Source organism: Drosophila biarmipes, chromosome 2R, assembly GCF_025231255.1.
Source record: "Drosophila biarmipes strain raj3 chromosome 2R, RU_DBia_V1.1, whole genome shotgun sequence".
Classification (NCBI taxonomy): domain Eukaryota; kingdom Metazoa; phylum Arthropoda; class Insecta; order Diptera; family Drosophilidae; genus Drosophila; species Drosophila biarmipes.
In genome coordinates this window covers 2,474,200-2,539,413 of record NC_066615.1, presented here as the reverse complement: position 1 = coordinate 2,539,413, position 65,214 = coordinate 2,474,200, and the positions used below count along the sequence as shown (strand labels likewise).

The 65,214-nt window shown below is 38.3% G+C and overlaps 5 protein-coding genes across 5 annotated transcripts; 2 read left to right on the top strand and 3 right to left on the bottom strand.

Moving 5' to 3' along the window:
* Window positions 1-4,856: 4,856 nt before the first annotated feature.
* Window positions 4,857-22,759, bottom strand: LOC108035480 (neuropeptide CCHamide-2 receptor). Its single transcript, XM_017111134.3, has 7 exons — window positions 22,390-22,759; window positions 9,513-10,107; window positions 7,968-8,187; window positions 7,741-7,907; window positions 6,800-6,993; window positions 6,547-6,667; window positions 4,857-5,832 (listed from the first exon to the last, which is right to left on the bottom strand). Exons 2-7 carry the CDS (start codon window positions 9,806-9,808, stop codon window positions 5,466-5,468), a joined length of 1,365 nt encoding a protein of 454 aa, XP_016966623.1. The 5' UTR covers window positions 9,809-10,107; window positions 22,390-22,759; the 3' UTR covers window positions 4,857-5,465.
* LOC108035471 (uncharacterized) lies at window positions 13,291-15,926 on the top strand. Its single transcript, XM_017111123.3, has one exon. It carries the CDS (start codon window positions 13,403-13,405, stop codon window positions 15,434-15,436), a length of 2,034 nt encoding a protein of 677 aa, XP_016966612.1. The 5' UTR covers window positions 13,291-13,402; the 3' UTR covers window positions 15,437-15,926.
* A 2,405-nt stretch (window positions 22,760-25,164) lies between the features above and the next one.
* On the top strand, window positions 25,165-25,449 carry LOC108035399 (uncharacterized). The gene has a single exon (XM_017111021.3). It carries the CDS (start codon window positions 25,204-25,206, stop codon window positions 25,348-25,350), a length of 147 nt encoding a protein of 48 aa, XP_016966510.1. The 5' UTR covers window positions 25,165-25,203; the 3' UTR covers window positions 25,351-25,449.
* Window positions 25,450-44,543: 19,094 nt separating this feature from the next.
* On the bottom strand, window positions 44,544-44,823 carry LOC108035409 (uncharacterized). Its single transcript, XM_017111032.3, has one exon. It carries the CDS (start codon window positions 44,812-44,814, stop codon window positions 44,662-44,664), a length of 153 nt encoding a protein of 50 aa, XP_016966521.1. The 5' UTR covers window positions 44,815-44,823; the 3' UTR covers window positions 44,544-44,661.
* Window positions 44,824-49,729: 4,906 nt separating this feature from the next.
* Window positions 49,730-52,044, bottom strand: LOC108035491 (tubulin-specific chaperone E). Its single transcript, XM_017111146.3, has 5 exons — window positions 51,701-52,044; window positions 51,163-51,635; window positions 50,681-51,104; window positions 50,339-50,621; window positions 49,730-50,288 (listed from the first exon to the last, which is right to left on the bottom strand). The coding sequence occupies exons 1-5, from the start codon at window positions 51,794-51,796 to the stop codon at window positions 49,993-49,995; spliced, it is 1,572 nt and encodes a 523-aa protein (XP_016966635.1). The 5' UTR covers window positions 51,797-52,044; the 3' UTR covers window positions 49,730-49,992.
* Between the last annotated feature and the right edge of the window lie 13,170 nt (window positions 52,045-65,214).

Here is a 65,214-nt window from a genome sequence, read left to right as displayed (position 1 = left end):
ATACTATTCGCTAAACAAGAAAACACGTGTATCAGAATTTGGCCAAAAACATTTAATTTCCGCCAACTTTTAAAAGTACTCTTTATTTGTCAATGCACCTTGAGTCCGGTTGACTTTATTTATTTTTTATAAAATCCTCTTAAACTTTTACTGTTTTGAAGCATTTGTTAAAAAAACACAAATTTTTTTAAATTTATTTAAATTTAAATTTACAAAACATTTTGAACAATTGCCCCAATAAAACTAAATTGTTTCAAATTTTAAAATATGCCCCCGTTTGTCTCCTACAATTGGTTTTTTTTTTTGGTTTGTGAAATTTTTAGCTTTAAAATATTTAATTTTTTCTATCTGATTTCTAATACGAACACATGGTGCAGCAGTGCTTCTCGATAAAAACAAATTTTTAGCTGTAATGTATTTGTCTCATTAATACCCATCGATTGACCTAAAGTTTGCCGGACCAAAAGAAATTTTAAATATCAAATCATTTTGTTTGCTTCAAAAAATAGAATTGACTCACAATTTAATTTCACACCTTTTTAATCCATTATGTCGTTACTCCGCAGTTCCATTTACCGCTTCTAGACAGTGAAGCTCTGCAAAAATATTATCACTAAGCCCTTTAACACTAAACACCTACTTTTTTGAACATTTTTTATAAGGGTGTACAATTTTTAAGATTACACAGGAAAACAAAATTGAGCTTTTTAAAATTTCTACGAATTGTCTCTAGGTTTCCATAATAATAATAACAGGAGGAACCCTGTGAAAAAAGTCGCATACAAACTTTTGTTCCATCAGCTACACGTTCCGCGATATCTCTGTGGACGGCAGTCCACGTAGTGTCGATGCGCACTAGGAGGGCGACTACTGAATAAAAACACGAAGGAAAAAAATTTACAGTAATTGCATACCAAGACTTTAAGAAAATCGATTGTTTTTGGAGACGTTTAAAAGTTTAAAAGTGAAAATTTGGAGTACTTGACCTGTTAGTGCCGGTGCGAATAATTATCCCTGCTATTAACCTAGTTTAAATCTCACTTAAAATATGCGTCAAATGACACCTTTGCAGTCTAAATCGGATGCTCTGTTATAAAGTAATAAAGAAATGTTGTGGGACTTTTCAAAACGGAAAAAATTCTGTTTTGGGTTACTACACATTTTAGACTTAACACAACTTATTATATGAAACTTTAGTTTTACCACATTTGAAAAAAACTCGCAAATTTGGCGGGAAAACAGCTATAAATAGCTTACACTCATACAATCTTAACTTGCGAACTGCAAAAGCTTTAGGCTTCTTCTGTATGATGTTAGAAATGCCTTTCAAAATATTATTTCTAGACGTGTTATTTCTAAGCGTAGGAGGCTACAGTTAAAAAAAAACCAAAGATATAGTTCTTAAACATTTTTTTCCGATTATTCTTATTGGAGCTATAGGATATAGGTGTCCGATCCGGCTGATTCCGACTTACATATATGCTTCCTGCACAAGAAAGAATACTTTATTCCCTCTGCAAGGGTATTATGACATGTAGGAAGTCTTCAGTTCCCAAAAAATTGACTAAATGTCAAAAAGGAGTATTGCGCTCTGCTTATATACTTAAGCCACCTCGAGCTAAGATCGTCAAACTTTTTTTTCGGTGAAAGTTGTGCTATTTATTTTCTAAACTAAAATATTGATTACCAAATATGTGTCTTAAAACAATTTGACCGTTGCGGCTAAAAATATAAATACAAATCCGGCCGAAAGAAAGCTAATATGGGAATATTACGAAAAGAACACAGGTATTTTGCAAATTTGTAAGACTTCACATTTTTTGCGAGGCAAAGTCAGAAAAGCCATTGCACTTCATAAGAAACATGGAACCTGGGAAAATATTCCACGTGGAAAGCCCAGAAAAACCACTTTAAAACGACGATAGACGGATTACTAAAATCAGTAAAGCTGATCCGTTCTTGACTTTGACGCGAATCAGAGGTCAAATGGTGGCAGATTGCGCCGTGAATGTGTCAGCTCAGAACATGAATTTAATGTCTTTGGGAGTGATGGTAAACCATACGTTGCTCTGCTGTTCGTAAGCAGAAAGGTCGTCAGGTCACCTCAATATTCAAGGAAATTTAATAAAACTATAAGGAATAATGGGCAAATTTTAACTTTTTCAACAATTTTTTTTTAGGTGGTTTAAGTATGTGAGCAGAGATTTTTAATATTTTACGTTGAATATAAATTTTTATAACTTTGTTATTCTTTTATTAGAACACTGTTATATAGCACTAATGTGACACAAAAAATTGGAGCTGTGAAATAAAAACTTTTCTTAATTTTCGTTTAAATTCTTGGTTTAAGTGTTGTGGATTAAGGGGGGTAAAGTAAACCATACGAAAAATTACATGTTTTTGTGATTTTTTCCTAACGACACAGTTAAAATTTATTTATTTAACGAATGGTGTGAAGTATGACATTCGAAGAATGTGCTGGATTATCAGCAATCCAAAAATCCAAATTTATCCGCAGTCGAGTTTTTTTTATTATTATGAACAATGTACAGATATAGCGTTAAAAGAATTTGTGCAGTAGTTTTAAAGTTATGATGGGCACCGACTTTAAAAACGTGGATTGTGGGAAAAAGCTTAAAAATTTTTTATTGATATAGTCGTCCGATCTTAATCAAATTTAATATAAAATTTGGAATTAATTAAAAAATGTTATTTCCAAGCCTAGACGGTTATATGTTAAAAACACCGAAGACATAATTTTTTTAAAAAAATTTCCCCGATAGTTCCTAGGGAGCTATAAGGTATAATTGTCAGATCCGCCTGTTTCCGATTATATACTACCTGCAATAAAAAGAAGACTTTTGGGAATGTTTCAGCCAGATAGCTTTAAAACTGAGAGACTAGTTTGCCTAGAAACGGACGGACAGACGGACATGGCTAGATCGGCTCGTCTAGTGACGCTGAGAATAATATATATACTTTATGGTATCGGAAACGTCTCCATCACTGCGTTGCAATTTTCTGACTGAAATTATTATACCCTCTGCAAGGGTATAAAAATACAGTGTAAAACGAAAATCTGGTAAATATAAAAATACTCAAACCTTCGACAATTTTTCTTAAATTGAAACAATATTTTTCAGATATTATGCATTCAATTACCTAACCCTCCCATAAATCTATGAGCACCACTGTATGACGTTACGACAAAAAATCCAAATAACTGCTGCAGTTTTATTGCTTTTTCAGATCGCTTTAGATATGGCGGCAGGTTATTCCAAGTTTGTTAAAAAAAAGAGTGGTTTAAGCTCTTCTTAAGTAAATTAACTTTTACATTACAGATGTCCCGAAAGTGTGGGCGACATAACTATAGCATCACCCGTTTCTATATGTTCTATACGTGCTTGAGCTACTTACCGCGAAACGAACTTAATGACAATTAATCATTTGGTGGTCGTAGACGTGCGACGCATATCTCCCTGACCAGATATACAGAGCAAGCCCAAACAGAACCGGCCAACCGGTTACAAAATGCGTTGCTGAGTATAATTAGCTAATTGTGAGGTGGACATCGCAGTCTCAAATCGGAGCCCAAATCAGCACCGCCTTTGTGGCGACAACCGCTGTAGTCCCATTTGGATTTGAGCGGGACAGGCTGTGAGCAACTCAGTTCCGTTGGCATACATCTGATGGTCTTTGACTCCCGCTGTGCTGGCAGAATGGTGCCCCATTCGCCAATGTTTTCCCCCAGCTCAAAAAGTTGTACGATGCCGGTCCAGGTACAGAATTATCTCCTGCCCTTCCAATTGTACTATAGAGGGGGCGATAGGTCGATCGCCTGCCAGCTCCGCGGATGGACAGCCTACCCACCCGCCGAGGTCAAAAAAGAACATTTGAACCCCCATTTGTTGAATGTCAATGGACGATATATACTAGATATTTGTCGGTATACTTTAGCCTTGTAGGGATGGAAAGTCTTCAGATAATAATGTGGTGTTGGCTTATTTACATACACCAACTCCGGTGACTCCGGTGGCCTCTGCCCTCATGGCAGATTGGCCGGATGGACCATATCACCAAAACCGGTAAAAACAAATTAAAAGCACTTTTTACAACAGAAGTATTTAGCGCAAGGTTTTTGTCGTAACGAGCCAAGCGCACAAGTCGCCAAGAACAGCAGCTTATACTCTTGGTTTTTGTATTGGTTTATTCAATACCTATCAATACAAAATCTGTCTTAATCATTTATTAATTAAATTATTATTACCAAAAAATATTCGCCTCTAGATGTCAACTTGAAATCTTAACCAAAGTCTTTTGGCTGATTTTATGCCCTCATCTCTCTTGCGGTCTTTTATATGAGTAAGGGGTATCTGATATTCGAGGCACTCGACTGTAGCAATATTTTTCTTGATATTGGCTATTGATAGAAAGGCATATTTTACATTAAATGCTGATATATTTCTGAATCAGACTCATTTGCACTTTTTATAACAAATTTTAGCACAATATTAGAGGACACTTAATCGTTGGTTATAGTTTATTATTTCGATGTGTACTGACGCTTCGTGGCGGCTGCTTTTTCCTTACTGGGCCGAAGTCGTCTCCAGCAGCCTTATTTAAAAACGTATTCGGTCATTTTCGTAACGACTTATAAAACTGGAATTATAATAAAATAATAGGTAAGCAGAAACCGCTTTTCTCTTTTAATGGTCACGGTAAAACTAGCAGTACATTAATTGGTCCAATAGACGGTGAATACGAACATAAGCCTGGATATTTGGTGTCCTTGTGGTCCGCACTATTAAAATTTAGACTGTTAAGTTTCTCAATATTTGACTCAATAAAAATAAGAATAACATTTATGGAATTCTTTATTTACAGTATGCATGTGCTAACATCGGTTAAGCCTATTAATATGTATATGCAATTTATATCTTCGGTCATTAGCTAGGTATATGCATCCATTTGGGTCTTGGCTTTGTGGCTTATTCTATTTTATTGCACTGCGACAGGTAAGAACGAGTTACATTTAGTGTGCTTGGAAGCTTAATTAACACACAATATACGACTATGGTACGGAACACGGTTACAAACGAAAATGTGTTTTCATGTTGAAAAGCTTGTTAACGCATCATTAATATATACAACGGCACTAAATTAAATTAAATGCTATTGGTGCCCAAATCGTCTGTCCGTTTCACCCAGGAAAAGCTTTATCGTCGACAATACATAACATCCTCCTTTCCAAATCGAAGCGGCTTGGGTGCGATTGGCGATTATCAAGCCCCGTACTAACAAACAAATTAGCAGGCCAGAGACAGACTGGGCGGATGGGGTCGAGTGCATAGTGCGTGCGTTTCTAAGTGAGGGTGGTGCAAGCCTATTATCTCCGCTCAGAGCTGCTCGTCTGCCTGCGAGGACACCACAGCCTCCTCATCCAGCAACTGCACAATGAGCGTGCCTCACCTCTTTTCGCCCACGGCCGCTGCGCGACCGCCTGATACCCAGCCAGGTCCATGGCCCGTCTCGTCCCCCCCAGTTCCGTGACCATTTCCGTGCTGCAGTGGCGTCGAGGCCTGCCGGTGAAGACTGCTGTTCCTGTGCTGGGAGGCTCGCAGATTAGCACCCACCCCTCCGGCTCCACCCACGTAGGTGGAGCGACGCATCGACATCACGCTGGTGTTGTCCATCATCCCCGTGGCTGTGGAGTGCTGCCGCACATGAGGCTGCCGCTTGACGCAGAAGCAGCACAGGTAGCGGTTGAAGTGCTGCCGGAACACCCCAGAGACACAGTAGAGGGCCACGGGGTTGACGCACGAGTTGAGGAAGCTGCGAATTGAGGACGTTATTGTAAATTAACGATACCGAATTCGGCAGTGAAAAGGGGCCAACAGCCGTCTTACACTTTTCATATTAGTTACTCGCAGGGAAAACGACGTTCTGTCCCATTTTAAATACTTCATTTTCATACATTACTATGTCTTTCCAAAAATAAAATAAAATATTATTTTAAACCTAACGAAAAAACACAATATTTTGTGCAGTCCACTTCAATACTTGCCTATATCCCATTCCCCAGATATCTTCTATATTGCATTTTATTTTCAGCCACTTGTGCAAAATGCAAATTACATTCAGTCCAGCCGCACTGCAGCGAAGTATTCCGCCAAACTGCTGACACATATAAGTCAACAAAGGGGTGGATGAAAAATTGTGAGGGGTGGGCTGTCAACAAAAATGAATGTTCTGGTAATCGGAAGGGGAGGAAGGAATTAAAAATTATGCCAAAAGCCACGGCCAAGGGTAAAGCAGCCACCGAGTGCATCAAACTTTAAAAAGAGTCGCCCAGTGATGACCATGCATTCTCGCTGCTGCCATGGGGGTGGCGGTGCGGGCTGGACATAAATTTGGAACTCCTCAAGGAAGGCTTGGACAGCGAGAGCAAACAGGGGATCAAGAAAAATGTGCCCCTAAGAGGGTAAGGCGAGGAAGAGCCACCAAAAACTGCTGAAAGAGCTCGATTAAACTTGCTGGTCCCCTCACCTCGTGCAGAATCCCACGATGCGTAGCACGTTCCAGAAGTCATCAAAGTCCTCCTCCGCCGTGGGATAGAAGTGGTACCACAGCTCGAACACGTGGTACGGAAAGAAGCAGATGAAGAACACTGAAAAGACAACCCATAGCCAATTAGAGTGTCCCTGGGTCTTCGGGACTCGAATTGCAGGATGCTGGGTCTAGCATGCCGGATGTAGGAAGTCGGATGGCGGAATGCAGAACGTGGAATGCGATGACTTACCCACCACGAAAGCCACCACCATGCGGGCCACATGACGACGTGCTCTGGCCTGGGTGCGGCTCTGCATGCTCTGCTGTTCCCCGGGCATGTTGCGGGCACTCATGTGAAGGCGCTTGGCCATCATGATGTAGAGCGCTCCAATGATGGACAGCGGCAACAGGTAATATATAAGAGCTTTCGCAGCTACCATGAACCTAGAAGGGAGTCATTAAACTTGGTATCTTTTCGGCTGGAGCAAGGATTATGAGATCTTTTTCAAATAGACATTGTAAAGCACCACCTATCAGTGTCTTGGTCATAACTTTCCAGCTGATATCGTTTCTTCTGATATCGTAGGCGTAGTTAGATCGGACTCCGCTAGTGATTCTGATAAAGAATAAATACACCCTATATGGCCGGAGACACTTCCTTTTAGATGTTACATTATATTATCCGTATATAGTATACCCTTTTACTCTAGGAGCAACGAGTATAAATTAGCGGCCAGTTGATGGGCGACCTCGGCTGTTCAGGAACGTCCGTCGCCCCTTTTGCAGGCTCTGTGCACATTACATCACAAGTAGATTATGTGGCAACAGATGACGCCAGCCCCACGCAAGGATTTTCAACTTGCGCCACAACATCTACATTTAGGAAAAGGAATTAAGTTCAACTTGCCGGTGTTTGCGAGCTTAAGTAGAATTAGGTGAAGAGGGTGGACCAGGAGAAACCAGCTGCATCAGGTGGTGGGGAAGACAGCTTTGGGGAATGGGTGCCCTCATGATTAATGCGGCATGGAAGGACCGCTCGCAGGCAGTGAGCTCTTGCAGTTATCATGAATTCAAAATTCGAACTTCCTTTGCACCGATTCAGGCTCATTGACCAACATCTTGACCATTATATTGTGCGTAGTTCTGGCCCGAAACAGTGCCTATGATTTTTTAGAAGCGGGATCAACTTACTTTGCATACTCCGCATCGCGGAATGGGGAACACACCTCGATGGTCATGTTGCCCATGGCCGTGAGCACGGGGTAGGACTTGATGTCGGAGAAGAGGACTGAGGGCATTCCCAGTAAGATGGCCAGAATCCAGATGATCGCAGCGGTGAATACGGTGAGGGGCTTGGTCTGTGCGGTAGGGAGAAAGGCGGTTATTCATCCGCGGATGTCAGTCCTCCCATCACTCACCTGCAGCTTGCGTAAAGGATTCACAATGGCGCAGTACCGCTCCCCGGACAGAGCGGTCAGTGTGAACACCGACACTCCTATGGATATGTCCTTGAAGAACTCGCTAATGCGACACATATTCCGCTCAAAGGGCCAGCTCTCCTGCGTGTAGACGATTGTGGCCACGGGAACGCACACCAGGATAACCAGCAGATCGGCCAGGGCCAGGGACAGAATGTAGCTGCGAGAGTGTTTAGTCGGTAAGAGGATAGACTTCCTGCTGACGAATTTCCCCTACCCCGCCAGATGTTCGCCATTTCGAAACGGGTTCTCATTTGACCTGGAAAGCCTTTCCTTTTGCCAAGGACAAGTGAAGAACGTTTGGGAGGGCCCCGAAGCGCACATTGTTTCTAAAATGCCTTCCACCCCAATTCAAACCCAAGTTGTTAAGGGGACGATTTGGCTTGACATTGACGCGCCAACGACCCTAGTTAACCAGCTAGGGCAAGAACTTGAGCCCTAGGTGGGAGGAATCTTTAGAGCTTCTGAATTGGGCTAATGGCGAGCGAGCGGGTTTCAACCTGACTCGTCCCAGCCATTGTGTCTAGACAAACGGTTACGAGCAAGTTGGCGAGTAAACTGCTAACTTTGGCATCAGTGGCAGGAAGATTGCGTTAGCAATCACATATACTGACCCACCGCAATCAACCAGTTCGAAGCAAAGTGTTGAAAGTGGCAATTTGCGGGCAATCAGTGCGAAAACACGGCCACCTGCAGCCCGCCAATGGACCAAATGCGGTCCAAGAGCTTCAACTTAATGGCTGACAAGCTGCCTGAAAGGCCATACTCAACTCCATCTTCTTCCTATCTCCATCTGGGTCAAGAAACTTTTAACGGAACCCACCATTGAATTAGTTTAATTTTGTCACTTATAAGATGGCCCAACTTTGAAAAGTAATAAGCATTTGCATAGCAGATCGCCTTCTTTTATAGTTCCTTCGCCAGCTGTCGGTTCAGCTATGTTTTGTAGTTTACTTGTCACAAAACAAAATAAAACCGGGACCGAAAACAGCTTGCCGATTCTCTGGGCTGGATACGACACCGGATTTGCAAAGCGACTGTGCAATGCTCATTCAAAGAATACTTTCAAAGTATTGAAATGTAATTTTTTTTTTGCGGACTTCACAACTTTAAATTGTTTGCAGCCAACGGATGGCTTGACATGATTTTCGGTGTTCGCTTCTCAGGAACTAGAAGGCGGTTTGAATTCTCTTTTCAGGCTGGGAAGGAAGGGTTGTGCCAGAACAATACAGTCAAATGCCGCCCACAAGACAGCCCATGAGTTTTGAGTGGCAGTTCCAGCACCGTTCGCAGAGTGACGAGCACATTTTGGGTCCGAGTGAGCAGACGTATTATTATTATTATATATGGACCGTGAGAGGGCGGTCCCCGGGGAAGACCATATCAAGGAGGAAGCCCACCAATAAAGGTTATTCCCGGCCCGACACTGGTCCAACGAAGGCCACCCGCTGCGAGATCCCCACCGGGCGCGTTGTATCCACTTACGTGTTGGGTATGTTGCGCATGGAGCGGTGTCGAAAGAAGATGATGACCAGCGTGCCGTTGCCCAAGACTCCCACAATGAAGATGAGTGTGTACAGCACGGTGACAATGTACGTCTCCGGGCGGTCCAGCACGGGCACATAAGGCACCATTACGCCGTCGCCGCTGGCGTTCTGGCCCACCCAGTGACCCTGTTCCTGCTCCGCAGCATGTCCCGTTGCCATGAGGACGCTCTCATTGGCCCCGTCCGCCAGGCCGGCCGCCAGCGTCTGGCCCACGTCCACAAGGGCAACGTACATGTTCGAGTGAGCCGCTCCCGGGTCTGATGTCTCAATGCCGATGTTTAAGAGTGGCGTTTTATGGCCTCGCCCGGGCCGCTTCCGCTTCCGAGGGCTGCTCCGTCCGGCGAAGGCTCGAAGCCGCAGGTCCTCGGCCTGTTCCTCTATGCCTATGTCGCTGCTGTGATTGTTGGAGTGCCTGGTGTTGCCAAGGGGTCGTGTTTTATTCTGCACATTGTTTTCGGCCGGTACCGCAGAGCTCTTTAGGGCGGTTGATGGCCCGCTCCGGCAGAATGACTTTCTCCAGCTGGCGGCGGAAGCTGTTAAGGGAGAAAATGGAGAGAGAAAGAGTGGGTTCGTCAGTTCGAGCTTATTCTGTTGCTGGCGGCCTGGACAGCTTTAAACTGTGTGCATTTGCCAGCCCAAAGAGCAAAGGGTGCGGTTTATCTAGACGGGCCAATTCATTCCTTACGAGGCGCCTATATAACCAGTATACGCAGCGTGTGCATTGGGTGCGCACATAGAATTTATGATTGTGTGCCGTGTTCGCATCTGCATAATAAAAAATCGCACTAACGTGCAATCGCTGATCATGTTTGCGTTTTACACGAAGTTACACGGCCATAGTCATAAATTTCGAAAAATTTCCCCCAAGCAAGCCCTCCTATCCGCCTGGCGGTAATCCGTTCAATCCGACTCTTTCGAACATCCAATTATTTCTTGCCCTCTTCCTCACCCTACGGCTGTGATTATCTTTCACGCTTCCTCGGCGCTCGGTTGTTCAGAAGACGTTTCCGGCCGCAACCCCACCTCCCGACTCAAGACAATACGAAGTCCTTCGTGAGGAAGAAGCCACTTTCAAGTCGCAATCAAATGCGTTTACCCCGAGCAGAAAGCGATGCTGAGCCTGAAGCCCGACTAATACCGATACAGAGAGTAACTCCGGATTCCAAGGCGGGCTTATCCTGGCTGCTGCCAGCTTGCGAGGGTGCCTGACTTTCCCCGCTCACTGTCTCGTTGGCCCGATGTTGTTTCAATTTCGATTTGAGTGTAGATTGCCCCAGCTATCGTTGCAATTTTGGCTGGCTGCCATTGATTTCGCGTTCGTTACTTATATATTTTGATTGCGGCCTACGTGTGCGTTTCCCCATTTGCCAAATGAAATTCTATCAATTTCAGCTCGTGATGCTTTTCCGAAAAGTCTAATAGGCTGGCAACGTAGATGTGCATTCCCAGGATCTCCCTTGTGTCAGACGCCTCGATGCATCTAATAACTAATTAATGGAAAGAAAGTTCAACGCCGCCAAATGGGGAATTGTATGGAACATAGCTCGACCACGCAGGGCCTGTCGGTAATGACCTCCGTCCTTCGCCAACAACCATTGACCCCGGTCCGAAATAGGGTTATGTTGCCAAATGGATCACAAGAGTGTTGATGAAATAAATGGGAATAAATAAAATTTTAAACAATGTCAAGCACATGAAATCGTTGCGGTGCTGCATTGTTATAATTTCCTCCCTCCTTGTTTGATGGGGTTAACCTAAAAACGGACACCATTCAAAGGAATCGGTGTTAGCTTGGATGTCTTCTCCTTTCCTCTACTGAATAAATTCCCTCAGCCGGTCAATTATTTATGCCACTAAAAAACTGTCCCAAAGACGTTAAATAGCTGCAGGCAACAGCCCAAAAATATATCAGTATTCCCTTAATAAGGAAACTTTTTTGGCAGGAAAAAACTTTTGAATAAGTTTTTTTCCTGAGTGAAAGTTGAAAAGTTAAAGGTTCCGCTTAAGCCGAGCCCGTGTACACGAAATTTAGTTTAGGAGGCTATCCCAGGGGATCGGTGGAGAGGCAATAGGCTCCATCATTAGACTTGACTGTCCAGACTCGCCTAAGAGTCGAAAAGAAACAGAGTGGCAAATTGTCCTAAACTATTAAATTGAAATTTTAATTTTCAAATTTTTTCGGGTATACCTATAAACCATTTATTTGTGGTTGGGGATTTTTGTGCGAGCTGAATGTGCTAGATAAGCCTCAGCACTTGAGCAGTTTTGAGCTTTACGAGACAAGCAAAAGAAACGTTTGTACCACGCTGCGAACCACTGCCTAGTCAAAGACAATGTCAGATTTCCTTTGTTATAACCAGCGATTTATTACATTGTTTGCACTGCACAGTGGACCTTTTCAAAAATTAAGCAGTTTAAAATTATATTAGGTTTTTGAGGGCTTTTAACAGTGAAAGGTTTAGTTCTGTTTAAAAGTTTACGCAAAAACTTAAATTTGTGTAAAGCATTTTTGCGCACTTAACAGGTACTCAAAAGTGTGTCTTTAAATAGACAAAATTTGACATCAGAACTTTTGTAAACTAACGATGCGATCGTCACGAACCCTCACTTCGTTAAAAGGTGTTCTTATTTTATATCAGAAGTTTTTGCTTAAACTTATTAAACAATTTTAGTGTTGTTTTTTCTTGCTGTAATACTCACACTTGGTTACTGTGCTGCGTACTTACACATTTTTTCTAGAAACTTAAATAAAGTATGTGTAGAAAAAACGGAAAACTTAATATAAAAATAATCTCTTGCTTTTAATAATTTATTTTTATGTAAGTATATATATTCTTGATCACGATCACTAGCCGAGTAGATCTAGCCATGTCCGTCTGTCCGTCCGTCCGTATGAACGCTCAGATCTCGGAAACTATAAGAGCTAGAACAGGCAGACTTGGCATGCAGATTCCTGGGCTCCCTGCGCATCGCAAGTTTGCGGGGTGCAACGCCCACTCTAACGCCCACAATCCGCGAATATCTGTAGCGCCTACACTGAGGCGGACATGGCTAGACACTTTCCGAGGAATCTAGTATTTTTTTTGCCCGTTACGAGTAACGGGTATAAAAATACTTTCCAAGTATTTACCCAAAGAAGACACTGTAGTTCGCTTCGGAATATGTTTTAGGTGTTAAACAAGTCATATATCAAACCTAATTTAATACACTTGCGTGCTCTGGCTGTAGCTGTGGAAACGCGGCGTATGCGCAATGCGGCGTGTGGGTTAATCATTCCCTGTGTCTTGTGAGTAGCCAAGCCGAATAATGAGCTTACCAAGGGAAGACTGCTTAAAGCCAAACTTGGTACGCCTTGAGGTTCAAATCAGAACCCAACATTGAAGCAGGGACGAGAACCCATCGGCAACTCATTATGCTCCATGCAGCTCTAATTTGAGCCGAAAAATATTGGGGGTGACTCGAGGCTCGCAAGCCTTTTATATATTTAATGTAGGTTGAAAGGTCTGCGAGCTATGCAAATTGGGTCCTGCTATTTGGGAAATGATGAGGAACTTATGGCGGCATTCACAAAAAATAAATAAAAATGAAGGCAGGGTCTCCCCTGCAGGTCTGCACACTAGTCGCCATTGATGATGATTAAATGCGGGTTTGCTCTTGCATTTCAGCGAGCAAAATGCCGGCGGTCAGGAATTATCAAAGTTGCCCTTGAGTTAGATGGCAGTTTAGTGGAAGTGCCTACGCACACTTAATGCTTCGATTAGTAAACATCTTTCACGGTCGTGTAAAACTCCATAAATCACTCTCGAGTGTCACAGTTAAATTATCAGTATGTCCAAGAGGGTGAGAATTATGTTGCCCGAGGAAATGCTTGCGCCTCCATCGGGCAGTAGCAGGAACCCCATGCCCAACCTCACTGTCAAGAACTCAATCAAGAAGTGCTTCGGCGATTGGACCGAACGGGAACCCCCCGTATTTGTAGTTGTAAGTCCGGAGGGTAGTCGGAGCTCGATGACCTCCGGACAGCAGGAGAGTACGAGAACCTATAGTCGCAGTTCCGAGGAGAGAGATCTCGAAGAAACTGCAGGAACCCCAGAAAGCAGTGCCTTGATTCAAAGTAGATCGACCAACTCTCAGCAGTCACCGAATTTCCAATCGACCGCCACCTCGATGAAGGACTTCCTCAGGAGCACAGCCGCTCTTGTCAAGGCGGGCGAATCTTTCACAACTGCGAAGCGGCTTTTCCATAAGTTTATAAAGAGCAACGGCTCTAGCTCGAGCCCCAAGCCTTCGCCGGTTCCCACCGATTCTTCCTCTCAGGTCGTAAGTGGGGAAAATCCCTACCTCAGCCAGCCTAACGACACGCTTCTGACCGACTTGCCGCTCCAGTTTTCCGTCCCCAGTTCCTCGCAAATGACACCGACCATTCACCATTCGAACTACTCCCTCAAAAAAACCAGTTACGATCTCACAAGCCTCCTTTCCGACATCACCCCGCTGACGGGCTACTCGCCCAGGACCACCTTGGCCAGCACTGAGGCTGGCTACCAAACGGATGCTTCGGCAGAGCCAGTTTTGCGAAGGGTGCGATCGCAGCCACCTTTGGAAGGCGGGACGCCCGGTAGTCGTTCGAAGTCAAGGAGTAGCAGTCCTCTCAAATTTAAGATAATGCCTGCTCAGAAAAAGTTAGCGAGCTCCCCAAAGCGCTCCCTTTCGAAAAACCGCTCAAGTAGTAGACTTCTCCGCAGTACAGAGTGGGCTTCCCCCGCTAGTTCACCCAAAAGGTCGCCAAAGTTGTCACCCCGAAGCGAGCAGGCTGGGTTAGCAGTGCAAACCACCTTTGCCTTGGTAAGCTCCTCCGGGCCCAACTCCGAGAAATCGCGACTATCGAGCCAGTTGAGGCGGAGAAGCAGCCGAGGCCCATCACCGAACGTGAGGCGCAGGAGCTCCGACAGCTCTGGCTTGAGGCTGGACCTAGCCGTCTTGACCAAGTCCGGGGCTAAAAGGGGCTCCCGCCGCAGCTCGCCCAAAAGCCTCGGCAGGCGCTCCCAATCCACCGCATCGGAGCGAGAGAGGAGCGGGACAGCCGACTCCATGGGGGAGGGCGCCTTCGCTCTGGTCAGTCCCGACGAAGCGGAGACCAGCAAGCCCGGAGAGGGATCCGGCGCGGACGTCGAGGAGGCCTCAACCAGCTGCCGGACGTACCAGGCGCAGTGCAGCTGCCACCACTGCCAGGACATGCGGCGCGCGGTCAGAAAAGCCGACTTCTACCAGTCGCCCGAGGGACAAAGGCGACTTGAGGCCAAGCTGCTGTCTAAGAATTTCTTTATGGACCTCTGCGCCCTGGCTGCGGTGCGTCGCCAGGTTGTGGCCGAGCTGCACGGGGTGCGTCGGCATCCTTCCTCGCGGGTCAGTTTCCCAGTGAGCATCTGCGGGGCGGCGCGCCTGGATGTGGGCTCGCTGTTGCTGCAATGGTTTACCCACGATCTGGACCGCGTGGACCACTTTGACATATTTGTGGACGACGTGCCCAACCGGAGTGTATACAACCGGCTGGCGACCCGTACCGTGCTAGTCGACGTGGACGCCGCCAAGACGCACAGGTTGCGCATGCGGGCGGTGCCGGTGCGGGGGAGCGCTGGCCAGGACTCCGCAGTGGAAATGTTCATGTCCGCGGTGGCTGCAGGCCACATGCGGCACGTGAGGCAGGGCCAGCTCTTCACCAGATGTTTCGAGCACTTAAACGCTCTCCCGCAGCAGCGAACGCTCGTGGACTTCTGGAAAGACAGCGAGTTTCTGTACCTGCCCACGGTTGCCTCCCCCCCTCCACGGGCCGCTGACTGGCCAAAACAAACGGATTTATGAGCGGGGATCTAGCTTGGAGTGGGTATGCGGGGGAACAGCTGCGTGAGTAATAATTGATTACTCTATTTTCGTCGTGGTGCTGAATAATCGGCGGACGTGCCTCCTCGTGCGGAACAAATGGCCTAGGCGCCTCCACCTGTGTTCTGCCCTGAGGGGGCAGCGGGGCACACAGACAACTTTAGGCGCCGCCATCGTTTAAAAACTAATCGTAATCCGGGCAGTCGTCAGCATACATCCTCCCGCGATGATGAAGCTGTGCGTTCTTATCGGTGGTCCGCAGGGGGCTGACCCGGATTGTACTGTGTAGGCACTGGTACTAACGCAGGAGCTTCGTGCGGATCCGGCGGAGATTTCGGGCTGCAGAGTGGCATGATTAATTATTTGGCAAATATTTGAGATTTCTAGCTCGGCTGGCATGGCCATTTAAATGGGTGAAAATCAACAAGCATACTCGCATTTTAATAAAAATGAAGTGGGGCGAGGAAGCCAAGCTGTAGCGTATTTTAATTAATTTTAACTTTCGTTCGACTTGTGAGCATTCCATCGGCCATGATGGACAGCCAGGGCAAGGGCGCACTCCCACCGCACGACCTATCGTCATCCATCACCAGCAGTGATTGAGGCTTTGGATTCGGCTTTGTTTTGGTTTCCTTTGGCGCGTTATTGCGCTCAAAATAAAAAGGAGAGGACTTCATTTCCGAATATATTCATTATTTGGACGATTTTCAATTATCGCTGATTTTATCGCAGTTAACAGTCTATTTTTTCATCCCACCTAAAAATAAAATGTTCGCTATAATGTATAGCAACTGGTTACCATAAGCTAGAACCGCCCATAAAAAAAAATCATTTCCCCATATCTAAAAATTATTTGCTGAAAATAGAAATTCCAGCACAGGAAAAGAAGTTGTTATACCCTTGCAGGTATAAGAAATAATCAACGTTAGTAGCACCAAGTTAAATTTTTAAAGATTGTTGCTAGCTTCAGTGATGAACGATTTTTTGCTTTGAGTTACAGGACAGTTGTCCAATCCGGCTGATTCTGACTTATATACTACCTGCAAGAGGAAGAAGACTTCTCCGAAAATTCCAGCCCGATAGTTTTAAACCTCGGACGGACAGACAGAAATCACAATACCCTCTGCAAAGGTAAAATGAATAAATGACTTTAAAATTATTCCTACCCTAAAATTTATATATATTTTGTAAAGAAAAAATAATATCTGGAAATATAAATATACCATATGTCACATACCGAAATAGTGAATTTCAGAACTTCTCAGCGGCGGGGCTGCTTTATCGTAGAGAAGACGGTTTAAGTTTTTGGTTGTAAACCGATGGAACGAATCGATTTCCAATGAATCCCTTTCTTTAAATGACCTTTTATATCCGTTACTCGTAGAGGGTATACTGGATTCGTCAGTATGTGCTATGCGAAAGGATAAGAAATATTCTTGATCGGGATCATTAGCCGAGTCGTAATAGCCATTTCCGTCTGTACGTCTGTCCGTCCGTCCGTATGAACGATGAGATCTCGGGAACTATGAATGCTAGAGGAGTGGAACTTGGCATGCTACCTGCGTAACGCCCTTTTTAACGCGAGGCTACTGCAGACTACTTACTTATTAGTTATTCTTTTAAATAATTAACAATTTAAGAAATTTATTCGTTCGTTCGTTCCGCAGGAGGTTATATGTTAAAAAACATCGAAGATATAATTTTTACCACTAATTTTCCGATCGTTCCTATGGGGGCTATAAGATATAGTTCTCCGATCCGGCTGGTTCTTATACTTATATACTACCTGCAGTAGAAAGAAGACTTTTGGAAAAGTTTCAGCCCGCTAGCTTTAAAAGTGAGTAGTTTGTGTAGAAAGGGACGGACAGACGGACACGGCTAGATGGATTCGTCTAGTGATGCTGATCAAGAATATATATACTTTATGGGGTCGGAAACGTCTCCTTCACTGCGTTGCAAACTTCTGACTGAAATTATTATACCCTCTGCAAGGGTATAAAAAACCACTCTAACATATAGATGTCAAAAAAAATGGTCTTAAAAAAGAGTGAACAATTTTTTTTTAGTATCATTAAAGTCAGCAACAATCCTTAACAATTTTACATGGTATTACTAAAGTAGATTATTTCTTATAACTGCAAGAGTACACAAACTTCGGCTTGCCGAAGTTAACTTCCTTTCTTGTTTTTATTGATGTGTTCATGACAAATATTTTATATCGTTCCAAATGGTAATCATTTATAAAGATTTAAAAATCTTCACTATGAACTTACATGGCTGAACTTCTTTTAAATTGCATTAAAATGTCTAGTTACTTCAAACGTGAATTGCTAAAAATTATACGCGTAGAAATCTAATGTGTTTGTCTACTTCCACCACTTATATATATATAACTTTTGGTTTGCCGGGCCCAATTTAAACAAGACATTGCGATCGCTGCAAGCATTTTTTCTGTTTTCTAGAACTTAGTAAGACTATGTTAAAAGTTAGAAGTATTGATATTTTAATACCTAAAATGTATGAAGACAAAAATAGGTCGAATTTTTTGACCGGGTTCATTTATTTTAAGTGGCACGCGACGAATACACATTTTTTAATAGACACATCTTGCACAGCACTTTCAATTACTTTTTATTGTCATGGCCCATGCTTCCCCATCAACGCTGTTTAATGTGTTGTACGCACCGATCAGAATATAGTATTTTGTAAATAATTTCTTCCTCGACTAGACATCCACGCTCACAGAGTTGTTTACGATTGACTATTTATGGAAAATAGCTTTCCTCTCAAAGAACATGATGCTGCAGACTTAAACTTTATCATACTCGTTACTGGTAGAGTATCTTCTTCACTTACTCAATAGCCTACTTATGCCATGCCTAGTTCCCATCTCACGGCTGAGTGGAGTGGTAATTGAATTCCTTTCTGCGTCAGAACGTTGCAACCTAATGACGCTCGAAGTCAGGACTGGGACAGCTGTCAAGTATTTGCACCCAGGAAGTACGGGTATTCAGTGTGAATAGAGACCAGAAATACAACAGCTGCGTCGAATCACAAGAAATATTAGCTAATTAAGAGTCCGAGATTCCTGCGCAAAAGGTGTCCCAAGCTGGCAAGTTGAACATTCATCAAACGGGCACATCACCCTAATTATGCTGGACAAGCAAGCTCATCTTCACCGCAATCCGAGCAGAAGCTCGAGTTCCGTGCTTTCGCTGCCTTCTGGCCATTAATAACCAGCGCCACATTAATCAGTTGTATATACCAGATTAAATCCGCCTGCTGTACAAAACCAATGAAAGCTAATGTACTTGGGCTTGGAATGGAATAAATCCTCGATAGCTGGAGGCAGCCCCTTTAAGCAACTGTTAAACACTAAACTAATTAATTATAATAATAATTCGAATCGCACTCTTTAAGAAAACGCATTTGTAGTAACAAAATTGAAAAAATTTGTCTTTTTTTAAGGGCTTAGGTCTTAAGCGGAATCGCAGAACAAAACCCAATAAGGAGATTGGAATTTGGCCGACATTTAATGTTGTCATCAATAATGATGGCAGGGGATGGGACCTTTAAGCCAACCAGCAATTTAGGAGCCCGAAAAAACAAATAAATAGCTATATATACACATAAATATCAATTTGGTGGTGCCACATTGACATTTTCTCAAATAAAATATTATTTATTATTACTAAGATTATTAATGAGATTGAAAATCGAAGAAATTGCCTGCCCATACTTGATAAAGCCATTTACACATTGAAGTCGAATTACCAACCTCCACCCAAGTAAAATTCTCCTGTAATTTGTTGGCGACTAAATTTTAAAAGTGAAATGAAAAGTTTAAGTAACCTGTGTTCTGGGCCACGAAGACAATCTTCTGAGGTAACGAATGTCGCGCACTAGAAGTTACCTTGGAAATGGTTGCCACATACTGCTACTTTTGAAAATTCCGTTGCTGACATAAACGCCCTGCATTAAAGTCAAGAAAACTTTATTTATAAAGACTAAGGACTGCAAATCTAAATCAATCTAAATAATGTTATTTCGCAAATATATATCCCTTTGCTAAGCGGGCCTTTAACTCAGATTTCCCGATTGATGCAGTGCTTCCTGTGTATTAAATTATCCATTAGCGTCAACAATGGCTAAGGGTGCGGCCAGTATCTGAGAACTGACAGGAACAATTTTAGGCCCGACCGGATTTCACAGATCCGATCCGCTTCCGGTGCCATAGTTACACAACATGAGTCACGTATGAAAGAAAATGTGTCACTCACACGACTAGCACAAAAGTCAAAATAATAGGTATACGAGGTGTGTTCAAAAAGTAAGGTGACTTTTCAAATTTCGCGGGCAACATTTTTTCGATTATCAATTTTTTTGTTTTATTATGTTGGTACACTCTTCCCTAACATCTGTACCAAGTTTTAATTGAATCCCCTTTTTTGTTTAGTTGTGAGAGGCGTAAAGGTAACAAGTTGTTTTGCGTGCTTAGCGATTTTTTGCTATCGAAAAGTATGGATCAAAGGACTTGCATCAAATTTTGTGTAAAAAATAAAATTAAGTGCTCCGAGACTCTTAAAATGTACAAACTCTTCCAAGATGGCCGGGAAGATGCCAGTGACGAGCCTCGCTCTGGACGTCAACAACTGATGAAAACGTTCAAGCAGTGAAGAAAATTTTTTTTGGAAAATCGTCGAATCACTAAGTTGCTGAAGATGTCGGTATATCGCTTGGCTCGTGCCATGAAATTTTTTCAAACGTTTTGGGCATGAGTCGTGTGTCAGCGAAGTTTGTTCCAAAATTGGTCAACGACGACCCAGATTTACTCAAAAGGGTCATAACTGGTGACGAATCATGGGTATATGGTTATGATATCGAAACCAAAGACCAATCGTAACAATGGAAGAGCCCAGGTGAGCCAAGACCGAAAAAAGCACGCCAAGTTCGATCAAATGTCAAAGTTTTGATCACTGTATTCTTCGATTACCATGGCGTGGTGCATCAGGAGTTCTTACCATATGGTCGTACGGTCAATAAACAGTATTATCTGGAAGTTATGCGCCGTTTGCGAGAAGCAATACGAAAGAAACGTCCAGAATTGTGGAAAAACAATTCATGGCTTTTGCATAACGATAATACCCCTGCTCACTCATCTTTGCTTGTGAGAGACCAACACAATAATGCCCCATATTCACACCACAATAATGCCCCATATTCACCGAATTTTGCCCCATGTGACTTTTTCTTGTTCCCAAAACTAAAGAGACCTATGAAAGGACGGAGATTTGCAACGATTGAAGAGATAATAAAAGTGCTTATGGGAAGTTCTTTGAGGATTGGAAAAACCGTTGGCATAAGTGTATGGTATCGAGGGGGATTACTTTGAAGGGGACAACATTAATGTTGATAAATAAATTAAAAGTTTTCCTTGAAAATACAAAGTCACCTTACTTTTTGAACACACTTCGTATTAGTCAATTGCAGGCGGTAAACGAAAATGGGCCTGTGGGCACATTCTGAAAACGCTTTTTGCGCGTGTTTTAAATTTTGTTAACCGCAAACCTGTCCTGGTCCTGAACGACGTGGTTAAAAAGGGCCATTGGAGATGAAAGAGTTAAGAACCATTTTTGCGGTGTCTGCGGGCCAGGGGTTTCAGAGTGGAGGCCTTTAAAGCATTTAAAGCCCCGCCAGGTCCCAGCCTTCATTCTGAGGATTTAAGTATGCGTAAAGTTTTCCATTGCAGCGTCAAACAATAAACCTTTAAGAGGACAAGGGCACACAAAAGATAAATTAGAGTATATAAAAAATAGTTATTTATAAGGTTGCAGTCTGGAAAGCTGGCTGTGGCATTAATTACGCTGCCAGTTACACCTTCATCAGTTCGCCCGCTGAAAGGTGAATACTTTCCAGGGCCTCCAGGTCAGTGACAGACTTGATTTGATCTCTGCTGATGTGGCCCTTTCGCACGCCAATTGCTGATTTGGTTGACGGATTGATTAACGAGTATGCTAATTTCCCGGCCGGCACCCCCTTGAATATCTTTTAAATGTCACTGAGCTGCTGTGACATTGACACGAACGAAAACGAATCGAGCTAGGGATTTGCTCGATGTCGAAAGAATTGGGTTCCCCCAGGAGGTTTATCACCAGGAGCACCACAAGTTTCCTTAATAAGTATAGACTTTCAAAGACTGCCTTAACCTTGCCTTTTTTGCCCCTGTGACCGGGCAAAAAACCATTCCAAGTTAATTAAACTGGAAGCCCCGCTGTCCCAAGAATAAAAATTTCAGACCAGATGAGGCACTCCACAGCTTATGTATGCCCCCTGCACTGACCACCTTAAAGCCGCTCTAGGCAGAGATGATAAGAACTCCAAAGTATTTTTCAAAAAATGGAATTATTTCTTAGTGTAATCGGCCCTAAAGTCTGCAGAGGAGGCTCTTTGGCTGCAAAGTTATTTTTCTGTAATTAAATGTGTTAAATCGGTTTGAATATTATTGAGGCTTAAGGAGTAACGATTCGTGATAGAAAAAGGGGAAGTACCGTGAATGGAGACCGACTAAATGGAACTCAAGCCTTTCTTACTTTCATGCCTCCAAATAACGACATGTTCTGTCGTCCTTTAATTAATTTTGTCAAACTTTTTCGCATTCAAACAACGCGGTTTCTGTTTTCCTCCTAAGAAAATAAACAATTTTAAAATTTCGGTAGGCCTGACAGTAGATACCTTCGCACATTCGGTCGCCAGGGGCAGGCTGCTGAAACTGTACTTTTTAGGAAAGGGTGAAGGGGTTTTATAATTATTGCTTTGGAAGGGAAAGTATATGAAATATTCATTGTAAACTTTTAGCTTGTGCTTAAAGATGTTCCTGGCAAAAACGCACCGCAAACTTTTTCAAGTTATTAGAACATGAATATCGAAATACTCACCAAAGGGAAGGGTAGACTCTGCACTTCCCAATAATACGAGGTATACAAAAAAGCGGAAAGTAGAGGGCAGCTTATCCTTGTTAACTATAATTGATCGCTTGTTCTTAGCACTTGTCTACTATTTTGTTGTACGTAAATCAAGTAAAGATTCAGTTCGTCGCACAATTTCCTGCAACTATTTGACACTCAAATTTACATGGGTAAGCTTTTTGCTTTGGCGGCACAACCAGCAAAACGACCGACGGCCATCGCACATTAAAAGAACATTTCTCTGGGCGAGTTCGGCATGGTTATTTGGTGTGTACTCGTGTTTTGAACTTTCGTTTCACGAGCAGGCGTGGCGTGCTTCTTGGCCAACCTCGACCGTTTCTGCTGAATCCGTGTACAGGACTAACATGTCTAAATTGGCGGATCCGCCTTAAAGTCTTCGAGTTCAATGGAATCCACACAGGCGCAAAATCGAATTTTTAATGAATGAACAGATTCCTCCACGTGCCCGAAACAGCGCATGTGCTGTCCACCACTTGAAAACCACCACTTCGGGTTCGTCTATAAGAAAGTGCCCCTCGCTGCTTTTGTCTTTTGGCAGATATCTGTTGCTACTGCTCTTTGGCCTTTACATATGCACGTTATCAATAAAAATTCCGGTAAAAAAACACATATCTATTATTGTATCCGCTTTGCTTATAATGTATTCATATATTTATTTATCCATGATTATTTGTAGTGTTTTGCTTTTATTATTTCTACGCAAACTAGTCTCTCAGTTTTGAAGCTATTGCAAAAGAAAAAAATATATATAATAATATATATATCTTTGGTATTTTTTAACATATAACCTTCTAAGCTTGGAAATAAAATTTCTTAATCGGTTTTGAATTTTGAATTAAATTTTATCAAAATCGGACGACTATATCATATAGCTGCAATAGGAACAATCGATAACTTAGTGGTAAAATAATATGAAACAAGAAAGGAAGTTAACTTCGGCAAGCAGAAGTTTGTACACCCTTGCAGTTATAAAAAATAATCAATAATTTTATTATATTTAATTCGAAATTCCTTAAAATATAAAAATATTATTATAAGATAATATATCAAAAAGCCCCAAATCTTTAATTTGTTTCATGTTACTTACCACCAATTATCCGATCGTTCCTATAACAGCTATATGATATAGTCGTTCGATTTTAATAAAATTTAGTTCGAAATTCAGAACTAATTAAAAACACCAAAGATATAATTTTTATTTCATGTTTTCCGACTAATTTTCCGATCGTTCCTATGGCAGCTATATGATATAGCTGATTTTGATAAAATTTAATTCGAAATTCAGAACTAATTTAAAATGTTTATATCCAAGCTTAGAACGGTATACGTTAAAAAACACCAAAGATATACTTTTTTTTTAATTTTTTCCCCGATAGTTCGGATAGTTCCTATCCGATCCGGCTGGTTCCGACTTATATACTACCTGCAATAGAAAGAAGACTTTTGGAAAAGTTTCAGACCGATAGCTTTAAAACTGAGAGACTAGTTTGTGTAGAAACGGACGGAAAGACGGACGGACAGACGGACATGGCTAGATCGACTCGTCATGTGACGCTGATGAAGAATATATATACTTTATGGGGTCGGAAACGTCTCCTTCACTGCGTTACAAACTTCTGTCTAAAATCAATATACCCTCTGCAAGGGTATACAAATTTTAAATGGTTAAACTAAAGTTGATTATTTTTTATAACTGCAAGGGTATAAAAACTTCGGCTTGCCGAAGTTAACTTCCTTTATTGCTTTCTAGTAAATTGATTTAATTGGTTGTCTGGTGGATTTAAAATAAAAAAGATTTTGCCGCAAGCCAAATATTCATTTGTAACTTCCTTGGAGTCTCTTCCTAAGTCTTAACTATTATTGACGTAACTTTGTGGTCTCGGAAATTCACAAGAGCGCCTCACTGTTTGAATCACTTATTGAACTAAGTCAACCCTTAAGAAAAACAAAGTTACATATCTGCATTTGTTTATGTTTACGTAAGGGAATACGTAACTAACATTAGCTTACAATGATCGCTGAAAAACGCTGATCAAGTAAAGATCAACAACTTGTATATATTTGCCTTTCGGCAGCTGCAATTTGACTACACAGAGAAAAAATGGAACAATACCTGTTTTCTATTGCCATTTTATATCAAAATGATAAGAATTCACATCAATGGTGCAACATCATATCAACTACAAATGTTGATACAGATATGAATACTTGACATGTAAAACGTAATATCAAAAGGTATTTGTCTTTGTGTATTTATGGTTTAGTGCTATTAAGTTTTTTTTTAATTGTCGCGGTCACTGTGTCACAAAAATCTTTTATAGAAAAGTAAAACATTTTGCGCTGACTATTTTATTTCGCAAATGTTTAGTATTAAATTTACCAGATTTTGGCTAATTTGCATAATTGACTTCTTTGACATCGCAACTTTAGATAGCTGGACTACACTCACTGCACTACAGCAAAGTCAAATGGCTGGCGAAGTGGACAAGCTGTGCAAGTGGGCGTACAGAGTTTCCCTGAGACATCCATCAAGGACAAAAAAGTTACTCCTGGAGCGTAATCGACCATACATTAGCCAAGTCCTCGAAATATGTTTATAACGAACCCGAAATATATCGAAATTTAATAATTGAAACAAATAAATACCCGATTGAAGACCATTTTTAATATTTTTCTCTGTGTACGATTGGTTTTAGTTAGGGGATATTTAAAAGCCGGAGAGCCAAGACTCTACCCCTGAGTTCGAAGCGGAGATCAGCGGAGATGATTGCCACAACGGTGTGTTTTTACCTGGTGCTGTTGGCCATATTAATGGCGTTCCTTTCCCCATCGGCAGATGGTTGCTTCATTCTGTTGGCCTGTCTGTTGAGGTCCCCTTACTGTCCGTACAACACCACATCGTCTGGATAATAGAGTATACATTTTATTTTTGCCCCTTCCCACGCCAAATAAATACTACTATGCCTTAACAAAATTATATTATCATAATAAATGTACAATTGCTACTTAGAGGCTATTTTGTTGTTTGTTGCTGTTGTTATAACACAGTAAAGATGTACATACAATGTGTTTGCAATAAAACAACACCATATAATTTTAACTTGTGGCAATAGCATGTTCAATACCCAAAGGCTCTTTTTGACTAAAATTACGGGAGTTATAATTAATATTACTGTTAATACATTGTCGACACTATAAGAGCCCTTCAGCTGCGAAAATAAAGTTTAGCTTGTTAACCACATTGGGAATAACTAGTGGTATGTCAGCATGCACCAGTGAAGAACAAGTGCCACTCAATACAGACAATTCTGTGGGGTGTTCGCTTTATCACAAGTGAAAATTAAAATAAAAATTGTTCGAAGTCACTCCGGGCTTCACTAGCTTCTTAAACACAAGTGCAATTTCTTCGGAAATATTATATTTTTTTTTTTTACTTTTTACTTCATTTAATTTTTAATTAGACTGTGTTATTTAAGTTTTCTGTTAAATTACAGTTTTCCTAAAAAAAAAAGATCATGTGTTTAAAAAATGTGTTTTACTTGTATACTTGAATATTTACCTTTTTAAACTGTGTAAAACCCTTTGCGGGATTTTTTATTGGCACAAACTATTTCATAATGCCACCTTCGGGTAAGGGAACCAGAATTCAGTAAAACCTTGAGTAAAAAATACAATATGGATTTTGTTTAAATGTTGATATTAAAATGTCAGAAAGGTTTTTAGCTGCTCGGGCTCCATGAATTGGCTTTGGGAGGGTCCGCGATTGCGAGATTCGCCAACGGTGATAGATCGTCCCCTTCATTGCCAGATTCTGAATCGCTAGAGAAATATTCCTTACGCGAGTCGTTTATGAGTAGTCAAACGTCCGCATAAAAACAAAGAATAAATCAGTCTGCCGCGTTATACCGCATGTTATTGCATAAAAACAGATTTATGTAAAATCGGAACTGAATACAAAATTATGAACTTAAAGCTAACAATAGGTTTTCCCACAGCTGCCTCAAAAATGGCGACTTTAAGTACGGTTAACTTAGTTAAGTTATATAAGTTATATTAGCGTCTGGAGATGTCCCTGTTGAACTGAATGTATTTGTAATGCAATAAAATATATTGTACTTACTTTCCGATGTTCCTTCTTGGTGTCTCTAACTTAATGGAGGAGAAACGCATTCAGTTTTCCAATTTCAAGGTGGCAATACACTGAAATAGATGTTAAATCAACTTTAAGTGTTTAAAAAGGTATAAAATTCAGAAGTGTGCAGTCGGTGCTTACTCAGAGGCGCCACAATGTTACAAGTTGACGTTGCCGACTCGTGTCAAAGCTTCCACCGCAATTCCCAACCTCTTTTTTGGAAATCTTGTCATTCGTGGCAGACTGAAGCTTGCGGGGTGGGGAACTTATGCGAACCCAGAACCTTCAATCTGTTTAGGGTGCCAAGATTGAAATTCAAATTTACTGGGTGCAAACAGAGGGAAGATGGCATTTAATTAAATATCACTAATACGTCGTAGTGCGGCTTGGACGTCTGGGAGCTATATGTTGTCTTATTAAACGCGGGAAACACGTCGACTTATCATGCGAATGCGAAACGGGACTAAAGTACAAGTTTTGGCAGTAAGCCAAGATTTATTGATGTCTTTGTCCACATTCCAGAGCCCAACAAATCGGATTTTAGTGAAACAATAATAAGTTAAAATGTGTAACTCAGTTACCTTTCAGATGTTTCCTTTTTAAGAACCTCATTAATTACCCTGTTTAACAGTTTTCAAAACATTTTTACTAACATAAAAAGAAGTTAACTTTGGCAAGCCGAAGTTTGTGTACCCTTGCAGTTAAAAGAAATAATTAACTTTTGTAACACCAGGTAAAATTTTTAAGGAATTAAAACAAAAAAATAATTTCAATCTTTTTTTAGACCATTTTTTTGACAACTATATTCTAGAGTAGTCCAATTTTTATTAAATTAAATTCGAAATTCCTAAAAAAATGATATTCCCACTAATATAAGGTATTATGTCAAAAAAACCCAAAGCTATAATTTTTTCATATTATTTTCCCAACAATTTTCCGAGCGTTCCTATGATAGCTATATAATATAGTCGTCCGATTTTGATAAAATTTAATTGGAAATTCCGAACTAATTAAAAAATGATATTTCCCAGCTTAGAAGGTTATACGTCAAAAAGCACCAAAGCTATAATTTGTTTCATATTACTTTCCCATCAATTTTCCGATCGTTCCTATGGCTAAGATGGGCTATATGGCTATATGAGAGCTATAATATATAGTTGTCCGATCTGGCTGGTTTCGCCTTGTGTACTACCTGAAATAGATAGAAGACTTTTGGGAAAGTTTCAGCCTGATAGCTTTAAAACTGAGAGACTAGTTTGCGTAGAAACGGACAGACTGACGGACGGACATGGCTAGTTCGACTTGCCTAGTGACGCTGATCAAGAATATATATACTTTATGGGGTCGAAAACGACTCTTTCACTGCGTTGCAAACTTCTGACTGAAATCATTATACCCTCTGCAAGAGTATCAAAATATTGACTCTGATTCTGATTCGTAAATCTCCAAATCTATCTCGGTAAACGGCAATGAAACCGTCGCATTCGTAGACTCAAACAGTACGCGAACGCTAATTCGTAAATATTTGCTGGATTGAAAGGACAACGTACCGGAAATCAGCTAAAGCAACTTCAAGCTTATTACGTTATCAAAAACACCGTCTATATTGCAAGGTTAAAAAAGGAATAGCTTTCGTTGCACCAAAGACCGTGAGTTGGCGCATTGTTAAGATGTGTTATGACGATTTTGGACATTTCGGTCTGGTTTCCAAGAATACGGAAATACGTGAATGAATATATCTCAACATGCATTGAATGCTGCTATTACAAATTCAAAGGAGGCAAACCCGAGGTTGCACGCATTATAATGACACCGATTCAGTTCCAGTTTGACCGTTTGCTGGAAGCAAACTTGGAAATACGCTTATACCATAGAATATGAAGATGAATAACGCCATACGATTTTTTTGCACACGATTTTTTGGTGCTGGCTCTATAGCTGGTGCTCGTGTTGGCTCTAAAAAGAGAGCGCTCTAGAGCTAGCCGCTCTCATGCACGCATACAGCGACAGAACACGATTGTATGTGTGCACATGTATTCCCGCGCATTGTTATTGTTCAATTTTCGCCGCAGCCCGCTTATTGAGCAGGTTGATTATTTTTATATTTATTTTATTTCATATTTTGATTTTAGAATAATTAAAATTATAATATTAACATTTATGTATGTATTTCTATATTAACTATTTAAATTATTTATGAAAAGGGGTAACAAAAGTCATTATTGAATCAAAATTAAATGGCATAACATCATTTAACAAAATGTTATTTTAATTTGAAATACTGAAAATGTAAACTGTAAAATTTTTCAACTTTACTAAATAATTTAAATAATATGCTTTTTAATATCTAAAACAGTTATATTAATTATACTAGTAAATACTTGAAATATTTAAAAATGGTAATATATTAAATATACGTACTATTAAATACATTAAATAAGTAGAATTTTTAAAATATTTAAAATGCTATTAAATATATTACTTAATTAGGATATACTACCTAAATATAAAATATTTTTAATGGCACAAAACCATTCAACCACAATTTTATTTTCAAAGAAAAAACAAAAATGGGTTATTTCCATAAACGGTACATATGTACATAATACGTACATTGTAACGAACACACTCGATGAGCGTAGTCCACCCTAACACCTCTGTCTACGTTTGACCGGTTTGCTCAGGGAGATGGGTGTGGGATTGTGCTAAGATAGACAAAAAGTGTCACAGAACTAAAAGTAGTAGACAGAGAGACGGTAACGATAAGAATTTCAACCCAACGCACATTGGGATGAAATGTCTTTATTTTGGCCATAACCGTAATATAAAAGCTAGAAAGTTGAAATTTGGAGAATTTGCTGCTTATACTATTTTTAAATTGCCTTGCCTCCCACATAATTGAACTGCAGTATTTATAAAATTTATATTAATTACACTTTCATGTTAGTAATACTTTTCTCTTTCTTATTTTTTATCCACAATTGTTAGAAAATTTTTTTATTTTAATATTTTTCCATTTTATAACTTATCTTAATCAACGAAGACTTAAAAATACGTACATAAACTTGTATTAATTTAAACTTGCTTCTTCTAAATCAAGATCAAAATATAGTATACTTTCAAACTCGTCTTCAACACTATATACTTGGGCTGCATCTTCCGGTTTTGGAGGAACTAAAAGTCACTTGGCAATGGGTGTGATTTTGAGCTCTTTTTTTGAGCGATGCTTGATAAGTAAGGATCAGAAGAATCCAAAGCTCGGTGAAATACGTCTGTTAAATTGTTCACTCGGCTATTTTTCCTGGCATGCAAAATCCTATCGCGCTTGTAATATTTGTTGCGAGCCTCAGATGCGTTTTCGCCTAAGCAACCAACAGGAAGTACAGATGATTTAATTATTTCTGGACCATGAACTAAAATTTTGTGGACCGTAGCGGTCATTGGATACCACGGATATTTAATTAAATGCAAACGAAGCGTTTCTTCACAAAATTTCTTAAACTTATTAAAACAAACGTCATATTCGCATGATAAAACTATCAAAATGATATGTAGTTTGTTTAAAAGCTCTTCATCCAGTTCTAATATTGAGGCAAATAATTTAACATTCGAAAATGCTCTTCGTGCCGTATTGCCATCGTTGGAATTTTCAGAACCATTCTGACTTGGTTTGTTAATATGTAACCCCATTTCAGACCAAAGCTTTCGCTCAATGTCCTTCTTGCGTACCATCATTATTTCTTTGTCAGAGTCCGTACTAATTCGACACTTTTGAATACTAACACGATATGAGATGTTGAGAACGAATTCCAAAACCCTAATCCATGCGTGGAGAGGACTAACTCCGTACTGATAAGAATTTGGTTTAGGCTTGAACTTTTGACTGTTATCCTCTGTTTCTTTTAAAAATTCCTTCGGACTGGCACCACAAATTGGACAGGATTGTGTTGAATTAGTGCCCGTTAATGTATTCAACACCTTTCCATCGATGAGCGTCATGTGGACTTCGAATAGAACTTCCACTCTCAATCGTTCCGCCTCAATGGCTTTAAGTCTTTTATTTGCGAATCCAAAAGAAATTTGGAATTCAAAATATGATCCCGGCTTTCTTTAGCAAACTCAATTTTTAGCGGCCTGCAATATTTAACGGATTGTGGACATCTGTTTCTCCAAATAATTCTCCCAATTTGATCCACCATTTGAAGGGGAATTATGGTAGTGACAAACAAAGATTGGTCCAGGCAAATGGGTTCGGTATCATTAAACCTTTGCTTATAAACGCTCTGACCGGTTGTACCGTCAAAACCATAGCTTACTATTAGCTTTACTTTATTTATATCAATAAATTGTTGGAAAACAGGCTTTTGATATAAAATGATCCGAGATGCTGTATGGTTCAGTAAGTTCTGCATTGGCACTTCGGCAATAGTATCGGATACGCTTATATCTATAGGCCGACACTTTTCCTTAGCTTCTCTCACCTTTTCGTAGCTTGGATATATATTGCAGTTCTTTTCGATACTTTTTAAGCGTATGTTAATATATGCTAGGGCCTCATCAGGTGATAATGGTATAGGCTCTTTCAATGAAAGTTGTTGCCTTAATTTTGAACTGTCAGGACTATTGTCGTTTTTAATATGTGAGAAATATCCGTATTTTTGGCCTTCTTAGCAGACATAGCAGCTGCTTCAACAAGTAGAAGTGTTGAATTTTCCTTTGCAAGTTCGGAAGCAAGTCTTCTTTTATGCCGTAAACTTCCTTCGTCATAAGAGACCCGAGGTCGTCCACCAAGATTATGACTACAATCATCTTTTGAATAAAATATTTGCTCCGATACAAGCCAGCTAGCATTTTCTTCTTTGAAACGACGAATATTTCAGTGCGCTTTGTTCAGTAGTCTCTTAATTTGAACAGTAAAGTTTTTTATTTTGTTTTTAATCACCTCCAAATCGTTTTCCTGAAAATCATTTGGAATTACTTCGACGCAAACCCAGTCAAAAGTAGCGTTGACATTGCGATTTTTATCCAGCCAAACTTCTAGTAGGTCACCTCGACGAATAGCAACCTTAATTGAATCTGTTGAAATATTTAACCCCCCCGCAAATTCCCGCAAATTATTTAAATGCTATCTGAATATACACATAATAACTCATACTACCACATAAGTTGTTATTTGAATCCTGTTGTATCTTGCTAGATATGCTCCACGAAACACAAATATTTTTAGGTTAGAATCAACAAAACTAATGTTTACGTATTACCTTAAAAACATGACAATACAAAAGCACATATAATTAAACACTTATACAAATATTTTCTACATACCATGCGAAATAATTTCCATTTTAAGGCATTTCAATTGGTCAAACTGTTTAAAAATACGAGAACGCTAAAATTTAAGAACTTCACTAATCAGAAAGCTTGCATGCACCACGTGGCAAGAACAGTTGACTTTCCACAGCTGGTGCAAGACGAGGGCTGCACAATAAAATACAAATTAAATATTTTCGATGTCTAGGGACATTTCTTAGCTTAAAATAATTGTAACATTATTTATATATTAACACGAACTTATTAGGTTTTGGCCAAAATAAAGACATTTCATCCCAATGTGCAACGGTTAAGATTCGGACGAGCAAGTGTACCTATCGTAGATAGAGGCCCAGATGGTAATGGCCTCCTTCTATACCCACCCTACCTGTGAAGTCACACCCTTGAACAACCGCTGCGCTACATTCTCAAAAGGTGCCCTCAAAAGATGACAACTTAATTCATATTAAACATCATGGTTCTTAATGTTAATAATCCTAACACTAGGTCTTAAGACTAAACGTTATTTACGTTCAACAACTCTCTATACGATTGTTTTTGAATGTACTATAAAAAAAAGAAAATGAAAAAGGATATTTGAATTACGTTACGAAATTACGATTACATTACGATTAATTAATACACTTCATCCAATACAAAAGCACTTGGGCTGGTTACATTTAAATATATTATATCATAAGCACACACGAGATATTGAAGGCTAAATAGGAATCGTAAAGTTAATTTGAAACTTGTCTTAAATGTATGGAATATAATAACTTAATGCGATACAAAACGAGTTGGCAGCTCCGGCCGACGATGAACTGGAACAGTTGGAATTGTAACTACAATTCCATTTAAACTACGGCGACCTGCAGCCGATTTGGGGGGGTGAGGTGAGACTTCACGCGGGTATGCACCGGCGATCCTGTTGCAAAATAAGAAGTAGATCACAGGGTGGCAAGGAAATATGATCTACCTCACGGCTTACGGGTAGACTTGGCGCTGAAGTGGGAATCCTTTAGGCCGATCAGTGCCGCTTGCGGGTTGGCGCTCTGCTGATGCAGAGATGATGGGTTATGGCGCGGGTTCTGGGCGTCGTGATGGCGCGGGTTCTGGGCGTCGCGCTGATCCAGTCGTGGCACCGATACAAAATGAATCCGCTGAAAGCGGCACCTGCTCTTTGCTGTGCGCAGAGGGAGGGTTCGCAAAACTGTCGCAATTCTTGGAAATCGGTTGGATGGTTCTCTGTTTTCTGGGGAATTCCAGTCAGATAATGACAATACTTCGGGGAAATTATCTTACCACCAAGATTGTGACTGATTTTGGATAGGATAAGCACAGACTAGCAAGATTACCACACGCGGAAATATGGATGCAATCGGATGAAACAACTTTTTTCCAGGGGCAAACGAACCGATCTCGATAGAAGCTTGAATCAAAGAGGCGGAAATGATGGCGTCTAAAGTGGACATATGCATAAAATCCCTAAATGTGGTATTTTTGGGTATTTTGTGTAAGAATCGGATCCTTGCTAATAGCAAGGTTGCATTTTAGGCCGAATGACTTAGCTAAAATATCTTAGCTAATACTTAGGCACAACATATCAAATAAAGCACAACATATCAAATAAAATAGGAAGCCACATTTGCGTATTTGTTATACGGGGCATTTTAAAAAAATGGAATTTTATATTAAATTATTTCGTACCCGAAACAAACATAAAAGGGGAATGCTTAAAAAGCCTTATTTGCAAATATTGGGTTTAAAGTAAGGGATGTAGTGTATGATCAAGGAGGTAACAACAGAAAATGTACCTCATTACTTGAGTCACCTTACTTAATTGAAAACCTTACTTTCGCTTCAATAATAAAAAATATACATAAATAAATATATATAAAATAAATACATACATATGTACATATATAACTCATACCAAAAATAATATAAGCAATTAAAAATTGAAAAAATAAAATCAAAAAGCTATAGTTTGAAAACTAGCTTTAATGGGGAACATGAATATGTTCTAATGTGTGTAATGAAAGCATTTCAAGTCGACTCGAAGGTCATATAAAATATATGACCCCATTACAATTGTAATGGCCTCTCCATGGTGTTCCCTGGTTACCGAAGTATACAATTATATTAGATAATATTTTATATGAATATACGTACATAGATGTAAACGGTAGCAAATTCGAGCGGCGATTTTAACTAATTTGTATTCGGCAAACTTTAAATAAAAGTGAAATAATAGTAACCATCACAAAAAAAAAATTAAAAATATTTTATTAGATATTTATTAGATATTTAAAAAACAATTATACGTCCAAAAAAGAAAGCAGCTGCCTCAGGCGAGCCTCTAAAGCTCGAACCACGTTACCGAGGACCATATATCGTCGTCAAGGTCCTTGAACATAGTCGTTATGTAATTGAAGACATCCCAAGTATTCAGATAACAGGGCGTAAATACTGCTCTGCTATTCCTCCAAAAGATTGTGTGAAGGAATTGAAATCTTCTGCAATAGTCCTAACGAGTGAAACAAGAAGGTATCCCAAAAATGAAAATATAAAACAGCAAGACCCTAAAAAATTAATTGGTTTGGGAATAAGGGCGGTGAAAAACCGAGAAAGATAAAGTTGTTCCGACGGATGCGTATAAATGCCACAGGTTATTAGCTTACTTTTATTAGAATTATTTATTAAAATCTGATAATCCGTTCAAAAGCTAATCAAGAAAAATATTTTGGGGACTTTTCCGAAAATTTGTGTCCCTTTGTTTCTGGGTTTTGGGCTATCTCAAACTTTATGGGACAATTAAAAATGTTATATAAAAAAACTTTTTTTTAAGACTTTTGGAAAAACCACATACCAGGAAATCCTAAAACAACCTGACTTCGAGGCATTCGACTGTAAGATAACCAAAACGCAGACACTTTATAATTCTTGTTATATATTTTGTCCCCCAATACAATACTCTGTTTCACTCTACGACTAACGAGTATAATCACCGTTTAAAATGTTATTTTCAAGCTATAAAGATTATATGTTAAAAAAAACACCAAAAATAAAACTTTCAAAAAGTTTTTCCCCGATAGTTCTAATGGCAGCTATAAGATATAGTTGTCCGATCCGGATGGTTCCGACTTATATTCTACCTGCAATAGAAAGAGGCCTTTTGAAAAAGTTTGCAAGGGTATAAGAATTATATCTTCGATGTTTTTTAACATATAAGCTTCTAAGCTTGGAAATAACATTTTAAAATTATTTCAGAATTTCGAATTAAATTTTATCAAAATCGGACGTCTATATCATATAGCATATAGGAACAATCGGAAAATTAGTAGGAAAACATGAAATAAAAATTATGTCTTTGGTGTTTTTAACATATAACCATATAAGCTTGAAAATAACATTTTTTAATTAGTTCTGAATTTCGATTTAATTTTTATTAAAATTGGACGACTATATCATATAGCTGTCATAGAAACGATCGGATAATTGGTTGGAAATAATGTGAAACAATTTATAGCTTTGGCGCTTTTTGACATATTATCTTATAATGTTGGGAATATAAATTTTTATATTTTTAAGAATTTTGAATTTAATTTAATAAAATTATTGATTAATTTTTATAACTGCAAGGGTATACAAACTTCGGCTTGACGAAATTAACTTTCTTTCGTGTTATACGAGTATATCAAAAAACACCGAAGATATAATGTGTTTCATATTATTTTCCCACCAATTTCCCGATCCTTTCTATGGCAGCTATATGATACAGTCATCCGATTTTGATAAAATTTAATTCGAAATTTAAGACCAATTAAAAAATGTTGTTTTCAAGTGTAGGAGGTTATATGTTAAAAAAACCAAATTTATAATTTTTGTTTAATTTTTCCCCGATAGTTCCGATCCGGCTGGTTCCGACTTATATACCACCTGCAATAGATAGAAGATGTAAACTTCTGACTGAAATCATTATACCCTCTGCAAGGGTATAAGAATTGAATATGTTTGGAAAATCGTCAAAGTCAAATATCATATGTTAAGTCATATGCTAACCCCGAATTTTGGCATGGCTGCCAACTCAGTTGGAGAAAGAAATTGGTCAACTAAGCGAGAAAATTACATTTACACTAAATGAATAACTTTTTACTTATTATAATTAATTTATCAAATTCGAATGTTAAATTCGGAGTCATAACCCTATGACAATAATTTATACTTCATTAAACTTTTATAGAGGAGTGTCTTTCATGTCAAAACGAGTCAGTGAAAAGTGGTACTATTGATGCGAGAATTTCAATATAACTGAGGACATCAAGTCATAAAACCTGTTGAAGTGATTAGTACGAGTAATTTAAAATTGGATAAATGTAATATTATACTTTTTCGAATGATTATTAAGGCTTCTTTGAAAATAATAATAATTATCCTGTTATTCGTAGAGTAAAAGGGTATGCTAGACAACAAGAACAACAGGTAGAAGGATCCGTATCCGACCCCATAATATGTATGTGTTCTTGATTAGGATCACTAGCCGAGTCGATCTCAACGCTGTGATCTCGGAAACTATAAAAGCTAGAAAGTTGGATTTTGGCATGCCAGGACCACACTAATGCCCACAAACGACCATATCTTTAGAAACCGTCTCCCACATGTGTTAATATTAGTTTTTCAAAAAAAGTCCTGAGATATTTTTATTAGTTTCTTTTTTAATTTTTTTTTTTTTGACCCATGCTATGGCAGCTACTATGCCGGTCTATTTCGACCAAGAGAGAGATTTTACCGCAATTTTCGACGGAGCGTGGCGTATCTTCGACCACCTAACACCAGAATGAAAACGTTGAAACCATTGCTAGGTGGAAATGGTATCAAGTCCATAAACTGCACAAATTTTATTTAATATCGGTTGCACCTACAGCAAATAAAAGTTCTGATTTCAACCTTTGGGACGAAATTGTATTATACGTTCTACTAAAAAAATACATTTTTCTTAATTTTTTACATTTAACACGCTTTATGAAACTTGTACAGCTAAACACAGGAATATTGAATAGCAGCGTGCCGAATGTAAAAAAATTAACAAAATGTATTGATAAAATTTAATTCGAAATTCAGAACCAATAAAGCTCCAAAGCTATAATTATTAAAGTTTATTTAGTAGATCGTATAAAACATTTTCGTCATAAAAGTTTGCTGTAGGTGCGATCGTTACTAGATTTTTACCTCGTTTGTTTTTGTTTGATATCAGAAGTTTTCGTGTTAAAAATCAACTATATAATTCATCTACTTTCATAAAATAAATAGTATTCAAGTTTCCTATTTGGGACATACTCGTACACCCTAAACAGTATGGATACGCAATAAGAAGTTTAACGCCCAGGCAGTGTTATATGTAAGGTTCTGAAATAGTACATATGGACACTTTTTGTTGTTGTTAAAACGTGACTTTACAACAATGTGTTGGATGTAAAACGTGAGGAAATGTCAATGGGCTTAGCACGAAATTTAGTTAAAAAAATATCGGAACAAAAAACTTTTGCTCATAATCATTAAACGATAGTATTTTGACAAAACATGATCTGAAATCTAACAAAGTATTTAAAAATACCTTTCTAACAACAAGCCTGTAGCTTTAGTAGTTCACCAGTTACGGGTATACAAGGTTTAGGTACTTATAGCTGATTTCTCGACAAACTATCTGGTTTTTTCAAAAGTGGTATTGTACACAGACAAAAAAATGCGTCAAGATCAATTTGATATGCGCATGGTAAGTTTGTGTTTTTTCGGCAAATATCAATTTTACCATGAAATAATGTCAAATTGATACCAAAAAATGTAATTTTCTCGAATTATCTCTTTTCGAATATTTCTTGACATCGCAAAAGAGAGGATAGAGCAATATGGCGGCGTTAATTACGTGAGTGGAAGCGAAATAGAATTATTCAAAATACGACTTTGCTTACTTCAAACATGTTGTCTCGCTTGCACTAACACGGTTTCCATGTCTTTTGAACTTAACGCCCGCGGAAAACGTTGTGCGATACACACATAGATAGGTAAGGTGTCTGTCTCTGATGCTGAAGGTCCCAGGTTCAAGTGCGCTCCAAGGCAGAGTACGCTTTAAGTGTTTAAGAATAATATCTAAAAAGTCCTTAAAATTGTTATAACAAGGCTGCATTCAAATGATTTCAGATTTCAATAAAAAAAATAAAAATAAATTGTCACGCGGAGGACTCGAACCACTAATCCTCAGGCCTGTGTATAGAAAACGAAGCGCTAGCCGATAGTTATACGATATTCGGAAAAGTAACACCACCTGAGAAAGGAAGCTGCGGTCACTATCGTCGAAAAAGAGATCGAGTCGAAAGCGTTAGGAAAAGCAGAAACTAAAGTTGGCAAGTAAAAAGTCCAGTCGTCAAGTTCTCAAAGAGGTCGTCGAGGGATCAAGTCCGAGCATAATGGTGCTTCGGAGGGTCAATCGTCGGTCAAGTCGTCTAAAAGCAGCCAGATTCAGCAGAATCCGTGCCAGTGTCGTCCTACCAGTTTATATCATAATCTTTTCTTAAATCCAATAATAAATAGGCTATAACGCCTCACAATTGGGGGCTCGTCCCGGTCTAAAGCCTTACATTTGAGCGCGATCCGGTCAAATTAGTTGGATACATCAGTTGTTGCAAATTGTTGTAAAATTCGGTTCGTCAAAAGGTCGTCAGAAGACAGTGAGTTCATGAGCGTGAGCGACGAAGGACGAGAAGAGCAGGAAAGAACACATGCTATAACACGCTCGCAAGCTCGCTACGAAAAGGAAGGTGGAAAAGAAGTCAAACAGCCAAAGAAAGGAAACGAGTTGGAAATACAAAGGCGAGAAGAGACGAGTAACGAGAGTCTCCAACAAATTATTCAGCTACTAACGCTAAAGATCCAAGCGGACCACTGCAAAAGTGGTTTCAGACTTTGACAAAGAGGCTGTTCCTGTGGAAAAATGGTTCAACAATTTTGAACAAAATGCGGAGGCATATAACCTGAATAAACAACAGAAATATGTACACGCCCGTGAAAAAATAACGATGTTGGCAATACTGTTCTTGGATTCGGAAGTAGTGAATACATTTACTCAGTTAAAAAACGTGTTGATTGGAGAATTTAGAAGAACAATGAGAAGTGTGGACTTGCAAGCCAAACTGGGAAAGAGAACGAAAAAGAAAGATGAGAGCTCCCAAGAACATATTCTGATTATGAAAAAATACCAGCACAGGGCGCGATCGACTTATTGGATACATTGTAGATGGGTTGGATATGCCAAGTGAATTCAAATTTAACCTGTAATTTGTTGTAAAGAATTGCACAAGCTCAAAGAGAAGTACGAGTTGTACCAACGCAAATGCATGTCCAATCAAATGAAGTCGCACAGTGGTGGCAAGAAAAACTGGCCAGTACCAGCCATAGAAATGCTCGTTGTTTAAATTGCGGATCGACGGAGCACCTGAGAAAGGATTGCAAGACAGATACGAAATGTTTTAAGTTTGGCGCTAATAATTTACAATAGCATGAGCGTTTCTGAACAGTTCAAGGCGATAATTCAGTCGTTGGTCGACAACTACAAGCCAGCAGAATCTCCGATTGAGTGTCCTGTGCAGATGAAGATCGTACCGGATGAGCAGATACAACCCTTTTATAAATAAAGAGGGTTTGTTTGTGTTCGGTAAAGCAGCGTTTGGATTTTGCAACAAGGCTGCGGTTTTTAACCGTTTCGTCAATGCAATTTTCTAAAAGTTGATACAAGAGGATTTCTTCCAGATCTATATTGATGATATTATCATATGTGCGCAAACAAAAGAGGAGTGCATAGTCAAGCTAAAGAATGTCCTGGAGGGGGCTGCTAAATATTGATTGCGTGTAAAATGGAAGAAATGTTCCTTTTGGAATAGAGGATCAGCTTTTTGGGTCACACAGTGGAGGACGGCAAAATCTGGCCAGGAAAGAAAAAAATACAGGCGGCTCAGAAGTTTACACTACCTAAGAACATTAAAGATGTCCAGTCAATTTTTTTTTGAAAATTTGTAGGAGGGTATGCGGTAATAGACCGGCCGCTAACAAAAAAAGATGCCGAGTTTATATTCGAAGCCGAGCAGACAAACGCAATAAACCAGCTATAAGATATACTGTCGAACGAACCGGTCCTAAAACTATAAAGCGCAGAAACACCAAACGAACTACATACTGATATGTCCATGAATGGATTTGGTGGCATATTAATGCAGAGATTCGAAAACGAACTTCATCCTGTAGCATATTCAAGTTACTCATCGATTGTGCAGCAAGATTTCTCATTTCAAGTTGAGCATCATGCAGAAGATAAAATGAGACAGGTCGACAGTTTAAGCCGCTATCCAGTAGATGTTTTGATAGTATCGTCAGAGATCTCAGTCCAAATAAAGGCAACCCAGCAAAAAGATAAAGTCACAGCCCTAATACTTTTCAAAGTATCGGATGGCAACGAGGTCATGGTCGTATCCAAGTCAATGGAAAATTAAATTATAAAGAAAGCACACGACGCACTTTTAAGCAGTATGGTTTTATCTTTGCAGCCATGGATGCTTTTACCAAGTTTGTCTGGTTATTCCCAACAAAAAGCACTGGAAGCGACGAGGTAGTAAAGAAGCTAAAGGAGTGGTGAGCTGTTTTCGGCCACCCAGTTCGTATCATAAGCCATAGAGGAGTCGCGCTTGCATCTAATTAATTCCAAGAGCGTGTAACGGAAAACGGAATCGAACATGTGTGGACTGAGTTGGTAGAGGAAATGGACAAATTGAACTGGTAAACAGGTGGATAATTTCAATGATAGCTAAGTTATCTGCTGAAGATCCGTGCAAGTGGTATACGTTTGTAGATCAAGTTCAAGGAGCTATCAACTCTCATGTCCACTGCTCCACCAAGAAGACACCGTTCCAGTTATTGTTATTGTTATTGCAATTACTGTTCAAAAAAGTTAGCAACAATGTACTGTCGTTACTGGAGGAAGAAATGGCCAATAATTTTTATCAAGAAAGAAACCAGATGCGTATGGAGCAAGGAGTCAAATTCAAGAAGCCCAGAAAGCGTTTAAGAAGAACTACGACAAGAACCGAGTCATGAAAAAGCTCTACAATTTATGGCTGCGAAAGAGTTGTCAAAGAAGTCGTCGAGGGATCAAATCCGAGCATAACAGTCGGTGCGTCGGAGGGTCAATCATCGGTCAAGTCGCCTAAGAGTAGCCAATTGCACCAGAAGCCGTGCAGTCGCCACCAGTTTCTAATCATCTTTTGTTAAATCTATCTAAATTTAATAATAAATAGGCTATAAAGCCCTACATAAATTAATAACATAATAAGTGCATAATAACCGGAATTCGTGTGCGGTTTTGTGTGGGGCGTCCTTTAGGCGCCTTTCATAAAGTAATGAAAGCACATGCAACTGTGTACGTACATATGTATATGAGCAGACTGACATAATAACCAAAACAATTAAAATGTACAGATAAATATACGAATATGTACTTTTAAAAATATGTGGAGACTTTAGTCAAAGTTACTTATATATGTTTATATGTATGAATAGTTTTTTTCGCTCGGTATAGAATCACATACGAACACACAAATGTAAGGACATAATTAGTAATTTAATTACATAATAATTTTGGATTTCAGATTGAGGTTTTACATTCGCAAAACGACAGCCACGTTCTATTCTATTAGTAAGCAGTACGGGATCCGAGCCCAACTTTAGTAAATACATTTATTGAGTAAACAAATTTATAACAGATTACTAGTTTTGAATATAAAAAAAGGTGTAAATAAATAATAAAAAAAAGCTAATAAAAACGTGAAAAAATTTTCAATATGTTTTTTTGTATTTTACAATTCATGTTTCACATTTAAATATCAAAATTTTATAAGTATAAGTTTTCACGTAAATTTAATATTATTATATCAACTGCACAATAATGTCAAATTTACAAAAACAACATTTCAAAAAAGTTTTACCGCTGTAATGTAAAAATGATATTACCGAAATATCGTTTTTAACATTATCGATCATATCAAATTGGTATGTGCCGTAACGGGGCCAAATTAATTTTTTTTTGTGTGCACGCATGACCTTAAAATTTTAAAATGGACTAAAAGTTAATTTTATTTATTATTTTGTATTTTTTTTTAAATATAGCAGTTCCTGAAAACATTTGACCGCTAAAAACTTTTTAAATTAATATTTCAACTATATATTGATGTTGGAACCAACCAACAAAAATTTTATTTTATGCTTCTATTATGGGCTATTGTTTTAAGAAAAATTATTTGACCCGTATATTACTGCAGCAATCATTTTTTTACATTGAATATTTTAGGCCATAAATGCCCAAAATTAAAATTATATATAATATATATTATATTATTAAACTTATTTGTTTTTTGATAGTGACTTCATATTGTATCTAAAAAAACAATCACCTTTATTTAGTCCACGGTTGGTTTCGAACCTGGTCCTTCCGCGCGAGAGGGCGGTGGCTCAACTGGTAAGCGTCTGCATCTGATGCGAGAGGTTCCGAGTGCAAATACCGCTAGTGCCGACCACAGCAGAGTAAGTTTTTAGAAAACATATTATTTATTATATTACTGATTAGTAAATCAGATTTACTTTACTAGATAAGAAAAATAAATTAATTGTGTTTCGGGGAGGTCTTGGAACTTCGAACCCCGAGAATAAAATAGTATCAGCACGCACCCATTGTTTCCCTGAGCCAAGTCCATATAATTTTATTTTGTGGCAAAATGCTTTTGTAAGTATAAGAATAATATCTTGATACTATGAATACTATTTTAGGCATTAAATTACTTAAAAGTGACAAAGTTTTAGACCAAAAAGGATCACATTTTTTTAGTGACCCAAAGTTTGCTCCAGATTTATGCCAATTTTACCTTAATTCTTGGCCATTTTTTAGCATTTTAGTAATTTTTTTCTGGCAAGTCAGACATGGCATGTTTGTTTTAGCAGAGTGCCAGACCCACTCTAACGCCTACACTGTAGCGCCTACAGATTTTAGGCAAGAACAATAATTTTAACTGAAATGTATATATCTTACATATCTTATGCCACGCCTACTATAAGGCCTACTCTATCGCCCGCCAAGCGCGCAAAACTGTGGTGGCTGCAGTTTTCATTCTAGAGCAATTTTTTTGTTGAAATGTATTTGTCTGCATAAGAATGTTGCCACGATCGGAAAATTGGTGAGCAAATAATATGAAACAAGAAAGAAAGTTAGCTTCGGCAAGCAGAAGTTTTTATTCCCTTGCAGTTATAAGAAATAATCAACTTTAGTAACACCATGTGAAATTTTTAAGGATTGTTGCTGACTTTCGGATCCGATTTTTATTAAATTAAATTTGAAATTCTTAAAATATAAAAAAATTATATTCCCAATAATAATAGGATAAGATTATATTTTTAAAAGCCCCAAAGCTTACATTTGTTTCATATTATTTTCCCACCAATTTTCCGACAGTTCCTATGACAGCTATATGATATAGTCGTCCGATTTTGATAAAATTTAATTCGAAATTCAGAACTAATTAATCATTTTTATTTCCAAGCGAAGGAGGTTATATGTTAAAAAACACCGAAGATATAATTATTTCATATTATTTTACCACTTAGTTTCCAAACGTTCCTATGGCAGCTATATGAAATAGTAGTTCGATTTTGATAAAATTTAATTCGAAATTCAAAACCAATTAAAAAACACCAAAGATAGTTGTCGGTATTTGTCCGATCCGGTTGGTTCCGAATTACAACTACCTGGAATAGAAAGAAGACTTTTGGGAAAGTTTCAGCCCGTTAGCTTTAAAACTGAGAGACTAGTTTGCGTAGAAACGACGAACTGACGGACATGGCTAGATCGACTCGTCTAGTCGCGCTGATAAAGAATATATATACTTTGTGGAGTCGGAAACGTCTCCTTCACTGCGTTGCAAACTTCTGACTGAAATCATTATACCCTCTGCAGGGGTATACAAAATGATATCCTTGGTGTTTTTTAACATAACCTTCTAGCTTGAAAATAACATTTTTTAATTAGTTCTGAATTTCGGATTTATCTCTATCAAAATCGGACGACTGTATCATATCACACAGCTGTCATAGGAACGCTCGGATAATTGGTGGGAAAATAATGTAAATTGAATTGAAGCAAATTATAGCTTCGGTATTTTTTGACATATTTTCCTATATTATTGGGAATATTATTTTTTGCATTTTTAGGAATTAGCAATACAATTTAATAAAAATTACACGACACTTACATAAATCTGTAAAAAAACGGTCACAGAAATAATGAAATAATTATTACAATTTTTTTTCATGTCACTCAAAATTTAACATAGTGCTAATAGTATTATTATATATTATATTATATATTATATTAACTTATTGATTATTTCTTATAACTGCAAGGGTATACAATATTCGGCTTGCCGAATTTAAATTCCCTTCTTGTTATTTCTCATAAAATAAAATAGTTTAAGTCGGTCCTTACGTTAATAAGTTAACTATGTACCGCTATCGTGCAACGGTAGAGTTAAAGTAAGCAGCAAACCAAGCAAAACGTAAAGGAGTCGGATGAATTGCAATTCTAGGGGGGTTTTTCTATTTATTATTGGCTTTCTTAGTTTTGATTTAGGAAAATTGGCCCATCTATGTTCACCAGCAATAAAATTAAGATGTTTTTATTCCGATTATTAGCCAGAGCCTGTTGTGGTGGTCCTAAAGGGACAGATTTCCAGCCGATATAGACAGGCCCACAGAAGAATGGTAGACTCAGCCGTGGGCACCAATAAGAGGAATAGAACGGAGACAAAAAGCAGGTAGAGACCTAGTAGTGAGATATCCATTTTGGCAAGTGTAAGCGGAAAAGCTGCCGGAGTGATCGATCAGCGCGTATTTATAGTCGCTGAGCTCGCTTCGTACCTATTTGACCAGATGCAACCTGGTCGAAATCGATTGACCTGAATCGTAAGAATAAACATTTGCACAGCCAACAAAGCCAGTGTAACCTTTAAGGGGAAGACTGCATTAGAGGCCTTAAAAAATATGTACCCAAACTATCTAAGAATGTACACCTAAAATGTCACAAGCAAATTCAAATTCAAATTTGTTTTTGTTTTCTCGGAACCAGACAACATTAATTGTATTCGGGTTCTAGTTGAGCCTAAAAAACGTAAGAAAGTTATGATTAACCCAATTTTCAAGGAAAAACGAGGATAGTCGAGAGCCTCGACTATCAGATACCCGTTACTCAGCATTATAGAGTAAAAGAAAAATGGAGATATGTATATAAGCAGCAAAGCGATATTTTAGGGCGCCACCTACCGGCTATTTCAGTAGATGTTATGTGGGCGGCAGACAGGTTTGAGCCTTTAAACCATTTTTGGGCGTAAGAGTGGGTGTGACACATTCAATAGGTACTGATGAGACAAACACATTTCAGTTAAAATTTTGTTTCTATCATAAAAACAGTGAGCGCTACAGATTTTAGCGGATTGTGGGCGTTCGAGTGGGCGTGGCACCACACACTTGAGCTGCGCGAGAAGCCCGGGAATCTGCATGCCAAGTTTGACTGTTCTAGCTTTTATAGTTTTCGCGATCTCAGCGTTCATAAGGACATACAGACTGACAGACGGACATGTTTAGATCGACTCGGCTAATGATCCTGATTAAGAATATATATACTTCATGAGGTCGGAAACGCTTCCTTCTACCTGTTACATACTTTCCGGCGAATCTAGTATACCCATTTACTCTACGAGTAACGGGTATAAATATCTGAAATGAAAATCTTTATCCATTCTTCCTTCCTTTAATTGAATCATCTCAGGTTAAGAAAACACGTAAGCTATCGATTTTTTCAATAATGGAAACATGTCATTCCATTCCGAAATAGCTTTCGGCTCTTTTTCGCTTTATCTTATGTTTCCTTAATCGAGAACAGTCAGAACTCACACGGAACACGGTGGTTGCTTAACGACATGCATCGAATTTGCCTTAAGTAGGGTCAGAAATGCTTGCCTCTCCCCATTACACACCTTCCTCCTATACTTTAGAGTCCTTTATTGTACAAGTAACGGGTATAAAATCATCCAAAATGCAATTACCCTAACATAATTGCCACATTTACAACTCATCGAAATTAAATTACCTTCGTTAAATTAGCCATTCGGCCACATTAGTCCAGAACATGTAGCCTGCCATTTTACATTCGCGATTAACTTTGTCCACAAATTAAATTCGTTGTTGCACGAATGCGCATACCTATTATTGGCCTATTAATTATGCACGAATGTATCCCAATGCATATTAAAAAGTTCAAATTTCTGTCTGCTGCGATTACTTCTGCCGGATTCCCTTTCAACGAAATGGTCTGCGGGTATTTATACAAAACCACCTATGTATACAAAAAGAAATATGGATACGTGATGGCGGTCAATTGTACATTTTTAATTTCACTAACAACAAGAAAAGAAGTTAACTTCGACAAGCCGAAGTCTGTATACCCTTGCAGTTATAAGAAATAATTAACTTTAGTAACATCTTATGCAATTTTCAAGGATTGTTGCTGACTTCAGTGATATTAAATACAAATTATTTTTTTTTGTAGACAATTTTTTGACATCTATGTTACCGTAGTCCGATTTTTATTAAATTAAATTCGAAATTCTTAAAAATATAAAAAATTATATTCCCAATATTATAAGATAATATGTCAAAAAGCCCCAAAGCTATAATTTGCTTCATATTATTTTCCCACCAATTTTCCGATCGTTCCTATGACAGCTATATGATATAGTCGTCCGATTTTGATAAAATTTCGAAATTCAGAACTAATTAAAAAATATTATTTCCAAGCTTATAATTTTTTCATATTATTAAATTAATTTTACCACTAATTTTCCGATCGTTCCTATGGCAGCTATAATTTTGATAAAATTTAGTTTGAAATTCAGAACTAATTAAAAAATGTTAGGTTATATGTTAAAAAACACCGAAGAAATAATTTTTTTTAATATTTTCCCCGATAGTTCCTATGAAAGCTATAAGATATAGTTGTCCAATCCGGCTGGTTCCGACTTATATACTACCTGCAATAGAAAGAAGACTTTTGGGAAAATTTATCGTTCCTTTGCTAGCTATTTGCTATAGTTGCTATAGTAATCTATTTATTATTAAATTAATTTTGTTATTCGGAAATATTAAAAAAATATTTAATGCAGGATATGAAGAGAATATGATTCAAAATAATGAAATTATAATTACTTTCCTAATATTATTTCGTTCGCTTTGTGGCGAATTAGTTAAAACATCCAATTTGCTGCATGTGGAATGCAATATCTGACTTTGGTAAATATGATCCACATATATAGTTATAGCTTATGAATCTACCGATTTTAATCATTGCATATATAAGGGTATTGAAAATAGGAAAACCATCTCACTTAAACCGACGGACATGATTGGATCGAGTCTTTTGGTGATCCTGATCAAGGATATATTTATTTTTTGAGGTCGGAGGCGCTTTCTTTAATATACCCTTTTATTGTAAGAGTAATGCATGTAAAGAAAAGAAGGCTGTAAGACAGTGCCTTAACCATCAGATACCCGTTAAGCAGCCAAATGCAGCAATAACAAGAAAGGAACTTAACTTCGGTAAGCCGAAGTTCATATACCCTTGCAGTTGTAAAAAATAATCAATACTTTTATTAAATTGAATTCAAAATTCTTAAAAATATAAAAATTTAAATTCCCAATATTATAAGATAATATGTCAAAAAGCCCCAAAGCTATAATTTGTTTCATATTATTTCCCATCAATTTTCCGATCGTTCCTATGACAGCTATATGATATAGTCGTCCAATTTTAATAAAATCTTATTCGAAATTCAAAACTAATTATAAAATGTTATTTTTAAGCTAATAAAGTTATATGTTAAAAACACCAAAGATATTTTCATTTCATGTTTTCCGACTAATTTTTCGATCGTAGGAGGTTATATGTTAAAAAACACCGAAGATATAATTTTTCAATATTATTTTACCACTAATTTTCCGATTGTTCCCATGGGATGTATATGATATGGTCCGATTTTGATAAAATTTATTTCGAAATTCAGAACTAATTTAAAAATGTTATATCCAAGATATAATTTTTTTTTTTAATTTGTTCCCCGATAGTTCCAATGGGAGCTATAAGGTATAGTTGTCCGACCCGGCTGGTTCCGACTTATATACTACCTGCAATAGAAAGAAGACTTTTGGGAATGTTTCAGCCCGATAGCGATAGAGACTAGTTTGCGTAGAAACGGACGGACAGAAGGACATGGCTAGATCGACTCGTCTTGTGACGCTGATAAAGATTATATATACTTCTGGGGTCGGAAACGTCTCCTTCATTGCGTTGCAAACTTCTGACTGAAATTATTATACCCTCTGCAAGGGTATGGAGATATTCAAGGGGGAAAACGAAATCACATCAATAACCACCCACTAACGCCCACAAACCGCTCAAAAATACAGCGGCAACAGATCGTATGCAAAAAATAAAATTTAATTTCTCCTTTTATATCTCAATTTCCCTTTATCGAGTCACTCGACTATAGCGTTCATCCTTGTTTAATATATAACCTCCTAAGCTAGCAAATAACATTTTAATTAGCTCTAAATTTCGAACCTAGCAACAATCCTTAAAAATTTTTCGATATTTTCAAATGGATCGTAACGCCTGGTGAAAAATGTAGCATAATCTTATTGCTGCTGATCCAAATGCGTGTTCATTGTCCATTATTAACAATTTTGGCACACCGAAACCATTAAACATTTCCATCAACGGGTTCTTCATATTTTTAAATGCCCTTGATTCTAGAACTTTAATTTGAGCATATTTGGAAAATATATTTTTTGTCGCTAATGTACATATCTACTATGTTTATGCCATGCATTTCCAAATTTCTTAAAAACATGAAATTAAATTTGTATATTCGACGTCCAAATTTTTTATTTAATTCAATCTCAATTATTGAACCAATTACTTTATTCCATTCGCACGCTTTAAAAAAAATACGATCGAAACGTGCAAAATTAAAGACCAAACGGTGTCAAAAAGTCCGTTAGCCCGTTTGTTGAACGCTTGTTCTTAAATTTTGAACGAAACTTTTAGGAACATTTCAATTTTAACATTTGAACATAAAAATATAAAAAAAAAGGAAGGTATATTTTCATGCTAGTTTTTCCTTGCGCCTGTTAGTCATGTTTATCTAATTTGCTTACTTTTGTTCTGTTATTGCTAGAGTTTAAAGTACTTTCGATGTTTTGTTGAAATTTACTACTAGAAGTCCATACAAACATTAGAAATTATATTTCAACAAGACGCGGAATGGAACCCGTGATACCATGAAAATCATGACACCAGACCTACATATATTGGTTCATGAACGGTAGATTTTTCACAAACGCCGTTCAATACCGGAAAACCAATTTTCGCAATTGGTTTGTCGGTAGAGTTTCGGTTTTTTTTTAGCGCAATCGATAGGTATTGATGAGACAAATACATTTTAGCAAAATTAACGACGTAAAATTCTAGAGACAATCGCACCTTTATAACGAAAATGTATTATACAATCTGCTAAATAAATAAACTTTCTAAACAGTATTATCGAGGTCCCTCACAATTTTTACCTAAATCTTTTTTAAAATCCAAATCAACTGAGATTCCTAGTAGCACCTCTTAGAAGGTAAGAAAAGAGGGAAACGCAAAAATATGATAATACTCTACCATTATTTTAGCCAACAATGTGCGGTGGAGACGAATCATAAATATTTTTATTAAAGTTCTTAGTTTTTTGTAATGCCAAAAAAAAAAAAAACAAAAATTAAAAAGGTAAAATTAACTATTTCAACGTAAAAATAGCATTAACAAAGTAGGGTGGTAAAAAGAAACATCCACACGAATTTTTTGATTTTCGATCGCCTAAAACTACTAATACGAAAAAGGGATTATTCGCCAACTTAAAATGCGTGCGCTATTGAACCAAAATTGTGTCGTGCTCCTGTACAGAATAGAAGTCCAACGTTTTTGCATTATTGTCCAGCGGAACAACTAGTTCGGGGTGCTGGGCATCAACGTAGCACAGCTGGGGAACGTTACCGCCTAGTCGAAATCGCTTTATAACCAAACCTTGCAGTGTTTGCACAGTAATCATTCGTGGAACTTTTTTCTCCCAAGATTCGCCCGTCAGCTGATGCCGTATGCAAACATTAATTAAGTTTGATCGTTTCGTTTGGCTTGGTGGTATAAAGTCTATCGGGGAACCATACTCTGTGAGATAAACACTTTAGTTTTGAATCAGCTGGCTCAGAATAACTTACTTTTGACCAGCAACGGATAGGTGCGATGCCTCCGGATAAACTCACGTAAGGAATCCGATCCTTGTTGCGTCGCACGCATCCAATCCGGGGCATACTTTTTCCAAATATCGTACTCGGCACCACGTCTTTCCTCCGCTGTCACCTGGGCCTTGTTGATAAATTGTAGGCCGCCAATGCTAGCAACGGCCTTGGAGAACATTTCATCAAAATTGGACTTCAGATGCGGAGTTTTGTTCAGGCGCCTCAACTGGGGAAGCTTGTCAAGCTCGTTAAAGCCATCAGCCTGTGAGGGAAATATTATTCTATTATCATTTCTTGTATCAATATGTGAGTCCGGCCTACTTCGTTCCATATGGGATTGTGAAGAAGGTTTAATTGTTCCAAAGAGGCGAACATATTAAGCTTTTCTTGGGGATCACAATCGGGAAGTTGTATCTCTTCGATGCCGTTCTCCATGAGATTTAACATGCGCAACGTCGTCAAGTTGCCCAACTTTGCCACCTGGTCAAAATCCATTATTTTCGTGCGGTGCAAGTCGAGCTCCTGAAGCTGCCTAAAGATCTTCTTTCGGTCAACTTCGGCAAGCTGACCAAAAGAGTTCTCCTGCAGACCCAGTGACACAATATTTGGCCAAAGAAGCGCGGTCTGCATCACGTCCTTCCATTCTGTGAAGCCGCAGTTGCGCAGATTGATGCGCTTTAGTTGCCGAAAGGCGGGCTCCAATTCAGCGATTTCGGAGGTCGTTGGCAGAATCAGTCGATTGCAGCTGAAAGTTTAATCAAATAGCACTAGCAGTTAACAGGGTTTAATAGTCCCTTACTCACCTAAGGTTTAGGCTAGTCAGGGAAGGCAGCTGCTGCGCGATGCTGGCTACGATCTGCCAGTTCCAAATCAAGGTGTGGCTTACATTCAGCGTGGTCAGCTGTGTCAGTTCCTTCAAGTACCCAGCAGCGTTCACTGGTGTCTGATCGACGCTTATCTCAGCCAGCTGCTCGAACTTGCTCTGCTTGCGAGCGATTTTGTCCATGCCCACGACCTCGAAGAGGGATGCCTGCAGGCTAGCTTGAGCCTCCCGGATGAGCGACTTATCGACGTTGTTCGAGTCGTAGTTCAAATACCGCTCCCGGGCAGCGTCCTCCAAAGTGGCGCACGGACCCACCTTTCCCGGCCTGATAAAGCTGCCCGCCATAGGCGTCTGTGTCTGGAAGTAGCGCTTGCCGTCTACGACGCCATTGTGCTTGCCCCGCAACCCGTCGTCCCACTCAATTCCCAGCCATGTGCCCATGTAGCCGCTAACCTGAAACAAGGAACACAACTCGGTATAAGGAACCGCAAAAGAACCAAATCCTTCAGCTTCTGTACCTGTCCCACATAACGCACTGTGCCATAGTTTTCGGCTATCTTGATGCGGGTCCCCAACGGATAAAACAGCTGTGCCTCATCAATAATTCCCACCATCGCTGTGGCTGTTGTTGTTCCGTCCACACAAAAACACACGGATCCCAACACTTCCACGCACCTTTGTGTGTGTTCCTCGCAGAAGCTCCCAAATTATGCTCGGTTTTAACTCCAATTGATTTGTCTTCCGCTTAGATCGACATCACCGGCTGCAAGGTGAACAATAGGACCTATGTTTATATCCTGCAGACTATATTATGAGTCACAAACTATTTGTTTCATCTAGTGATGATTAGTGCAGCTGCAAAACAATCGATAGTACTAGGGAAATATCGAATATTCTTGTACGGCTGCACATTCGACATTATTCTTTTAGTTATCGCTTATCGATTGCGCGCTGCTGTTTGAACAGCTGGCTTGGTTCTCGATTCTCATTTATAAAATACATTCTTTTTAAAAAACTAATAAGTTGTAAATCACTTGCCCTTACAACTTACATAAATTATATTATTTTTGATAGACTCCGTTTTTAAATTAAGCTGAGTTCAGACTTAGGAATAAATGAACAATACTTTGTACTTCATACGAGGTGTGTTCAAAGAGTAAGGTGACCTTGTATTTTCAAGAAAAACTATTAATTTATTTATCAATATTAATGTAATCAAAGTAATCCCCCTCAGATACAATATACTTATGCCAACGGTTTTTCCAATCCTCAAAGCACTTCCCATAAGCACTTTTCGGTATAACCTTGAGCTCTTCCAGCGATGCAGTCTTTATCTCTTCAATCGTTGCAAATCTCCGTCCTTTCATAGGTCTCTTTAGTTTTGGGAACAAGAAAAAGTCACATGGGGACAAATCCAGTGAATATGGTGGCTGAGGCATTATAACAGTCTTATCTCTTCAATCGTTGCAAATCTCCGACCTTTCATAGGTCTCTTTAGTTTTGGGAACAAGAAAATGTCACATGGGGCCAAATCCGGTGAATATGGTGGCTGAGGCATTATTGTGGTGTTGTTTTTGGCCAAAAAATCTCTCACAAGCAAAGATGAGTGAGCAGGGGCATTATCGTGATGCAAAAGCCATGAATTGTTTTTCCACAATTCTGGACGTTTCTTTCGTATTGCTTCTCGCAAACGGCGCATAACTTCCAGATAATATGTTTATTGACCGTACGACCATATGGTAAGAACTCCTGATGCACCACGCCATGGTAATCGAAGAATACAGTGATCAAAACTTTGACATTTGATCGAACTTGGCGTGCTTTTTTCGGTCTTGGCTCACCTGGGCTCTTCCATTGTTACGATTGGTCTTTGGTTTCGATATCATAACCATATACCCATGATTCGTCACCAGTTATGACCCTTTTGAGTAAATCTGGGTCGTCGTTGTCATCCAACAGCTCTTGAGCGATGCTCATGCGACGGTTCTTTTGGTCAAAACTCAGCAATTTAGGAACAAACTTCTCTGACACACGACTCATGCCCAAAACGTTTGAAAAAATTTCATGGCACGAGCCACGCGATATACCGATATCTTCAGCAACTTCTCTGATAGTGATTTGACGATTTTGCAAAACAATTTTCTTCACTGCTTGAACGATTTCATCAGTTGTTGACGTGCTTGGGCGTCCAGAGCGAGGCTCGTCATTGGCATCTTCCCGGCCATCTTGGAAGATTTTGTACCACTTGTAAACATTTTTTACTTAGAACAGTTTCACCGTAGGCCACTGTCAACATTTCAAATGTTTCGGAGCACTAATTTTATTTTTTACACAAAATTTGATGCAAATCCTTTGATCCATATTTATCGATAGCAAAAAATCGCTGAGCACACAAAACAACTTGTTACCTTTACGCCTCACACAACTAAACAAAAAAGGGGATTCAATTGAAACTTGGTACAGATGTTAGGAAAGAGTGTACCAACATAACAAAACAAAAAAATCGATAATCGAAAATATGTTGCCCGCGAAATTTAAAAAGTAAACTTACTTTTTGAACACACCTCGTATAGTGCAGCGAACAGAGATGTATTTTTAACTATCTGACCTATTCAAAAGGTAAGATCATAATCTTCTTTACTTAGTGACTACTACCGGTTTGTCATCCTCGGGGCTCTTGTTCGCGCCCAGGATGTGGATCAACCTATGCTGCTAGGTTGCATTTTAGTAAGCGACAGTAGTTAAGAGACTAACATGTGGAATAAATCCACAAGCTACTACTCAAAGAGTTAAGCTTAATTTACGACAGAATTTTCTTTTTAAAAAGTTAATTTCTTCCAAATAAGACTCAAGATCTAAAACTGCGGTGGACTTCCCCTCAAATCAAACGGCTTATAGGTCAAGGAGCCTGCATAGGAAATATGAAAACAATAAATAAGTAGTAATAAATAAGAAAGTAATTCGAAAAAATATTTCTTGCTTTATGAATGGGGATGACAGATGCTGTCTGTACTTTGGGCAAGTAAAGGACCACAAAAAGTAGTTGAATTTATGGCTCCTTAATTTTGATTTGTTTGCTATTGAATGTCCGCAATTTAAACAAACTGTCGTCGATTTCGATTTGGTCAAATTGCAAAATTGCAATTTTATCCCTACCAGTACGTGTTCTTCAGCGTGTTCAGGACTTTGAGATCTGTGGAGTTGCTTGGAACTGGAACAGAGAAACACTATAGAGTGATGAGGCCCGTCCGTCCCAGATATATAATAACTTACCTAGGAATCAAGTTTTGCATACTGTTTTTATTAATTTCTAGCTAGTTGCAACACTAGTCTTTAGTATTAATTATTTTACTTATTAACATTTTACCATTAACCACATCACTGTATACGGCAGTCCACGTACCGCGCACCACAGTGTGAGAATTTTTGATTTGTTTTTTATATCTTTGGGTGAAACAATTTTGTTTTGTAGTTTGGGTTGCAACAACGACAGACTTTGACGTCACTAGAATCCAAAATTTTTCTTGGGGATATTCTTGCGAAACTGTCTCAAAATATGCCAATATTGTTTTTTAATATTTCTGAAAGTATTTTAACTGTGTTTTAGTTTTAAGGCCTGTTTAAAATTTTGGAAAACAGTCGATCTGATTTGTTTTGATATTTTATAGTGGTACACTATCCAAAATAAATGTATTTTGTATTAGTCATAAAATAGGATCAACATTTTTAAGCTATTAAAATGAACCAGTTGATTCTGTATCGGTTTTCTTTATGACATGATACCATCACCATAGTAAGAGAACATGCCCATACCACGATACTAGCTGATATGTTTTCTGCTATGATTATGATTCCTACTACGATTACACCAGTTTAAAAAAAAAAACAGGAAGGGAACCCGGCTCACATTAGGCGAAAATGTGTAGTGCCTATAGTTTTTAAGATAGATAAAAAAATTGTAACAGAAATGTATTTGTCTCATCAATATCTATCGACGGACCTTAAAAAATATATGCCAACCCCATAAACCTTCTGGTTCCGTTACCCGAAGGTGGCATAAAGAAATAGTTTGTAACAATAAAAATCTCGCAAAGGGTTTTACACAGTTCGAAAAGGTAAAATTTACAAATAGAACAGTAAAACATATTTTTTAAACGTATACCCTTATTTTTTTCAGGAGTGTTTGCCAGGAAATCGGAGGACCGGGAAGAATGTTTATGAAAGGAATGTTAAAAACAAATTAACAAAATATAAAATAGGCTATCCAGTAATAATTGTCATTCAACAGCAGACCTAAATAACACAATTTAATTAAAATGAAGTAAAAACTTAATAAAAATGTATGCATTTTAAATTTAATTTTTTCATAAGTGAAAATAATTTGAGTTTCCCATAGGACGTGTCACCTGCAGGTGACAGGCCATACAACAAATGATTATAAGAAACAAGCATAAAATTTTTATTTGAATTTTCACTTGTGAAAAAGCGGACATCTCATACCATTTTCTATATTGAGTGTCACTTGTTCTTCAATGTAAGATGACATATCCCTCGTTACTCACAAGGTGATTCACAAGTGAAACTTTTTTTCGGAACTGAACTGAAAAATTTTGCCACGCCCACTCCAAAGTACCATGGGAAATTTTTCCATTTTTTTTATGGCCAAAATGACAAAAAAAAATATGTTTTAAATTGATTTCGATTATCAGAATGAATTCAGATAACATCAATCTCAATTAATGTCACATGTCAAGTCATCAGCGGAGAAAGTCTGTTTTTATTTCAACGAGGTGGCAGCTCTATTAAATCACCTATTATTCTTAATAATCAAGACTGGCAAAATGTGTAAAACAAATGAAAGGACTGCTGTTTTTAAAATATCATCTAGTCAGACGGGTTTTTAACTTGTGTTTGTGACCTTGATATTGTATTGATGGTTTGTGGTGGTCGTATAGTCGTGTGTAAGTTCTAACCTAAAAAAAACGGAATCTTTAAGTTAATTTTTATTTTAAAATAGAGGTACAAAGTAAGTCCAACTCGTTCCACCTCTAAAACCCTTTTTGTCTTGTATAACATTTACATCGCATTAGATCAGTTAGTATAAAAGTGCACTTTTATATTTCCCGCATTTCGCGGAACTACGCCGCTATATTTTTTATTTTCTTTCCATTTAATTTTATATACTTATTTAAAAAAAAAACTTTTAAATATTTCTTTGTTTTGAAGTTATAAATAGTTTCAAAAAAAGTGGTCAAATTTCCCATAGTTCAACTCCCATTAATAGCCAAAACAAATAAATCCGGTAGGCAGCCGGATATCATGTACTGAAATAGCCTGTAGATGGCGCTTTACAACATCGCTTTGCTGCTTATATATCTCCATTTCCCTTTCGCTCCCTTAATCTGAGTAACGTGTATCTCATAATCGAAGCACTCGACTACTGCGTTCTTTATTGTTTTTTTTTTTGTATTGGCCGAACGGTCATGAAAAGGGAGGGAGCTTGGATCTCAGTTACATCAACTTTTGTAACGAAAATGTAATATGCGATATACTAAATAAAAACAATTTCTACATTTTTCACGCTATTTTTCACGCTGAAAGATGTTATGGAACAAAACAACTGATCTGTTAAAAATAGGGCCGCCCATTCATTCGACTGGATGACCCCAGCTTTATATATTCAGCGACAGTATTATTTTATTTGGACCTTCATTATCTCTTACTTTTTCGACAAGGTATCGACCATGTCTTAACTTACAAGTATGGGCCAATGCGGTCAACATGATAGGCCTACAACGGTTCGTCTGCCTTGTCTATCGCGTTTAGGAAACCCTCTTTTCTCCCATGCTTATCCTCGCCAACCGTGCAGTCTACACAGTACATCACAATAGTTTGAGCCTGTCTCTCTAAGTCTGGAGTGTAATAATCGCGCTGCACAAAGTCAATTGTCCTTTTGATGCCAAAGTGTCCTTGTAGGTAAGCTGTGTTGACTATTTCATTCTCCAAGGCTGATGGGATTACTATGAGTTTTTTTAAAGGATTCTTGTGAAGAACTTCGTGCTTCAGATAGAAGTCGACGTAGGTATTTGTTTCCAGGATCTTCCAAACGGCTTTTATCCATTCATCCTGATGTTGAGACGTTTGAATTCGATGTCTGACTGACTCTTAAAGCAATAAGGTATGTGCACGGCTTAAGATGTCGACATTTTTCATCCTTGTGATACCTTGTGAGATACTTTCACTGGGACATCATTCTTTCGCATGGTCTTCTTCAGAGCTTGTACTATAGCGAGTACCTTTGGCTCATAAGATATATATCTACTGAGTGAAATTCTTGATCAGCTGACTCCTTTTGAAGGACTGCTCCATATCCGCACATACTTGCATCACAAAAGCACTCTATTGATCGAATAACTTCAGTACAGGCGAACTAGACAAGGATACTTTTAATTGATTAAACGATGCTAAGTCTTCCTCGCCCATCTTAATGGAAGTGTTTTTCCTTAGCAAGTTTGACAAAGGTCGGGTAATAATAGCGAAATCTTTCACAAACCTTCGCAAATAGGATGTTAGGCCAAGATACCGTTGAAAACATTGTTTTTTCTCGCGGGAAAGCAAATTTTTCGACTGCACAAGACTTCACTGATGATGGTTGGATACATGGAATTGGACCCTCTTCTGTAAAACCTGACACTTTTCCCACTTTATATGCAGACCTGAACACATTGCGACTTTCTTTAATTTCTCCACACCTTTCTGTTCGGCTGATAAAATAATCAAATTGGCTGAGCACTTCAAAAATATATCGCATAAACACTGCAGGGGAATTAGAGATTACGAATGGGACGAAGCAGAACTCGTATTGAACACTTTGGTTGACAAGCGAGGTGTATTTGCGAGGGCTTTCCTGCACGGCGATACGGAAAAATCCATTTGATAAGTCCAATGTTGTAAATACGTTCCCCTTCTGAAGTTTATGTAATACATCCCCCATCAAGGCCATAGGAAATTTTTGGGAATAATCTTCTGGTTCAAGTTGCGGTAGTCGCAATAATTAATTTTTTAGCAAACAACACTATGGTTGAGGCGTATTTGGACACACTTTGACGAATGATTGCTTCTTAAGCCCATCCCTGATCTGCTTGTAAACTGTTTCCGTTTCCTCGTACGTTAAGCACCTAGGTCTCTGATAGACTGGGACTTCATCTGTAAGAAGTATTTTCATTTCTACTGGGCTTGATTCTGGCTTTAATAGCTTTTAATTCTGAACTAACTCAACCACTTTTGATCTTATGTCGTTGCTCAAGTGACGCAGATCTTAAAGTGGAATGAAATTGTCTTCGATGAGATAAGAAGCCATTACCTGCTGAGAAGTGTCTGTCAAGTCTGAAATGCCAGTGGAAGATGCATCTACAGCAATATTTTGATTGAGATTTATGTGATGGCTTGGACTATTTTCATTTCTGTCTAAGGTGAGATTAGTCATATGTCTAAAATCTACTGGATTAGCTGCGTGTAAAACGGCTCCGTTTGCATTTTTATTAAGGACATCGCTACCGATTACACCTTCATAAAGATAATCGTTGTCACGCACTATATAAAAGCACATATCAACGTCATCTTTGTTACAACTGTGAACGACCCTAGAGTGTATATCTTTTTGCCACCTATTCCAATTAGCTCTTTAATATCTGGTTTGAGAATATCTGAGTGGATGTAAGTGTAAACTATCTCACAAGTGGTACAAATATCGCTGCCAGAATCGAATAATGCCGTAATCCGGTCAATACCAATGTCAATGTTTATAAACGCTCTGTTGAAAATTAACTGTGACAACTGCTGAATGTTTAAGTTTTCATTCTTCACTTCCTTACGAGCTTCCTTAGTACCGCATTGATTTGCCTTGTGACCAAACTGATTGCATTTAAAACACTTTATAACTACTTCGTTACTTTTACTACTTTGATTGCTGCTACCACACATAAAGCAACGTCTGTCATCTTGGTTATTTATTTGAAATTCAAGAAGTGTCAACCTTCGGCTTTGGTTGACTCGCGCAAAGCTTCTCGTAAACCTCAAGTTTCTCACGAATCTCCTTAAGATTTTTTTTGCTTCGAGTCTTTCTTCGTCCAACTTCGAGTGATTTGGCAATGCGATCATACTGTAGAAGTACTCTATCAGACTTTTTCTCAGCGTTTTTTTCCTATGCTCAAGCATCTTGTGCACCTGTTTTGCTAACAACATTTCACCAAATTCTTTTTTTAAAGCTTCTTTAAGTGCACCCCAATCAATTATTCCAGGTTGGCTGCCCAAGTATAATTAAGTAGCTCCCTTCACCACTCTAAGACGTTAATTTCCTCATACACTGAATCCTCTGATATTTCTGTGTTTCCTGATGGTCGATATTTTCTCCCTATGAATAGGAGATGAGTCTTTCCTGTAATTCTGCTTTGAGGCCTGAACTTAATTCTTAAACTTGTCTCTAAGCTCTGCAACAGAAAATCGTGTGATCTCTTGAACGTTCACATTTTCTAAACTACGTAAGTTATTTATTTCCTAAACCAACCAAATATTTAATTCTCAATTTTCTCTTGAAATTAAAAACAATTTAAATGCAATGCATTATATTGTTTTGTGTAACTTTAGATTCGGTATTTCGATCAAAAATAATGTATGCATGTATGGTTTCATACTTGCGAATCGCCTGCTGTCTATAATTTTTTATTGCTCATTTGATATTTGCCACTGCTTTTTAAATTCATCTCTGGAAGAGGAAGGCTTCCGTAAATTTATTAATCAATTATGCGTGATTTATTCTTCCGTTTATACACTTCTTTGATTCAGTTTTATAATTACGTTGACACATTAATATTATTGAGACACAAGCGAAAAAAATTACTATTTTTAATTACTTTGAAAATAACCTACCAATCTTGCCCTTTAGGCTTAGTAATCAACCCACCAAAAAGTCGTCAAAAAAAAAACTTCTTATAAAAATAGGGCCCAAAATTTTTTGTGGCAAAATTTTGAACGAAGTTTTTGGACGACAGTCCTTATGTCTTCAAAATAAAATAATCAAAATAATAAAATGTTGTCACTATTAGTTAAGTCAAAAACGAAAGAGCAGAGAAAAAAATTCGCTAATTGGGTGCGTTAAAAGCCATGGCTCAATTTGGGTCCTCACTAACCCGAAGCGCAGCGACAACAACGCTGCCAGCTAAGCAATAAGCACATATTTGACATCATTATTTTTGTTATTGTATTGAAAGCAAGGAAGCGTCGTCCTTTCTACAATAGAGTTATAGGTACCATCGTAAGCAGGCCTACTTACGATTCCAAAAAAGTGGTGCAGATGGCGGGAAGGCTTTGGAGACCATACCGAAAGTTCAGCGACCGCGTGCCTTTCTTGTCCGACTTCTTCAAAAAGCGAATGTAAGTCCTTTATCCTTTATATGAAATACACAGAGGATATGAAATATGCAATTTTTAGAACATTCAACAAAAGTTTCACCAAAGACGAAGACGAGTCAATTGATTTTCTCGGCGGTGAAGTCTAAAGCTATTCGGCATCAACGCCGAAAGGCAATTATGACTATGTAAGCAATATTTAAATATTATCGGAATTAACATCCATTCTATTCTTAGATACAAATGGCATTACCGGGCAAGGGAAAACCGAAGACGAATGAAAACATGGCTCTAGTGGAGATGCTGAGAGGATACTTGAGGGGAACGAAAGGAAACTATTGATATTGAATCAGAAGGTTGTTTCACCTTTGCTTCCGCACTGGAACAGTCCTTTGAACAATATGCCATTTCAATAGGCTCAGCTAACCGTAATAAAAGTTAGCAGTTTGATTCACGAGGAATCCCTGAAAGCATTAAAAAGGAGAGAATTGTTAAATAAAGTAAAACACACAAATTCGAAAAGTTTATTTTTAATAAAAGGACTTAGGTGACCAGCTTATTTATTTGCCAACGACATGAGTCTTGTGCACTATTGTAATAATTTCTTACTGTATCTCTTACCCATTCCTATTGCCTTTCCTTATTGCCTTTGCATTCGTTTCTATTGATTTTAAAAGTGCTATGTCCTATTTTTTTTGCAACTTTTGTTTTTGTTCAAGCGCGTGTGACCGCAGACTTACACGCAGATTTTACTACATTAACCAACACTGGACCCTCAAGAATTAGTAGTCCGAAAATAATATTTTTATGGCCAGTTTTTGTTAGGTTAAGTACTAAGCCTTAAAAACTTTTCAATTTTTCTGCCGAGCCACTGCCAACACTGCTGAACTACTAATACAATATTTACAATTCACAAAAATTTCTTTTGTGAACGACGAGGCACTTGAACCCACGATCCTTAGGTTTAGTTTTTAACCCACCAAAAAGTCGTCCATAAAAGCTATGGACTATATGACTATAAGCAATATTTTAATATTATCGGAATTTATTAACCCGCAATGTATTGTTAAATACAAAAGGCGAAACCGGGAAGGGGAAAAGCTAAACAATATTATTAAATTATAATGTAGTCTATTTTTGTTGTTGCATATATTACATCTGTTGAATTTCGTCCTTTTTTAAGACGTTGGCCAAGACCAATAAAGTAAATTAGTTTTAGATCGCTTCTTATTGTTTTCGTCCATGATAACTAATGCTGTAACAACAGTAGCTATTACAGCATTCGTTTCTATTCATTATAGAAGTGCAAGTTCATTTTATTGGTTTTTAACAATTTGTTTTCTTACAATTTTTTGTTTGTATTCAAGCCTGTGTGACCCTAAATTTATACGGAGATATTACCACATTTATCAACACTGTTACCTCAAGAAATAATGGTCTGAAAATAGTATATTTTTTTGCGCAAGGTTTTTGTTAGGTCGAGTTCTAAACCTTAAACGCAAAATTTTTCGACATTGTGAAAAAAGACAGTTTTTCGTTAAGAAAACCATGGAGATCATAAGTATAGGAGTTCAAACATTTTGTTGGTTGTAAACTAAGAAACCAACATCCCTTATTGCATTATCACTAGGCTGGAGACTCAGAGCCTAACATTTGGCAATTCTGTTAAAATACGGCTATAACTGGAGTTCCGATTGCGAACGGTTGAACGCCTTAATGCCACAAATGAATCTGTACTTTCAAAACTACCTGTAGTTTATTGTGGTCACTTTTAAATAATTAATAGTGCTAGTAACGATCAGCCAGGTCCTGCCCACCTGTTCTTTTGTTTACACACCTGGAAGCAGTAACAGTAGACCTGAGAGATGAGGTTCCCATGCGAATTTTTTGAAACTAAAACAACGGAGTTTATACTTCATGACTTTAAGAAGAGGTAATGCGATCACAGATCCGTAAACTCGTAAGTTGAGAAGGGGCGTTCTAGCTGCTGTGCTGCACCGGATTTTTTTTTGGTTAGAAAAGCTTAATAAAATTAATACAATTAGCTCTAACGTCAATTTTCTTCAACCTGGCAGCCTCAGTTTTTTATTTGTTCTACATTTATGAGTCTCTTATATATTTATACCTGTTACTCGTAGAGTAAAAGTGTATACTAGATTGTAACAGGTAAAAGGAAGCGTATTCGACCCCATAAAGTACACATATAGTCACTCCCGTCGGGAAGAAATGTGCCACTTTGGCGGCACTTCTCAGAGTCACTTTGGCGACACTTCGGGATGTTTCTTTGGCTACTCTTCTTGAAGTGTTTTCGGCGACACTTCCAGGAGTGACTTCGATACTTCTGAAAGTGTCGCCGATATGACTCCGAGAAGTGCCGCCGAAGTGGCACATTTCTTCCCGACGTGAGTGACTTCCGCGACCCGAATACGATATCGCCGAAATGACTTCTGGAAGTGTCGCCAAAGTAACTTCAGGAAGTGTCGTCGAAGTGACTCCGAGAAGTGCCGCCGAAGTGGCACATTTCTTCCCGACGGGAGTGACTTACAAAACTGGATTGACCACGAGCAAATTGCGAAATAAACTGACGCTCGGACGAAAAACAATAGCGTACGTAAAAAGGGAGAGGAATTTCGAGAAATAAAGGGTAACGGCAATTATCGTGTCCTCCTTTTTCCCAGTAACTTTGTTTTTGTATCATCTACCTATCGTCCAGAATTGTCTCAGAAGATAATTCTTCGAGATCGCTTTTTTTGTTTTTGTAAAATCCACAAGTGTCTTAGAAGTTACTTATTTGCGATCGAAATGTGTGCTATCGCCTCTCTATCTTCCAGAAGTGATTTAGAAGTTCAACTTCACCTAAAATGTATTAGTCTCGTCAAGGCCTATCGCTTGTCCTCAATAAACGATAAAGGTTTTTCGCATGGATGTGTTTAAAAAGTTGCAGCGGAACTCTGCGGCAAAGCGAAAAGCGCTTATTCTTTTGAATAATTAACAATCTAAAAACTTTTGTGTTTTGTGACCAATACTCGCAATACTAATTTTACATTTACATTTTTATACCCGTTACTCGTAGAATGTATGTAACGGGTAAAAGAAAGCGATTCCGACCTCATAAAGTACATATATTCCTGATCACGATTAGTAGCCGAGTCGATCTACTGAAACAACCCTTAGGCGGCGCCCTAATATATCTCCATTTCCCTTTTGCGCCCTTAAGCTGAGTCACGGGCTATAATTTATAATAATTTCTTTATTTAATTTATTTAAACCATTAAAAAATGTGTATATCAACTTTTTAAAAAATGCATATTGTATATTTTTGTCAAGGAGTACAAGTTATATAGTCGGATATGTTTCACTTAAGAAAGGGTCTAGGTGCGGTGCCACGCTCCAACAGAGTAAGCAAGAGAAGAAGACCGGGTGTATTCTATTTGAGTTGTTTAAAGAAAAGCAGCAGGCTGTTTAAATTGTGCGCTGCGAAACATATTTATATTATTAACAAACGTGTTTTTTTTAAATAGCAATGTGCTAAATACCAATGTGCTTAGTGCTACCTTAAGTGTAAGATGTTTGCGTTAATTTAAGCATAACGAAAGTCAAAATTTAAAATGTTTTATGGGGTTTCCAACATAACATAGAATATTATTGTTTCGTTACCCGAAGGTGGCATAATATTATGTTTTATTATATAAATACCCCGAAGGGTTTTACAAATTTCGAAAAGTTATTTATACAATTATACGAGCACATGATTGAACGGGGGGAAAATTTGTCGAAACCCGATTCCTTTCTTAAAACATTCATATATAAATATTTATCCACAGCATACGCCGGCATACATATTACGCAATAAATTTATAATGTGAAAAAGAATTCGAAACCAAGCAATTCGAAGCAAGCTCAGCGTCTGTTCACTTGCAATCGGTTGTTTTTGAAACGCTCAAAAGTCATCATGGGTGAGTGGGGATCTAGAAACTATAGAATGAGCTTTGTCATTTGTTTTTATACCCTTGCAGAGGGTATAATGATTTCAGTCAGAAGTTTTCAACGCATTGAAGGAGACATTTCCGACCCCATAAAGTATATATATTCTTGATCAGCGTCACTAGACGAGTCCGTCTGTCACTAGACGAGTCCGTCTGTCCGTCCGTTTCTACGCAAACTAGTCCCTCAGTTTTAAAGCTATCGGCCTGAACTTTTCCCAAAAGTCTTCTATCTATTGCAGGTAGTATACAAGTCGGAACCAGCCGGATCGGACAACTATATCTTATAGCTCCTATAGGAACTATCGTGGAAAAAATTTAAAAAAAAATTATATCTTCGCTGTTTTTTAACATATAACCTTCTAAGCTTGGACAAAACATTTTTTAATTAGTTCTGAATCAGGAACTAAATTTTATCAAAATCGGATGATTGTATCATATAGCTGCCATTGAAACGATCGGCAAATTGGTTTGAAAATATGAAAAAATTATATCTTTGGTGCTATTTAACATATAAGCTTCTTAGCTTGGAAATAACATTTTTAATTAGTTCTGAATTTCAAATTAAATTTTATCAAAATCGGACGACTATATCATATAGCTGTCAAAGGAACGATTTAAAATTGGTGGGAAAATATTAT

What these genes read in the sequence shown, in the direction of transcription:
- LOC108035480 (XM_017111134.3), bottom strand. Translation starts at nt 9,808, where the DNA reads ATGTACGTTGCCCTTGTGGACGTGGGCCAGACGCTGGCGGCCGGCCTG. An exon ending in CGCGATGCGGAGTATGCAAA is followed by an intron (nt 6,994 to 7,740) that starts GTAAGTTGATCC and finishes ACTCCCTTCTAG; the next exon opens with GTTCATGGTAGCTGCGAAAG. An exon ending in ATCGTGGGATTCTGCACGAG is followed by an intron (nt 5,833 to 6,546) that starts GTGAGGGGACCA and finishes CTCAATTCGCAG; the next exon opens with CTTCCTCAACTCGTGCGTCA.
- LOC108035471 (XM_017111123.3), top strand. Translation starts at nt 13,403, where the DNA reads ATGTCCAAGAGGGTGAGAATTATGTTGCCCGAGGAAATGCTTGCGCCT.
- LOC108035399 (XM_017111021.3), top strand. Translation starts at nt 25,204, where the DNA reads ATGATTGCCACAACGGTGTGTTTTTACCTGGTGCTGTTGGCCATATTA.
- LOC108035409 (XM_017111032.3), bottom strand. Translation starts at nt 44,814, where the DNA reads ATGGATATCTCACTACTAGGTCTCTACCTGCTTTTTGTCTCCGTTCTA.
- LOC108035491 (XM_017111146.3), bottom strand. Translation starts at nt 51,796, where the DNA reads ATGGTGGGAATTATTGATGAGGCACAGCTGTTTTATCCGTTGGGGACC. An exon ending in CTGACTAGCCTAAACCTTAG is followed by an intron (nt 51,105 to 51,162) that starts GTGAGTAAGGGA and finishes TTAAACTTTCAG; the next exon opens with CTGCAATCGACTGATTCTGC. An exon ending in CTATCCGTTGCTGGTCAAAA is followed by an intron (nt 50,289 to 50,338) that starts GTAAGTTATTCT and finishes TTTATCTCACAG; the next exon opens with AGTATGGTTCCCCGATAGAC.